The 70,893-nt window shown below is 47.6% G+C and overlaps 2 protein-coding genes across 2 annotated transcripts; both read right to left on the bottom strand.

The window, feature by feature from the left end:
* Positions 1–215: 215 nt before the first annotated feature.
* Positions 216–10,761, bottom strand: LOC118254513 (ovoinhibitor-like). The gene is made up of 16 exons (XM_035559790.1): positions 10,581–10,761; positions 9,774–9,793; positions 8,794–8,930; positions 8,548–8,608; positions 8,301–8,434; positions 7,808–7,868; positions 6,716–6,852; positions 6,188–6,248; positions 5,189–5,325; positions 4,683–4,743; positions 3,417–3,550; positions 3,274–3,334; positions 1,867–2,003; positions 1,408–1,468; positions 943–1,058; positions 216–412 (listed from the first exon to the last, which is right to left on the bottom strand). Exons 1-16 carry the CDS (start codon positions 10,726–10,728, stop codon positions 367–369), a joined length of 1,512 nt encoding a protein of 503 aa, XP_035415683.1. The 5' UTR covers positions 10,729–10,761; the 3' UTR covers positions 216–366.
* Positions 10,762–16,107: 5,346 nt separating this feature from the next.
* On the bottom strand, positions 16,108–53,392 carry LOC126913476 (serine protease inhibitor Kazal-type 5-like). Its single transcript, XM_050713592.1, has 14 exons — positions 53,351–53,392; positions 30,724–30,749; positions 29,533–29,717; positions 28,974–29,037; positions 27,391–27,518; positions 27,255–27,306; positions 25,095–25,225; positions 24,438–24,519; positions 23,875–23,942; positions 22,781–22,871; positions 20,392–20,519; positions 19,962–20,025; positions 16,823–16,875; positions 16,108–16,354 (listed from the first exon to the last, which is right to left on the bottom strand). The coding sequence occupies exons 3-13, from the start codon at positions 29,649–29,651 to the stop codon at positions 16,870–16,872; spliced, it is 933 nt and encodes a 310-aa protein (XP_050569549.1). The 5' UTR covers positions 29,652–29,717; positions 30,724–30,749; positions 53,351–53,392; the 3' UTR covers positions 16,108–16,354; positions 16,823–16,869.
* Between the last annotated feature and the right edge of the window lie 17,501 nt (positions 53,393–70,893).

Genomic DNA, 70,893 nt, shown 5'->3' on the forward strand with positions numbered 1-70,893 from the left:
AAAAGAGACTGTGAGCCATAAGGAAATGCCAGAGAGATTCAAAGGGAGCCCAGGTCCCTCTTTGGAGGGGGAATGGCATGGACACCTGGCAGGAAAACCTTTACTCACATTGTTTGGTAGAGCAGAACATCAACAGATGAATCAATGAGCACCAGTGCAAGTACCGTGCTGGGGAGGAAAAGGGTGAAAAGGTATGAAACAAAGCACGAAGACATATAAATGTTGCCAAGTGAGTTTATTGACCAAAACGTGTTTCAGGAGCTTAAGGAGACAAAACAAGCTGAAGGAAAGCTGTTGGGGAAGATCAGCCCATGAAAAGTCATGTGCAAGGCAGTTTGTCTTCCTGTGCTGGACTCCACTGCAGAGTTAGCATGAGGACCTGCTCATGAGGTTGAGAGTCCTGTTGCTCTTCCTGGTGAAAAGAGGAGAGAAGGATTAGACACAGACTATATTCAGTGCTGAAGCCCTGTTTCTCTCTTCACTAGCCCAAATGTTGGCTTAATGTTGACAGAAGGTAAAGAACAGTCTCAAAAGCCCAAATATTTACTTTCATTATTATCATTAAAGGAAAGATGACAGGTTTTAAACATTTGATAATATCCAGCTAGTTTGGTGAAGTACTTCTCTCATGCTCTGATGAGCTTGTGGGACAAACTGCATGCTGGTGAAACTAAGCAAACTGTCTTTGAAGTTAAAAAAAAAAAAAAAAAAAAAAAAGACACCACACAACAGGAAGCCACACACAGATTGCCAGAAGTGAGTGCTTTGCATTTTCCTTTAAAAAGCAAACACCCCACCTCCTTGCAGAAGTCATGGTGCACCAGAAATGTCCTCCACACACCCGTAAGCACTTAGTCAAAAATGCCTTACAAAAACAGCCCTACATTTGTAGCAGGTACAGGAATTAAATGCGGAGAGGAAGGGTTTTACTTCTATACGTACAGGTATGCATTGCAGAAAGTGCATTTGTTGCTGTATGTTATGCCATCAGAGCCGCAGTGGGGCATATATTCCATGGTGCAGATGGGAGAGATTTCTGTGAAGCCACGGCAAAAATCCTGCACACACAAAGAGGACATGAGACTCTGCCTGAGAGCAAACCATGTCCCCCCAGCACGAGCAATGACACCCCACTGAGAAATGAAACTGCCTGGAAAATTATGAGAATAACCAACTCAGCTCCCTCCTGGTGGCAGATGTGACCTCATACTATTCCTACCCACTGCCACATCCTTTCCCCGCACTGTTACAGAGAGATGGGATGGAGAGCAGCTGTTCTATGACCAGTGTGAAATTCCCAAGGGCTGCATGCTGCTCCTCTGGTTTGTGACCCAAAGCAGGGGACAGCTCCCCATGACTGTAACAGATACTGGACCTTGCTCTTTGTCCCCATCTTTTCCCACTCACTTTTGTAACATCCTCTTCACAGCGTCCATTCTTTCTTTTGCCAAGATTGGTCCGATGCTCCCTGGAAGAATGAGGGAAAACATTAGAGGCAACCTTTACTGTTAGAACCATGGTGCAAGAGCACAGCCTCGTTTCTGCATAGCACACAGATTTTCAGAAATATTAGCTTAGCATTAGCTGCATAGCATTAGCAAGAGTGTGCCTTTATGGAGCGGGGATGTATCTTTTGGAATAATGGTCTCCCAGTCAATGAACACTCTTTGTGGAGTTCTGCGGGCAATGGGCCTTGCTAAATGCCCATCTCAAATGCCAACCATGGCAAACAGGGCAACAGGGTAGACAGAGGGGACCCATCCAGCACGGTGTTTCAGGTAGAGTCCTTGTGCATTACTCAGCCTTCAAGGACGTGGTCCAGCCACAGCCACTGTGGGTCCCCCCAGGAGAAGGGCAAGTACTTACAGGTTGTGGGAACACAGTGTGCACTCGCTGGCATAAGTGACACCGTTGGTAGCACAGACGGGATCGTAGATCATGGTGCAGGCCATCAGCTGTCTGCCATCCTTCAGCGTGGAAGTTGGGTACTTGCTGCAGTCAAGCTGTGAAACAAAGACAGCAAATGTGCCATGGTGCCCAGACACAAACCCCTGTTTATGCCTCTGCCTTTTAGGATCTGCCACAGGACAGATTATGGTTATTTATTAACTCATTCTTCATTGAAAACTAGCAATTTCATTTCATAGCCTTATGCTGGAGAAGACTGAATCAAGGCTTGAAGGTGCACATCACTCATTCGGCTCTGTATTTATCATGATGCCCTTATACCTTGCTGAACCTACTGGGATATTGCAAAATGAAGCTCATAAATAATCAACAAATCAAAATGGTATGATTTATGCACTTCCTGCAAGAGAAGCTGAATGTGACCAAGGAGTGTTTCACGTCCCACAAGAATTGAGAGGAGATGTGCTGACAGGCCTTTTGTTGCAAGGGGCTGGCTCTGAGTGTTGAAATCTGCCAGAAGGACTGACAGCAGTTGAAAATGATTTACACCAGTTGAAGAACTGGCCTTGTGTTTTAGTAGTCCCAGTTTCTCCAGTGTGAGGTCTTCCTCACTGATTTATGTATCTCACCCAGCCTGAGCACAGAGCCTACCCAGGAAACAAAGGAATGACATTTCATAGTCTGTTTGTATAGAAATGAAATATATGACTCAGGATATTGACTCTTTCAAACACATGATAATGAGATGGCTTTGTTTTTCTATTCCCCAGTGAGTGTAAATAGTTTATAGCTGGCCAAATATATTTAATCCGGTATTTTTACAAGATTCGTTGTTGGTATACACTGGATTATATTGTATTTACACACATGCACACACACAAAAAAAGAAAAAACACCTCAGAGGAGTTTGAATCCTCTGGTACATTAGGTATGGGAACTCAAAAAGTGGGTAATTTTCTAATTTTTGCAGCACATCCTTTTGCAAAGCAAGAGTATCTAGAAGACACCAGGTAGCTGGGGTCACCTGCGTCCCCTTCCCATACTGCCAAAACAGGCTGCTAAGTTCCTGCAGTGGCTATGATAGACTGCTGTGGGAAAGCAAATTTTTCCTTGTAATGCTTTAAGTCATTTATGCTACCTGTTTCATAAATCATTCCTCACCTGTCCTCTTCTCTTTCGTTCCATGACAGACTGCAGGAAGTGCACAACGTTCCTGCTGCCGGGGGGTGGTGTTCACCCACAGGAAAAAGGGCAGCAGAAGCTGCATAACCCAGTGGAGGCCACGCCATGAAAACCAACCAGCACTCCTACAATTAGGCAATAAGCACCCCCTCAAGCTCTTATTTTTCTTTGGGTCCCACTTACCTGGGGAACTTCCTCTACACACCTTCCATCATGCCTCTTGGCAACGCTGGTTCCAAATTCACTGGAAAAAGAGAGAAAGCAGAGTTTTAAAAGCTCAACAAGCAACTTTGGTGATCTCTGAGAGGGTGACCTGCAGGGCTTACATGTTGTGGCCACACAGTGCGCAGTCGTTGCTGTAGGTGACACCATCGGTCCCACAGACCTCCTGCAGGACGAAGGGGCAGGCTGCAATGGCTTCGCCGCTTGGGGTATCTCTCAGGTATGCAGAGCAATCAAGCTGGGGAGATAAAGTGACAATGCTGGGCCAGCTGCTGGGAGCTGGGAACGTGCCTCAACTACAGCCTGCCGGCTCTGGTCCTCCAGATTTTGAAAGCTTCTGCCAGAGGAAAATCAGGGTTGGTTTTAAGTTTGGTCTTCCATTAGAAATGAATTATGTAATTGTAGCTGGGTTTGGTATTGCCTGCTAACAGAGGGAAGAAAGGAGTAGTGGACCAAAAAGATAGTTATCCTAGACTAGGATGTTTATAAGTTTCAAAACAAGCATTTGACCAAAGGAATCTGATTCAAGAAGGTTGCCATTAGGTCCAGTTTGACATTAGGTCCAGCCTTGCTGAACGAAACCTGAGGTTTTGTTTCAACATTTTGAAAACAGCAACAAGAAACTGTTTTACCAGCTCCTGTTGCAAAAATCTTTACAACCAGTTCAAATATTTGAGGATAAATAGGCAAATATCTATTGATGACTGTGGAAGTCAGTCTACACTAGCTAAACATCTGACACTTCACAGTCATTTTGCATATTTTCCCCAGTGTAGTCTCTCTTATTACCCATATTTCCCACACAGTCCAAGAGCAAATTATAGCAAAGACAGCATTATAACATCATGTCTTTACTATAGAAAATATATCTCATTCCCTGGGGATGCATGAAGTTATTTTCAGTGTTTTATAGCTGCTCTGCATAAGCAGAATAAATGTGCTGAGATGTTATCAGCACATATTGTTACTGTGCATGTTTATACAGCTATTTCTGTATGCATACCTGGAAGCAGATTTTTCTTGGCTGACCACAGCACGAGGATTTTTTAGCCTGTCTACTGCAGTGGAAATCCTAGCACTGAATGAAAACACAGACATCTAACACAGCTTTCTGTCCTCTCCTACTGTGCTAAAATGGTCTGCATGGTTCTTGGGCTGCCTTTGGTAGTTTCTGTTCAGAGACCTTTTGTTTCCCAAGCCCTGGCCTATTCCCCTTCTCTGTTGCCCAAACGTACAGCCCCTTGGCCGCAGCTGCTGCAAATGGGTAGGGAGCACTGCAGCACCAGCACAAGGCACAAGCACCCCCCAGCTCCTCCTGGAGACTGGGCAGTGCAGGAGAAAGCACTCGTTCTACTTCTATTTACACTTACTGGAACGCTCTTCTCCTTGCATCGTCCGTCGTGGTTTTTCCTAACGTCAGTCCCATGTTGTCTGAAAGGGAGAGGCCAGTGTTAGCTTGCTTACCGGCTGAGCCCTGTGGCACCCAGCAGTCACAGAGCGGATCAAAATCTTAACCAGCGCATATGTTAGAGGAGGCATCTGACAGCTTAATTAACCAGCTTCCACCCGTCATTACCAAACATAATCCTAAGCAGTAACAGACCATTAAGATCTACTTATAGCAGTCCCATCCACTTTTTCCTCTGCCCAAATCCCACAGCCCTCACAGGGTGCTCAGGCTGGTGGCTGGCTCTCCCACAGCTCCCTGAGGAGCACAGACAGCACATCAGGAAAGGAAACAGAGGTGACAGAGCTTCAGGAGTTTGAAAAAGGAACAGAAAGAGACACGCAGACATGCTAGTATCAAAAGGGAAGCCACCTGGAGTACTAACCATGGCTAGTCACTCCAAAGGTAAGTCCTATCTGCAGTACTTACACGTTATGGGCACAGATGCCACACTCGTTGTCATAAGTAAATCCGTCTGTGCCACAGACTGGGAGCAGGATCCGTGGGCAGCGTACCATACGTTTACCACCATTAAATGTTCTTGCTGGGTATTGACTGCAGTCGATCTGCAAAAAGCAGGAGTGTTGGCCCTAGGGAAACCTTTGTTCTCCAAGACAAACCCTAGCATCATCTCCTGCTTGTCTCTGTATCTTTTACGCTGGGATGCTGAAACAACATTTGTGCTGTACTTCAGTTCTCTCAGAACCAGCATGAGTCAGTTCTGCATGAATCCTCTCATTCCCAGGGGGAACTACACAGCACTGTATAGTCTGCAAGATGCCAAATCACTAGGGCAAGTAGCTCAGTCAATCCCAAATGCCATTCAACTTCACTTCTGACCCAAGGAGGTTACATTTTGACCAAAACTGTTTGCAAGATATGCCAGAAAAGCAAATAAATAAGTAAATATATAAATAGTCTCTTTTTCATTCTGCACTATCGAAACAAACAAAAAAAGGCAAACAAAATAGTAAAGCAAGATGGACTTTGCTGGTGATGCATTTGGAGGTCATCTTCAAAGGAGGCTCTAAACCTCCACTGACCACGTTCCATGTTGTTTGTGTGTTGTACACGCATTAGCTTGTCCTAGATGCCAGCTCTGGGACTCCCTGTCTCAGTACAGAACTTCAGGTGTGCTCCATATACTAGAACACATCCTCAATGCAAAAGTTGGTGTAGGTACCAATTCATAATGTAAACTCTGTGTATAGCTCTCATATGCCAGGGCTGTGCAGGCAAGGAGGACCCAAAGGACACCTGCATCAGGATGGATTGGAATATGTAGGCATCCTTAACAAGAGGGGCTGACAAGACTTAAAGGAGAGAGCCAGGCTTCAAGCCTGCTCACTTTCAGAGTAGATGTAGCCTCAGAAAATTCATCAGTAGGTAGAGACAAGGGGAGAAATATGCCTTATATTGTATACTCACATCAGGAACCTCCTGCTTGCATTTTCCGTTGTGCTTCTTGCTGACATGGGTCCTCTGCTCTCTGGAAGAGGGAGACAATCAAGTTGAGTAAGTAAAAGCTTAAACTCTCAGTCACACTCACATGCAAAATGAACCAGACATAGCTTAAAGCAGATACCTAAAAAAACAGGGCTTCAGCCTCTCTACAAGGTTGTATCAAGATAGCTGCATTACTCTGCTCATTAACAAGCTCCTCACGTCTTCTCATAACATCTAATTTAAAGCAATATTCTGAACTATTCCTTCCTCTGCTCAGTCACTGCCCAGCCTACTAGTCTGATCCAAGGAGCCATGTTCTGACTCTTGCAGGTTTCCTCTAATGAGAACGAAGAGGGTGTCACAGAAGGAAACTCACTATAAACCCCCAAATAATCTGTTTTTTAAACACACTTTAAGACATAGGCATAGGCAGCAACGTAGAAGGGAGGTTCCCAGGACTGTGAAGCACTGCTGGCCACTTTGAAGGAGTGGGGTACGTATGGCACTTACACGTTGTGGGCACAGATCCCGCACTCGTTATCATACGTGAAGCCATCTGTGCCACAAACTGGATTCAGGATCCTTGGACAGGCTATTAATTTTCTGCCATCTTCAGCGACTGTTGATGGGTATTTACTGCAGTCAATCTGCCAAAAGAAGGAGAGTTAGCCCCGGTGGAGCCTTAGCTATGTGGGAAAAGTCAGTGCAAAACCTTTTCGTTCGGTATCCCACCTGAATGGAGAAAAAAAAAAAAAAAAAAAAAGAAACACAGCCATCGTAGTTTCTGTGACAGAACAAAGCCCTGACACACTTAAATTAAACTGTATCAGAAATAGGCTGAATATTATCCTAATTCTTTAGGAGCTGAGAAAAAGGACCTATCTTGGAGAATGAATTTTTCAGGCAGAGGAACATGTATGAAATTGTAGGATCCCTTCTCATAAACAAAATGGTCGTGAAAACATTTTTCACTCGCTAGAAATCTGACTAATATTGTTTTGGTTTGTGTTAGTTTTCTCTCCAGTTCTCCAGCACCGTGATTACTTATTAATTCTAATTCCCTGTAGTTAAGCATGGGATTTGAAGGGCTAAAGAACGGCTATCTGTCAGTTGGAGAATGAACTTTCTGCATCTCCAAGTTTTTGTGCTGAAATATATAAGCATTTCTTCCTGAGGCACTTGGCTCTTGGCCCTGTATAAATACACAATGAGCTATACCCTATAAATATGTACGCTCATTGCTCTTATGAATCTCACTATGTCTGTGAAAGCAACCAGTATGGGAATTTTGAATGCTTGTTGCAAAGGGTGGAAATGCAAAGGGAGGAATCTCCAGAGAGAAAACTGCCAACCTGTACAGCACAATGCCAGGAAAATCTTGGGCCTCCTCTTCTGTCCCTTTGATGTGGAATATATGGAATGACCCTCTCTTTGGGACAGGGAGGGTGCAAAAAACATCCGCACTGGGCAGAAAGCCAGAGGATGGACTGGGACCCTTAAAAGTCCTGTCATACCATCCTCTTGCAGTTTCCTAGAGAAATCACTGGGATTCTCTCTGTAAAACAGCCCTAAGAGACAGATTTTGATTTCTATTGCACTTACTGAGACAATATCCAGCTTGCATTCTCCATCATGCATTTTGGTAATGTTGGTGTGATGTTCTCTGGAAGAAAGAGGTTCTTTGGTTAGGGAGCCTTGAGAATAACTTTTCCTGTCTCCCTCTAGCCACTGGGACAAGAAAGGCCCCACCCACCACAAAGAACACAGCAACTGGCTGAGTTGTCTGGATGCACCCCACGGATGGTAGCAACCACTTGCTGAGCAGAAAATGCATGGTATTTCCATATCACATGGTATTAGGAGCAACAATTTGATCTGTTCGTGGTTCTGCTCTGGCTCTTTTGTGATCCCCCTCATGAGCACAGAGAGAGAATGGGGAAGAAAACTGAAGTTGGCTGGAGAATTACAAGCAGCCAGCTTCAAAGAGACTCACCAAGACACCTGCCTTAAGAAAGCCTGGTGTTTTACAGAAGTGCTTCCAAAAGCCTTAGCTATTGCTAATTATCCAGAAGGATGTTCTGCAGAAAAGACTTACACGTTATAGGCGCAAATCCCACATTCGTTGTCATAAGTGAAGCTATCTGAGCCACAGACTGGTTGCAGAATCCTTGGGCAGGCTACCAGGACACTACCACCTTTTGCAGTTTGTCTGTATTTGGTGCAATCAATCTGTAAAAATAGCAGGAATAGAGAAAAAAATAATAATAAAAAAAAAGAATTAAATAAAATTAAGTCTTTATGGACAACAGCAGAGCAAGACATTGTCTTACTGTTGCGCATACCGTAACATGATCTGGCCTGCACTCTCCATCATAGTCCTTCTCAACGTTTGTCCTGTGCTCCCTAGAAGAAAGTAGGCCTGTGCCAGGAATTGTGCAGAGCAGTCGTCACCACCCGGCTGGCAGTGTCAACACCTTGGTGCTAACTCACATGCTCCTCTGCACAGCCCACCTTTGGGGGACGGAGCTGCCACCCTTACCCCAAGTCCCCTACCTTGCCGCTTCCGCGAAGTTTCCAGCAAAGCTCACCTGTTGTGGAGGCAGATCCCACACTCGTTGCTGTACGTGGAGCCATCGGTGCCGCAGACTGGCTGCAGGTTCCTTGGGCAGGCCACCCAGAGGGTCCCATCCTTGCTGATGCTGCTGGAATACTGGCTGCAGTCAACCTGTGAAAGCAGCACAACATCGTCCCCAAGGTCAGCTCCTGCCCAGAAAGGACAAGCCACGCAGCCTCACACCTCCTGCAGCAGTGCCCACAGCTCCAGCCGGGAGGAAACCCAGAGGTATCATTTTGAACCTGCTCAAGCTGTCAAGAGCAGGGAAACTTCTCTACAGAAGTTTTTGATTACACCTTCCTGCTGGGGGCTGGTGGAGGCACGACATGGAGGAAGGACAGCTGTGGGAGAGACGGTGCCTAATGAAGGCATCTCGTAATTGGGAGCCTGGCCGTACTCCAGAGCCCCTCAGCTCAAAACCTGATCGTTTCCAATCATGCTACAGTCTCTGATGAGTTACAGGAGTCTCGTAACTGCGTGGGAAGAACCTGCAGACAAATCCATCATGCAGACCCTGCCGTTTTCCTCAACCCAATATAAGGATAGAAAAGAACACAATAGTGTGGGTCTTACCATATAGAAAAAAAATATCAGAATCACGGTCTTTGATGCTTTCAAGCATATCGTCTTAAGACAGCTTCCCTCTTGACAAGGTAATATACTACCCTTTGACTCAGAGTAACTCGATTATATTCAAGAGTTATTATAATAGGATTGTATAATTACTTCTTGCTTTCTTCATTTTACTTAATGAACTGAAAATAGTATAAATGGGGGGGTGTTTTACTTTCTCATGATTTGGCAATATCATTCAATCATGCACTGGCAAATATTATTTGAACAGCCAGGATTTCGTTAGATTTAATCCACTTGCTCATCAGGTAATTATATACTGTTTCTATTTTACCAGAAGCTCAGAATAGAACAGAATAAATGGAAAAATCTGTAACTCACCTCAATTCCAAAGGTAATATCTAAAAGAAAAGTAGAGAGAGAAAAGAAAAAAAATACATTTATATTGATGTGCAGAGATGACATGCAAATCTTCCTATGAAACAATTAAATTCAGTGACTTGTTGATTGGTTTATTGCGTTTAAGAAAACGTAGTCTTACATTATGTTAGTAAGTGGTCATAAGATGAATTAAAAGTTACTAAATAAAGTTTCATTCCACTTTTGATGGCAGATAGAAGGGGGGAGACCACATGTATTAATCGGTTCCTAAGACATTACAGGGAAGCAATATAGGCATTTTCAATTCTGCACTCTGAGTTTAACCTCTTCTAAAAGATTTTGTATTTGATTTGCAGAAGCTCAGATGTGCATTTAAGATGGCTGTTGATCACCGACACTATCCATCCCAAGACACAAACTTCTCAGTTACCGGGAACGGCACAGTAAAGTTTACAGAGCGATTCTAGCCATTAAAGTTTGCGCTTATATTGCTCACACGGACATGGATGCCATTGCAAACAGCTTTGCTTTGCCCTTATACCCAGTAGTTCCACATGCAAGCTCCTGCCCTGCACTAAGACTGCTGCCTCAGCAATTTCCTCCTATAAACCAAGATGAAAGCAGTCATCTGCATGAGGTTTGCTGAAACCTGGATCTTTCAGTCTAATTATTTGCTACACTCTCAGGAAGAATATTCTTTCATGTAATAAGGCTCTCCTGCACATTACAAGACCACAGTACTTTTGCTGATCACCCAGCCACTGGTTCAGCTAAAGCAACCTATGCAATAGGACAGGAAACACTCACCTAAGAAGCAGCAGAGGGCTACAGCCACTCTCACAAAGAGCCCGGTGGTCTTCATGGCAGACAGCAGCAGTGCCACTACAGCCCACTCACTCTCGGTGTGGGAGAGGAAGGGCACAGGTAGGAGTGGGAATATATAGCGAACTGTCATATCAAATGGTCCCACCTTATGATGTAACACCCAATCTGTCATCAGCATGGGAAACCAAAATGTATTTACCCAGCTCTGGATTTCTAGCTAATGATTGACGTGGGCACGTATGCCAGGAAGGGGCCTTTTGTGTGGCTTGAGGGGAGCCAACAAGTGGAGAGCATGCCAGGGCCCCTCCACTCCCGGATCTGCCCCAGCACATTGCAGGCTCTCATTTACCCTACGACTGAATAAATGCAATTAGGTTTTTCTCCTCCGCTGTAGTTTTCAACCAAGCTCCTAGCTGGTAGCCAAAACCCTCATTATTTCACCTTGGAGCATGATTTTGCACTCTTCATCGCTACATTCCATGTCAGTTTGAGCCCGGGCACTTGCAGCCCAGAAGGTTACCCCATTCTCTCTGGGAGAAATCCTGTTCTTCTGGCTTTAAAAAAAAACTCAGCAGAGATCTACTCCATGTACCAACTTTCTCTGTATTAAGGCAAGGAACAAAACCATGAAGTTTGGTCCCAAATCCATCTTTTTGGCTGTTCACTGATAACTCCTGTGGTACCCTCTCTTCACACACTACCACGTCCCCCGTTGCCCGTTCCTGACCCACCTCGCCAAGCCTAAATGACACCATCCCACAGGGTAACAGGTCAAACGCTTTTGCTGTCTGGATAGACTAGATCTACTGTACTTCCTTTATCTAGGAAGTCAGCCAACTTTGTAAAGATTGATATTAGCCCATACACGATTACCTTCCGGCACATTCATAGTGTACATTAATCATTCCTTTACACTTCATGTCTTGTTTTCTTCAAGCTTCAACTGAAGGTTTGCCCAGCACTAAAGTAACACAGCTTAGATCAGTCCTGAACATGTTTTTCTCCTTTATTTAAGCAGATTTTTGTCAATTCTATAGATTGGTCTCAAAACAAGTCTCCTCAGTTGGGATCCTAGATTTTCCAAGTTTTTAAGTTTTAATCTTTCATATTCTGTACTCAGTAGTAAAAATCCTTATTTACAGATCTATTTTTGGCATGATTTAAACAGAGTGAGCTCAGGTTGAATCATCCCAGTATTATTTTTCTAAGAGGAGGACATCAACACCCTTCTCACTTGAAAAGCAAATCCACAATAACATGATTTGGGGGATTACTTAATCAAAAATTCTGTTTGGTCCTCATATCCAGGAGCTCTGCTAACATTAGTAGTTTGCAGTGTGCATCTACAAAGTTAAAGTCTCCCCAGATACCAACATTTCCAGCTATGTTGATGCCTAGTGATGTTACAGAGGTCTCTATTCATATATCTTGCTTTCGTTACTTCCCCGAAATTCAGCCTAGATATCTCCTGCCCTGTCCCTTATCTCAACAACACCAAGTGTCAAGGACTCCAGAGCTTTGGACCAACACAGCTCTCAAGTACAAGGATCTCTATTCATCCTGATCACCATATCCATCTTTCTCAGTGCTTATTGAAGCCAAGTCTATCATCAATTAATGCTGCCTGTCAGAGGAAAATGCAACTTGACAACTTAATTGCCAGACTCCGTAAAAGCTGTCACGGTCAAGCAAATCCCTGCCAATGTCCACAAAGACGACACCTGAACCTTATCGGCAAGGAGACATTATTTGCAAACCAAATCTGCAGTTAAAATAGATTGACTCAGCATGTTCTGTCAAGATCACAGCAATTGTCTTCCAGCTAAATTATTAAATTCGGGGAATGTTTGCAATAGGAGATGGATTAAAGGGACAGAATAAAAAACACCTGTCGGTGATCTAGAGGAGGAACTGGGATCTAGAAAACAACACTTCAGCGGTAGCCCATGTCTGCTGCCCCCCACCTCAGCTGCAATGCAGTGCTTGTTCACCCACATGGGCCAAGAAAGGATGTGATCCCTTTGAGGCCAGAAGGCAATGAAGCCAACCCATCTGTTTTTCAGAAATATATGCAGAATTTTTTTTCTGTTTCCCATCCACAAACCAAGTGTGCAGATGTCAATACACCTGTGCTAACACTGAGGTATTTCTTTTAGGACCTTCAGCATCAAGGGAAAGTGTGAATTTTCATGTGTGTGGTTTTTTTTTTTTTTTTTTTTAACTTGCAACAAGTTGCATCTACATCTTACTGTTTTGAGTGACCCACTCAAGTGGAGTTGGTCATACCTTCATTTTGAGGAAAGTTTTGGAGATCTCTTCCAGCTCCCTGTCTTGTGCTGCAGTCCTGGTTGGATGGCTGGCCAGCAGGATGTCCCCTGCAGCAGACTGGAGCAGGGCAGGTCCAAGGGCCTGGACAAGAGCTCCATGTACCAGGGAGACCTTTGCAGGACAGGAGGCATGTGCTAATGGGTGCTAAATAGGAATCCTAAAGAGAGGAGGGCCCATTCACCAGTCCCTGAGGCAAAGCAGGTGGGCCATGGAGCACAGCCTATGATAATCAAGGGAGATAAGGGTGAAACCCATATGCAGGAGTTGTTTGGAGGGGTTCAGCATCAGGGGGACACCCAGGCAGTCAGAAGAAATAGCTCTACAGCAGAAGGCCCTCCTACGTGACTGGCATGAGGCTCGTGCACAGGCCCTGCCGCTGTGGTGGCCACAGGAGGTGGTGGGCAGCGCTGCCAGGCTCCAAAAGGACAGGCTGCGGGGGATTGGGAAACAGCACAGGAGTACAAGGTCTGCGAAAGGTTCTGCCAGAGTCAACAGTCCTCAGCATAAAACCAGAGCAGCATTTGCATGTCCCTTGGGGATATGTAAGTACCTGACACTTTCCAGGCAAAACAAAGCAAGTGGCTCAAGGCCCCTGCAGGGAGCAGTTGAGCTCAAAACACCGACAATGTTTAGGAGAACTCGAGGAAACACTGTGTGAGAAGGCAGGAGGCTCGTGAGCAGCCTAGAGCTGCCAATTTGTAATGCCGGTCCTGCAAAGCTTCAGGAAATGCTGTGAACCACACGGGGGCCGTGCCCATTGGCAGTAAGACACCCTTAATAACATTCAATTTACAGCAAACTGAAGACATCCCAGAGTATTAGTACCTTTCCAGGTTCATCGAGAGCTCTTTTAGTCTCATTACAGCATTAGAGGTCAACACCAAGGGTAACCAAGAGCAAAATAAAGGAGAGGGCAATATATTCATAACACCTCTTGAGCTTTTGTGTCCTCCTCCCCAGGACCCCCATGGAAATAACACGTGGCATCACTCACATGGAGTCCCACCTGGAGCTCTGCTGCGTATGGTGCTGCTGGAGCCCGTAAGACCTCAGACTGATCAGCAAAGGGAGGCTGAATGACAGGAAGGAGGGCTGCTGAAAGCAAGAAAGAGTTGCCATTGCTACCTCTGGTAGGCTCACTAACAACAGCAAAGGCAGATTTAGCAAGTCACCGTCGTGGGCCTTCTTAGCAGTTTTGTAATCTGATTAATAAACCCTTATTGCCAGCTATGATTTCTGTGAATGATCATTTCTGCTGGTAGCAGGAGAAATTCAGAAGGTGCTCAAGCCCTGGCAGAAGAGGCTAGTAGGGCACCCTCCTCATCAGTTCATTGATTTTGGAACACAATTAATGCAAGTTTTATGGGGGATTATTTCAAAATCTAAATGCTTGAAATCACTACAAGTTATAATAGCGCTTTCAAGTGCACTGATTTTCATCTGCAAGAATTTATTTTAAGCCTCAAATTGTGTGCTGCTTTTAAAAAAATATCATGCAGAGGTCCGTCCCTGCACATGATTTTAGCTGGAATCAGTGAGCAGACATCATCAGCGAACATTTTTACTGCCTCATATTCATCCTTCTCGAGCTGCATAAATAACATTCAAGGGTTCACCTGTTTCATCAGCTCAAAGACAGACAAATTTTGGACCTCCAGAAACAGCTAAATAGGACCAAACCGGTGACTTTTCCCTGCATAACTGTACGTGGTGGGATTTTCCATGTAGAAATAATCAGTGATAATTTATTTCTAAACCATAGTGTTTGCACACGTTAAAAATCAGCATACAAAATATTAACCATTGTTTGTCAGAATCTGCTGATAATAAAGTCATAGACTGATAAATGTGATACATGTGGGAGTACTTTATGAGAGTAAAAATCAATTTTCATTAGCTGCATTAAGGAAAAAAAAAGGAATTGTGATAACTTAATTGGAAAAAAAAAATCAATATCTGTGAAGAGAGCCAAATTAATTGGCACTGAGTAAAATCCTGCCAAAATCTGAAAGTCACTCCAGCCTTATCTGCAACAGTGCGTATTTACAGATCAGGTCACAGCTAAAGTGGACTCAAACACTGTGTGTGTTCACTCAAGGTCTTCTGGAAACGTCCTGCAATAAAGTTTATACAAATAAGAACATATTTGCTTTAAGTAACAGCTATAAATGAAAGTACAGGAAAGGCATGCAAACCACCAATAGGTTTCTGTTAATCCACTACCACATTTTCCTCCTTTGCAAATCCCACCCAATTTTCAGGTGCATGGCGCTAATAGACCCCTAGCTAGCCCCGGGAGCATTTAGCTCAAAGACCCAACTTCATCTCAAAATAGTTTCAGAATACAGATGAACTAGATCTATCTGCAAATCAGCTAAATCTCCAAGTGACATTTTTCTTTCCTTAAATAGTTTAAACTGTTCAACAGTCATGGAGCTTCTCTTCCCTCTCTTCCCCCTCCTGCACTGGCTGAGCCCACGTGCCGTCTGGGACATCAGACATCTGCACAGGACCTGCTTTGCACAAACTAGCCAAGGCAGAAAGGTGACCCAGAAGCACGTGGTGGTAGTCCACAGGCCACCAAGGTGGGCTGCTGAGCTTTCTGCTTGGCCAGCACAGCCTCAGAGGTGTCACAGGCCAGATGCATGCTGTGGATCCCAGAGACCTTCCCAGCTGTGCCCTTGATCCAGCAGCCTCACGCCCATCTGACATGACCCATCAGGTGCATCTGCTCCCCAACGCTTCTCAAAGCCAAAAGGGCTGGAAGAAGGCACTTACTGCAGCAGTTAAACTGCCTGCACACCAGGTTTAGTGTTTTAAAACAGATTTCCCTCTGCAGGCTTCCAAATGTAAACCAATTAAAATCTCAAAACAACCCTCTGAGGTAGGTAAGCATCTTTTAATGTCTGTTTTACAGGCAAGAGAAAAGGGCCAAGGGGAGGTGAAGGAATTTACCAAAGGCCCCACATCTCAGAGAACCCAACCCCTGGCCCCTCCTCATGAAACCCAGACCACAATCTTCCTCTCTGGGTCTGACATCTTCACTTGGCATTTACGGCAGCAGATGCACCCCAGGGGCCTCCGTGATCGCTTACTGCCCAGGGTACGCATGGTGACAAGCCGGAGCAGGGACTTGCACATCCCTCCCACGAGGCTCAGTGAAGAAAAGTGACAGGACGCTGTGGAGTTATCTTTATTGTAGAAACACACTAAGACACAGCGAGGTGGCAGAGCCCGAGCCGAGCAGCAACCGCAACAGCACGCATGGGGCCAACTTGGGAAGCCACCACTGGGTCCCCGCAACTCTTCGCCCTCCACCTGAGCAAGGACAGGCCCGTTTGCTGCAGAAGGGGACAAAGGTGACTCCAACAGCGCCAGGAACTCTGCAGCTCCTATGATGCTTGACATCAACTCTTCCGTTACTTGCCCTAGGTAGACAGGGAGAGACAGTTTCTTACTGTAGCCCCAGAAGGCAAAGGATCTGTAAGGACCACCAGGAAAGCTCCAAGCTGGGATACTCTCAAGGACTCTGTGCCACCCCTGCCTCCTTGTGATGGGGGGATAACAGCAGCCTGTTCTGCCAGCATCCTCTCACCCCTGCAGGGACAGCTGGGGAATGGGTAGAGCCCACCACTGCAGGAACTGAGAATTCCTCATGGAATTTGCACGCTCCCATGGGCTGAGCTCCCTTAGCGGGGGCTTCCCTTCACCCCTCCGCTTCTGCAAGGACCCACACCTTGCTCCCAGGCTGTGTTGCGGGAGAAAGAGCACACTGCAGAGCCCTTTGCCCCAGCCGTGCTGCCTGCCCAGGCAAGGTTTGACACCCAAACCCTTGTGACACACCACCCCCACAGGACAGGCTGGCCAAAAGGGAGTAAATTACTGTTTCTCTGTACCTTTGGTCACAGCTGATCCCTGGTATTTGCTGGCAGTCTGAACTCCGTTACTTCTGGAAAAAAAAAAAAGAGCAAACAATAAGCCCATCCCCAAGCACAACACCGTCGTTACACTGGCAGAGCATTAGGACCTGCATGACAGCCCCTCTGGCCAGCTCAGAGGCTGCACAAATCAGCTGGGGCAGAGTGTGGCACTGTGGTAGGCAAGTTGGGTCACTGCCAGACTAGAAAACAAGACAAATTTCAGCCTGAAGCTAGGTGCTTTCCATACCCACTATCTAGCAGAGAAAGGTCCTGTTTGTTTTTGTTTTTTTTTCCTCCTTCTTCTGCCTTCTTGAAGAGAGGCATGACAAAAAGAGCACTGTAAATAAATGGAGTAGCCCGTTGAAAACCTGGGATTTGTCTGTTTGTTCTTTAGGAAACAAATTTAAAATTGACATCCCCTTTTTGCCTGACCTGTTAACTAATACAGGCAGACTGGTGTCTATTGCATGGGAGATTTAGGAGAAAGAGGAGAAAGCCTTTGAACAAGAAATTAAATTGCAAGAGAGAGCATTAAAAGTGAAACATTCTGGGAAGACCTACAATTAATAAACCCACATGACACAGCATAGCAGGACATAGTGGCCAGCTGGTCTGCTAAAAAAATATCTAAGCCCTGGACTCAGCTACACTCCTCTGCAGTAAAGCAGAACCAGATCAAAGGAATTTGGTTATGGCACAGACCTTGCATGGGAGGCAGGAGCCCTGATGCCAGACAGCCCCAGGGCTCTCTCTGCAGGAAGGTTTTCCACCACATCAGTGCACGCTGTCCAGATGTACCCTTTAATGTCGGATCTCTCTCAAACCACACTGCTCTCATCCCTTCCTACAACCACCCCTCCCTGATGGCAATCTGGCCAACATCAAGGGAGCATTGCCAGCAACTCCTGGAAATTCAGCAGGAGCTCTGCTGGCAGGTGTGGCTGCAGGCACTGAGCTGGGAAGAGATCAGGCAGCTTGGACACACATTTTGTCAGGCAACACAGCACCTCCACAGCTAATTTCAAAATAAAACTCAAGGAAAAATTATATGTTTTTTAGTAGCAATTTATCTTTTTTGAAGTTTAAAGAAGTCTTTGGTCCTTTGCATTTTCATTCTGCATATTGCGGCTGTCTAAAAGCATTTCTGATGCCAAAGGCACTGCTGGAGCTGGTCCCCTCCAGGTTTTTGTAGTAAATAATGAGTACCTGGGTCTTCATGCATTAAAAGGCATGTTACCATGAATTTCAGTGCTAAAGAATAACATTGATCAGGGTATTTTTCATAAGCTTCCAACTGAGAAATAAGGGAAGTCTTTGATGGACATGAGGTTTCCCAAGGAAATGGGCTTCCATCAATTTCTAATCTGATTCTTCAAGTGACACAATATACATAAAGAAAGAATAACTCACTGTTCAGAGGGGCGTTTTGTCCTTTTTCAGTGGAAAATCTTATCATTTTCCTTTTAATTGCTTCCAACCCTCCTTGGAATAACGTTAACATAGCTAAAATTGTCTGACTTTCAGTATATGGCGTATTGCTCTAATTGCAAAGACTTGAGAGCTTATCACAGCTTGGTAAAACATGAAATGGTAAGGAATCCCAATCCAGGCACAGTTCTGAGGGAATCCTCTGTTTTTTTCGGTTGCCATGGTATACCCAGTCTTGGCCGTCCCCAGCAGCGTGAGCACAGCCCCTGGCAGGTTTGCTTAGTGCCTCTGCTCCCAGCGTACATGAGCCAACACTGACTTTATCACACTGAAGGGCAAGACACAGAGACCTCCACTACAGTCACAGGCAAATTTTTTCCCTGCACTACAGTTTATTCAGATTTAAACAGTGTTGAGAGCATTATGCTGCTTCACAGAAGAATAGGAGCTGGGTTGCTTCACTTTCAACACCTTGGGGATCTACAGGCATCCTGGCTCTGAGCAAAGGAGGGTAAAACCCCTGTGATGGCTGTTTTGCATTATAAAGCCCTTTATGCCAAGGAGGGTGGTGATACTGTTTTGCCTACAGAAACATCAATAGCAAATTCATATTAAGAAGCCAAAGTTCACATCCAAAAATTTATAGAACTTGCCAGTTTGTCTTGATATTTTGACTCACTCCAGGTTTAGAATGCGACAAATATCAGCATTTCCCTAGGGATTAATATTTATTTTCACAAGAACTCACGCCAACACTAAGGTCAGTCCTGCACACCCAGGACATGCAAATCGAGACACCCTGGCTGCAGATCAAAGCTCCAAAGGCTGTTAAGCTGCCACTGAGAAGTCTTTGAGTCATCTGCTATGGGGGAAATCACATAAGGTTCAAGACCTTTCCCAAAAGTACGTCACCTCATGAACAATTTTCACTTCCCAACCATCCCCGTGGATATTATTTGGGAAATGAGGCCTCTATGGTTTATGCAATTCTGGACTTCTTGGTGTCACCATAGTCTCAGGAGAAAAGCCAGATGTTTTCCCAGATGTTGTGTCACTCTCCTACCATATGGTCTAGGTAAAAATATGGGGATCATGCCTCAGTTAAATCCAAGTCTGAACCTATCTGAATGCATCTTGAACATGAGCACCCCACTCCCAAGGCTCTGGTGCTCCCACCACAGACACAGTGTGCAGGCTGGGACCCCAGCACACATCTGGAATGAGGGTGCCACAGCAGGGAAGCATTTTGGGTGGCCATTTTCTCCAGCTCCCAACCACCCGCACTCCAGCAAGGAGGGAAAGAAAGGAAGAAAAAGGAAGAGATCAGGGGCTCCATTGCCCCTCTGACCCTAACGCCGTAGCTTGTTGTGCCACGTGGCAGAAGTGCACCCTCACAACATGGTTTTAATTAAGCCATTAGTTCAGTTAACCTGTTAGTTAACCTGCCTACAAGGTCAACTTGTGGACTCCTGGCTGTTGCTGGGTGAGCACAGCAGGGCAGGTGGTCACCAATGGCCACAGCTGCTTATTTTTCACTCTGTGTCTGTGGTGGGTGGGGAAGGGACAACCTCTCCATCACAAACCTGGATCAGGGCCCCACAAGCTCACACAGTGCCAACAAAGAACTTTCACAAGGGAAAAGGAAAAGACTGATGCTCCCCCAGCCCGGCAGTGACACGCTGCTTACCATTTCAGGGACAGAGTTTCGGCATTCACCTCGATAGTTTACTGTGATGTAGACTGACGCTCTCCTGTAAAGGGAGGACAAGACACTGCTTATTATTCACTTGCAGTGCCACAGCTCTCTGCCATCGGCATGATGGTCCTCTGTGGACTCCTTAATACTTTGATGCTACTTCCAATTTGATGGCATTTATTACTCCCCAAGCAATCTTATGATCGGGTAGAAGGGGAACAGGGGACTCTGGAAAGTTGTGTATCTTAATTAGCTGTCATCAGATTAATCTCAAGCATTTTGATCTATGTTTGCTTAACAGCAAGGCACCAAGGACACACTTGATAGTGAGTCATGATGTATCAAAACAAACACTGTGCTGCAAAAGACACTCAGGAATGGTGGATGGCCCTGTATTACTGAAATCTCTCCGCCTACTCACATGGCAGCTGAACACAAGTCACATTCATTTTTGTATGTTTTCCCATCAGTGCCACAGACGGGTTGTGAGGATTTGTTGCAGAAAATCCTTCCACCCTTTACCCCGTGCAGAATTCGATCACAGTCCAGCTGAAGAGAGAAAGAAATCACATTTGGTGCTGGTTCTCTTGCAAGACCTTCCTTTACGCTACTTAACAGAGCTCACAACCCAGGCATTGCCCTGAGGCCCCTCTGCCCTGCGGCACATCCATCACACCTTTGGCAAAGCCAGGTTTGCAAAGAGGTAACTCCTTCTGTTGGACCAGGCAGCCCAAATCTGGGGGCCAGAGCACCCCTGCCAGGCACAGACCTAGAGCTGCTTGCCTGACCTGCCTTGACACTTTGGTCCAGGGCACATTTACTTCTCTGAGGAACCATGAGAAAGCAAAAAACTTCTGCTACCTGTCCCTAGCTCTTCTTTATTAGGGCTTTCATGCCTGTTTCTTCTGCAAGACAGCAGACACTCATTGCCAAAAATGAAGGAAAAGCCTTGACAAAGTAGTCCAGCCACCCGAGGGTGGTGCAACACCATGCGACTTGACATCCATGGAATGAGGAGATGCAAGCACGTATGAACAGCTATGACTAAGTGTGCCCTCCTGTTTCCTCTTAGGCATGACAGCAGGAGCATCTAAACACAGCTTTTCGTATAAAGCACATGTGGCACAGCCAGGAAAAACTCAGAGCAGTAGGAGCAAGACGTCTCATGCTTAGGTCATCATCCTACAAGCACACCAGCACAGACGTTTGCAGAGTCATGGCAAGTTTCAAACAGATCAGAGATCCTGCAGCCTGCTCCCTGCCATGCAGACCCTTCCCCAGCCTCACTGCCCACCTCTGCACCAGGGGCCGAAAAAAAGTCCAAGACAAAGGAGCAACTAATGTGTTCCCATACCCTTTCTTTCTCCAGATCCTATACAAATGTGTTGCAATGACTGTGAATGGCGCAATCGGAGGAGATCTGCAGCCAGGACAGGGAGGACATCTCACCTCCTCTCCCTGTGCCATTTGGCACAAAGAGATATTGCCTTGCTGGAGTCAACAGCACTACGGAGTGGGAAGCACCATGCAGAAGGAAGGTTTCTTGCTGGGCAGCACAGTGGGTTCGGTGATATCGGGGTGCTGCAGCAACACCCTCTGGTTAAACGTCACTTGCTAATTTCATTAATGTGCTGCTTCCTCCCTCATCTGGGTGATCAGCGATGACGTGAAGACAGACAGCGCTGACCTTTGCAATTCCCTGCCAGATGCCTTCCTACGCATCAGACACTGCTGCCTGTGGTGCGACCCACGCGTGTGCCACCACCGCCTCGCCGGCAGCACCACATCATGCAGGGACCAGCATCGAGCGCTGCCCCTCCTTCAGCTCTGGGAACTGGAGCTCCCTGTGACAAACCCCACAGATGGCCCTGGAGAGAGGAGAGGGGCAGGTTTGCTCTCTGAATCACCTCTTGTCAGTCAGGCTGATCAGCATCTGCTCCTCCTCTGGAGCTACCCGGAAATACCACTAAGCCCTGAAGCAGACTGGCGTTACTATGCCTGATGCTTCCTCTGGAATGCATTAAAACTGCAGTACCAGAATAGAAAAAAAACAGGAGCCGGTTCAGGTATCTTTTTTCTAATAGCTGTCAGTGACAGAGACTTCAGAGAGTTAGGAGAGTTCATAGTCAGGTCCCTCCAGCCGCACAGAAAAGCATTTCCCATCCTTTCCAAAATGTTATTTAAATTGCTGCATTGACTATAAGTGGCAGGTCATTTTTTTTAATCACCCTAGCTCTTGGCAACACCCTGTGACAGCAAGATCCACAGGTTAGTCATGGTTTTTATAGTAACTTATTTTCTCTTATTAGTTTCATAATTTCCACTTTAGCTTCATTGAAACTAATGCATTTTCTTTTTGCGGAGACAGGGAGAGCACACACCCCCTTCTTCCTCCCACGTTACTCCATGCAGTCATTACCTATTGCTCAGTGTGCCCTCCTCCAGCACTCCCTCCCTGCGTGAGCCTTGTCCTTGTCCCCGGTCAGCCCCAGCCCTGCTCAGGGTCTTTGACTTGATATCTTCTCAGCACTCAGCGGGGGACACTACCATCACTTCCCTGAGCTCCAGGCCACCACCACCACCCCCATACCTGACATACACCTATAACAAACCAACTCCAGCAACAGAACTGGCCTTAGAGGCTCCCATATGGCCACATCCAGCCTCACACCCCTTTTGTGCCAAGGGACAGCGGCGGTGTACGGACTCTGCCACCCAACTCAAACCCTTCCGAGGACACAGGTCCCAGCGCGAGTTTCGGGGTGATGTTGGAAACAGGAGCAGCTGCTGGGAAAGGGAGCTGGGCGTACCGGCTGGTAGGTGTCGGGGCCTCCGCGCTGTCCTGGGCGGCCAGGCGCCGGGCTGCAGTCCCCACCGCTCTGGGCCGAGTTTCCTTGCGGGCTGGCGGGGAGAAAGAGCACAGAGACTGCTGACGGCACAGCCGCTGCAGTGCACGGGGAACCCGGTGCAGACCCACCCGCCCCACCAGTCCCCGCAGAGCTGCTTGTGCCAAGGCAGAGGAGGTCAAGCAGCCCCTGGCCATGTACCAACAGGGACAAACCGTGCCCTGTGCTCAGCCCAGCCACACCACTGCCCCGGGGGCTTAACTAGACTGCTTTAATGTGAAATGCCATTATTCTGCACTTTTTTGACAGGGAGCTTGGCTTGCCATAGAGCACAGGCAGACCCTGCAACAGGCCTCCCCCCACCTGCCTGTGGGGAAGTCAGCAGCAGGTCCCCATTACAGAGATTATCCCAGGAGAGTCAGAGAATCAGCTTTCTATGGCAATTGCTGCTACAGAGAGAGCTCTACACCCTGTCTGCCTGCTGACACTGCTGCACTGGGGGAAACGAAGGGACTGCAACACCCAAAACCAAGAAATCTCAGAGCTCCTCAGCAAAAGCTTTGAAAAAGCAGCAACTGATCCCTGCTCAAGTCTGGCAGCCCTAAAATCCAGGGGGACTGACCAGTGCCCAGAGAGCACATGGGACGGCAGGCACTGCCTCCCAGCCAGCACGTGAGGATGTGCTGGGGCCAGGCAGCAGGACTGGCTGCCAGGAGGCAGGCTTTGATGGACAACGTGTCTTGAAAGATTTTGAGCACAGCAATCACCGCTTTGTGTACAGGAGAAGCAAGAATGCCTTTGAAAAGGAGCAAGGGTTGCACAAGAAACGTGCCCTGCTCTATGCCTAGCTTCCCCATCGCCGACCTGAGCTGCGCTGAGCTGCGCAGCGCTGAGCACCGCAGCTCTCGCTTCTCCATCCCAGGTGATGCCCTTGGGTGCAGCTGAACCGCTCCCGCCCTGATTAACCTCCGAACCACCCCTAGGAGAAAGCACGCCACACTTGTGGAAGGGGGCAGAAACTGGTGCCGGGGTTTGTGGGGCCAGGCTGCCACGCTCACCCTCTGTTCGTGGAGAAGGGCCGTCTGTTGTTCATGCCCTGCTGAGACCCTGAGCCACTGCAGCTCTTCTGCAAAAGGGGCAGGAGCACATTTGTCAACCAGAAACAGAAAAGTCTTTAATATGAGCAGAGAAGCAGGAAGTTACAGCAGCTCCCATCCTGCCCCATCCTCCTCCCAGACCCAGGGAACTGTGAGGCTGGCTCTTCCTGAAAAAGCAGCTCTGAAGCTTGCTCCATACAGGGTTTCATTCCCACCAAATGAGCTGACAGAACTATGGAGATCCCAAACCTGCTCTTTATCTCCCATGTACCATCACACCACCGGGACAGCAAGAGGGGCTGTTCTGCCAGGTCCAAACCTGGCCACTTTTTGTATGTTCACACACATCCATCCCACTGCAGGGCTTGCAATACAACCTGCTTCACCCCCACCATCAGTTGGCTCCAGCATCCCGAGCCCTGGGGTCACCACAGGCTAAGCACGGGCAGTCCCTGGCCACGAGGATCCCTCAGACCCCCCAGCCCGTTCCCTGAGCTCAGGGGAGGCTCTGAGCTCGGTCTCACCTGGTTTGCACATTCTGCAGTGAGCGGTTTGTTGCGCTGGGCAGTTCCACCAGACTGGCCTCCTCTTTGGGCTTCTTTTTTGCTGGAAGAAGAGGATAGGAAAAAAGAGGGAGCGCTATGGCAGCGCAAGTGCCACCAGGACCTGGGGCTGCCCCGCAAACCAACGTCGTGTCATTAGGCACCAGCTCCCCATCCACAGACCCTGTTCCTGGTGGCCCTGCTCCTAATTCCCTCCCTTAAGCCTTCTCCCTTCTCCTCACCATTCCCACTGTACGCTACATCCTGGATCCAGGTGGCTGCTTTCATATCAGGGCTGCTTCTGCATATGCTCTATGGGAGTAGAGAGAGAGCATCTGGAAGGCAAAGTACACGCATGGGAAACTCCTCAGGAGCTACCCGCGGCCGACAGCCCCTGGGGAAGAGGTTGCTCTCTATCAACCCTGCTTCTCCTCTACTCCCCGCTGCTTCTCACCTGCCCCTGGGCCCTTCTCACCAAGAGGGAGGTAGAAAGAGGGGCAATAGCCAAAGCCCTACGGCAAGAGCATCTCTCAGAGGGCCACTGGGATTCGGGACTCCCCCAGGCGTTGCCCAGGTGCAGAAGCCGTGGTTTCACAGCGTGAGGTTTTCCTCTTTGCCGTCGCTGGAAGCTATACTCACAACTTCTCTGCACACATGAGACACTTGTTGGTGTGCTGCTTGCCAGAGGAATCCCGAACAGGGTCGTTCTCCCGTGTGCAGGACAGCCGTCCTCCGGCCTCGAACTGGGAGCGATACTCACTGCAGTCATCCTGCAGGAGGAGGGAAACGGTTAGGGCACCCCGTCCTCCCTGCCTTGTTGACCTGATTCTTAGAAACCTGGGGTTTCCTGCCAGGAAAGCACTGAACCATCACAAATGCATCACAGGGAAGGCTGGGTGCAAACAAGAGAAGAGGGTGTGCAGTATCAGCCACTTAGTATATAAACAGAGTGAGTCAGAAAAATGATAGGTGCCTCTGCCTGCACAGCACGTGTCAGGAGTTTTCTACTACAGCCTGACTAATTATTGTGCTCCATGTTGGGCTATCCAAAGCATGCCAGTGACGTGACCGATAGGTAACAAAGCTGTCCTACTTCTCCCACCATCCTTAGTACACAGCTTCAGCATTTATGCCAGATCTTAGCTCAGATAATTCCATATACAAAGCAGTACTACTCCCCACAACCAACCACGCTTTGGGACAAAAGCACAATGCAAACATCCTTAAAAGTCCCTGAGCGGTGGAAGGCTGTTTGGAGAGATGATTAATTTGTTCCCTGCTGAAAGTCACTGCACAGAAACTATGTTAATTTGCCCCCGTTATGTAACCTGGAGGGAAGCATTCGGTCCCTCCAATTTCAGCTACTGGAGATCCTGCAACAGCTGATCCCAAATAGCAGATATTGGAGATGCATAACTGGATCCCACTTACACCTTACAAATAGATTTTAACATTTGCTATTTTCTGCTCACTTAGTACACGAGAGGTTTTGGCCACCTTGCATTAAGGTCCTTAGCAGGTCAGTGGCCTCCTCCTTTGCCTAGAAGTCACCAGTTCTCTGTGCCCAGGGAGGATTTCCCCAGCAGCACACCCCAGATCCCTCAGCCTCCCACTCCTCAGTTTTGCTACTGGACTAACACTGGCAGCCACCAAGAAAACCACTCAGAGCACACAAACCCACACCTCCCTAGTGCCCAGCTAGCCATGGGGAGCAGAGGCACAACCCGACACCAGGTGAACCAAGCTCCAGGTGACTCCTGGACCTGCTGTTGCCTCAGAGACTGATCTGCTTTTCCCCTAGCAGCCTCTCTCAAACCCTCTCCCTTTGAACCAGTATTTCTGGAGCTTTTTTCACAGCCTGACCTCTGCTGCAAAAACCTTGCTGAGACATACATTTGCCTTTTTCATGGGTCTGTCGCACCCCTGACCCACTAATAAATGCAGGGCTTTCTTATCCTTTGTCACTTCTAATTGATGAGTAGGAATTCTAGTTAATCACTGCCTGTGTGATCTTGCACTCTGTTATTATATTTTATCTTGTTTCTATTACTCCAGGCCTCAGCACTATCCAATTAGTCCTGAGTGATCTGCTGATGCTGCCTCCCAGCTTTGCCATCAGCAAGTTTCACTCACACTTCCATTTTTTTGTGCCAATGTCATTAGGAAAAGCACTAAAACAGGATTATCCCCAAGACTGAGGCTTAAGGGGACCGCACTAGTCCCCAGTATAGCAGAAATCAAAAGGTAAACATTGATAAGTACCTCTTTTTTTCATTACTGAATTGCTTTCACCAGGAAAGCATCACCGCAGAACAGCACAGTGGCTGCATTATGAGAGCAAAGTTTCCAATGGGGAAAGCTAAAAACCGAGTTACCCTAGAGACTGCACAGGGCTGAGCTCTCCTCCCACAACAGAATGATCTTTGGAGTATCTCAGAGCACAGATTTAAAGCTTTTTGCCCAGCTTTTCTTTTTAACTTAATTAGCACCCTCAGCAGCACTGGCTTCCCCATCCTTTGCCAGATGTCAGGACAGTGCAGCACATACTTTTTTTTTTTTATTCTCATGGGGTTTGTCCCTGTGTAATTAGACCTGTGGGTCAGTGGAATAGACCATAACATTCAAACACAAACTATTTACTCGGGATTAAAGAGCATCAACAAGAAACAAGCAGGGAAAGCAAAGTGGATCTCCAAGTGAAATCACTAGAGACAAAACAACTGAGTACAGTAATGCTGCCTCTTTATCTTGAATGAAAATCCAATAGAGTTGTCTATTGACCTAATACTTAAATCTCACCTTATCTTTTCTTCCTCTGGTTGTAGTTGCTTTCTGCTCATTCTCCCTTTTGCTGAAAGAGAAGCAGGATGAGAAAGTGAAGAAACTATTGCTCCAGGGAGCCCCAGTAACAGAAACAGTGGTTTTCTCTACTCACAACTTCTCTGCACACATGATGCACTTATTGCTGTGCTGCTTCCCCGAGGAATCCCGCACAGGGTCATTCTCTCTTGTACAAGAAAGTTTCCCTTTCTTGAACAGATCCCGAAACTCCCGGCACTCATCCTGCAGAAGCGCCAGAAACGTGGTTTCACATGGACCGCGATGCATCTCCCACAAATCCACAAAGCATCACGCATCCAATCAATTACATTTCAAACACAATTTGTTTCCTTGAAGCATAACTCTCTGGCAAACCATAAATTGTTTGCCTGATGTGTCGTTTCTTAAACTGTAACATGCAGCATAAAAATCTCTATTCTTAGATGAGCACATTTATCATCTCCATCCAGGGTAGATTTATTTCTACTTCTAATAGAGAAGACATGCAAGAGCCTGCCTGAAGAACCTAGGTTGAGCTCTATGTATAAAAGCAACAATGTTGTTAATTTTCCCATTGTTGGCGAGTAAACACACTACCAAGAATTTTAAAAAGCAGTGGACAGTAGAGAGATGAAGCTGCAGGCATTAAAAAAATGCCTTGTACAGCTCACACTTCCAGGTATGCAGGAATAATAGGGGGGCATTTTTACCCTCCACATAACATTATATATTAATTTAAGGAAAGCACTCTTTCACAAAAATACTTTTGTAGCAAAACCTGCTTAAGTATTTCAGCCTGTCCTTTACTTTCTTCTGAGCAGCTTTCCTATGGCTTTTGGGACAAACAAATAGGCCTGCAGCACCAGTAGCACATGCTATGTGCAAGCCTTTAGGATCCTTTACGCAGCACTTTTAAGGTTATCTGCCACGTGGTCTGTAACACATTTTCCCCCTCACAGTGCGTTTGGAAGAGATGGCATTGCAGCTTATCCCAGATCTGCAGATAGGAAAACCCAGAAAATTACTTGCCAAAAGCCACACTGAACCTGTGGCTGAACAACAAAATTCAGGGTAGGTCTCTGCCTGATGCCCTGGAGCGGTCCTTCTGCTTTGGGACCACACACTGGCAAGTCTGATGTTTAAAAAAGATTTCCCTTCGATCAGCTATGTTTTACAAATCATTTCAATTACCTGGACAGACCAGAGCAAGAAAGCTATTCTACTTAACCAGGAGGTATAAAAAAATATATCCCTGTAACCAACACTATCTGATGAACACCAACTCTCTCCTACACAGGATGAAAACCCAAGGCTGGAAAAGACAAGTCCCTCTACATAAAGACATGCTGTCTAGAAAAACAGCTGTGGGTAAAAAGAAACCAGCCAGGTGCATCGACAAGATAAACAAGGCACAATTAGAGCCAGCCTGTCCCACACCCTGCCCTAGTCAGAGCTCACATGCACCATCACTGCTATTAATTATTTGCCGAATGCCAGCAGTGTGCTTTATAAGCAGGAGACATCTTCCTTAGCCTACACTCTGGGCCAGGCACAGAACATATGTACTGTGTTGGTAACTGCCTGATAGGGACTGCAGGCAGGGAAGCACACAATGAGTGGGTTGGAGACCAACAAGGCCATGCCACGGCATCGCCCCGCTGCTGGTGTCCCACCAGAAGTAGCGATGCTTCACCTCACCTCTCCGGAGCTCACGTCCCTGTTCACTTCTCCACCACTTCCTTTGTTTTTTGAGTCTCTTTCCCTGCAAGAAAGGGAGGTGTGAGCGACAGAGCAGCATGCAGCCCTCAGACGTAAAACCAAAATAAGTGGTGATTAAAGGCCAGCCCTGCCAACCCCACCTCCCCGTTGTGCAACGCAGCGGGATGGCCCGGGACTCGGGGCTCCAGCCCCGTGAGACATGCCCGGGGTATTTAGCATCTCCTCATAGGTGGCATTTTGCCATCTTTTCTCTCTGCCTAACACCCGGGTGTTCCATCCCATTCTACATCATCTATAGGAACAAGAAATGAAATCCACGTGTTTTTTTTCTTCCCCGTGGATTTGTTCCTCACAGCCTGTGCCTCCCGCTGCCTGTACTATCAGGTGCAGAGCACTACCAGGTGCACAGGTTTGCTGAAGATCTACAGACAGATCTGCCTGGCCCAGGGCTGCAGTGCTCGGATGGAGCCTCCCAGGAGCAAGCACCTCGCTACAGGACGAAAGGAGGCACCCAAGGGGCCAGGCGGCCAATACTCACAGCAGTCTCTGGCACATCAGGCACTTGTTGAGGTCCCTCTTGCCATCCGGGCCGTTGATGGGCTGCTTGTTGGTGGGGCAGGAAAACTTGCCACTGCGAAGGAGGGACCAAATTTTCATGCACTCATCCTGAAATGTGCGGAAGAGGGCAGTCAGCGGAAGGTTCCCTCGGAGGCCATCGAGATCCTGAGAACAGTTCATTCGCATTTCATTTTTGGGGTGGTCTGTGTGCTCTGGACAACAATGAGCTTTTCACACCAGGGTGGCTACCACATTCCTTGCCCCATCCCTCACCACAGGCTGTGCCAGGAGCCCCTCTTGTGGCTCCCGAGGCAGAAGAGACAAGAAGAAAGTTCAAAGCCCGTTGCAAGGGCCATTATTCATGAGAAAAGGAATACGCATTTAATTTGCATACAGCTGCAAATTGCTACCCACTGCAGGGGAGAACTCTATATTATAAAGTAATTCAAGAGCAGCAAATAAAGCCCTAGAAGTGCCAGCGGGATGTGAAAGCAATGAATCGGCCAGAGCGGAGTAAGTGAGGAGAGATTCGGGTGCAAGGGATGAGCCATAGAGAAGCGTGATCTTCTCAGGGAGCAGAGCACCAACACTGTCTAATGTGGCATCAGCCAGTTGCCTCTTCTGCCAGGGAACTGGAGATGCAGGCTAGGGAGAATCAACGAAGCATTTAGGTTTTTTGTTTGTTTTTTTGGGGGGGTCTTTTTTTTTGGTCTACTATATTTTCCAAATGGGTCTTTGCTAGGGAGAGACAAGCTTGTTTGATTAAAACATGAATAGAACTGACTTCTCAGTCATTGAATCAAATCATTTTCTGAATCTCAAAGGACTTTGCTTAATTCTTTTAATTATCAGACTCAGAAAAGGGGGTTTCTGCTGGATCAGAAGCAAATATCATTAGAAATATAGCTCATGCCATTTCTAACTTCATCCCGTAAGACTTCGAGCTCAGAGCAGTTTGGTGCACTATGCTGAACATACACTGTCAGCTAGAGCCATTGCTGATTATAAGCATGTTGTCTCTAAACACGGTGAAATTCAATCCCTGTTTTCAGCCCTAGAACAACAGTGTGATCTCTCAGTAGTTTGTCTGAATGACTTTGCTTAAAGCGGGCATTAAGCCGCGTAGTTGTCAAAACAAAAGGAGAACCAAAATAGAAAAGGTTGGACTCGCCTTAATCGAAGCTTGGCTGGCAACATCTGTGGAGAAAAAAAAAACAACAATGAAACCATACAAGGTCTTTGAAGGAAATTTTTAAAATCAAAAGCCTTTAATTAAAATACTTGATGCAGTTTCATAATCCACTCAAATACCTCTAAATAAAAGCTAATCCAATACATTATTGTACGTTGATAGAAAGGACTGGGCATTAGAGACTTTCTGAAAGATTGCATTTTTTTGCAATTCAAATGCAAAAACAAATCCTTTTTTGTGCCCCCCTTTACTGCGTTACTTTTCACAGTCTTAAAATCCCAATTTCAAGGATTGTTTGATAACTGTTTCTCTATTATTCTACTCCACTGCCTTGGTAGTGACATCAACCTTACCCAAATACTTTTAGCTTTCTTCATCTTCACATAAAACTGGGACACTGGAGCCAGCCCATAATGTCATTGTTTATCCAAACCTTCAAATTCCTTTTCAAGGCCCATTCCATTTGCAGTATTTCTTATAAATTACCAAATTAATGAGTCAGTAGACGAGTCGCTGATATGTTTCTTTCTACTAAGCCATTTAGAGCAAGTATAATATATTTCATCCTTTTCTCTTGCATCATCTGTGGCATCACAGGGAACCATCAAAAAATCCTCCATCAGCTCTTTTTCAGTATAAATAGGCAGCAAAGTGAAAGACCATTACATCAAGATTGAACTCCTGCTGAAGTTTCTCTACTGCAGCCATATGAAAACACATTCACGAGCAAGAACTTTGACAAGAAATTCCCATTTTTCCAAATTCACCAAAAAATACTTTTGTTCAAAATTAAACATTTTATGTGAAAGTCCAGCCAGGTTGGAAATTTGTATTCTTCCACATAAACAACTGGGGTGATTGGTTTTAGGGTTTATTTTGTTTTATTATTTTTAAACTGTTAACCATACTAAATATATTTCCATCTATTGGTGGAACTTCACCATTTTCACGTGCAAAAGAAAAAGCAATTATCAAGAATGTGTTAAATAAAAATCAATCCCATAAGTGGTACAGAAAAAATGGTCTTCTGTTGCTCCTTTTAAAGAGCAAGGGCTCTCTAATCCTCTATTTCACTGTCTTTAAGTGCTGTACCAGGCCCAGATTTCAGCACAAAGAACAGAGTTTACTAACCTGAGAAGAAGCAGAAAAATGCGAGAGCAAGGACCACCGAGGCACCTTCTATTTTCATGGTGAGGGTGGCGGCTCTTTGCCTGTGTTGACTCTATTAGTGCATTGCTCAATGAGACCCAAAGAAAGGGCTCAGGTCAGATCACGTATATATAGATGACCAGATTCTCCGCCTTCGTTATGACATAATCTTCCCAAGAACCATCATTAGCCGCAAAAACCAGTTTGATGACAGTAGCTTTAAATTCTAATCATCCCATTAACACAATTAATTTCCATAAGGATGGGACATATTTGAGTCACTCCCTGCATTTTGCCAAGGTAAGAAAATTACAAATGGATCATTTCATTTTACCCGCACGGCCGGGGGAATTCTTACCACCTTCAGGGTGGTTTATAAGACAGAGGTACTTCAGAGCATACCACTAATTGCCTTTCATATCTCAACAAAATAGCTGAAAGGGGTTTATTTTAATTATTTTGTTTCAGCAGACAATGGGAGTACGGGGTCACTTAAGACCTCTGGAAGTCAGTCGGCTTTTATTAAAGCACCTAAGTTTGAAGCCAAATAGTAAGCATCCAGGCAAGTTTGAAAAACACCAGGCTTGCAGCAGTGTTGAAAGACTTTGAATTTGTTCCTACAATTCACATAGTGCTGTGTTAACAAGAAAACCTTATTGCAAGATCCTCATTCATCCCTTCCCTGTTTCTCCCCATTATCTTTGGAAGAAAGGGCAGTGTTATTAGTGAAAAACCTTTCCTCAGCCCACCTGGGCCTTGGCAGACCATATAGATACTGCTCCTCAGGCAGATCAGTGCTCACAGAGGTGTGACGTTATTGATGATAAAGGGTTCAGCAAAGCGGCCTCGCTTAAGTCTCTCCCAAAGAAAAGGTGAAATAATGAAGGTGGTTGTTCCAGGGAATAGAGTTTATCGGAAGATACAAGAGAAGAAAATAAGGTTAATGTCAAAGTTTTGGAATGTGATTTACACAGGGAGAAGCTGTGCAACTTGTTCACTGGGAAAAATAGGAGAATTTGAAGAGAAAAGTCATTTGCAAGGTTTGAAGGTGGATAAATGGCAATCCAGCAGACCAGAGCCACAAGATGCTTGAGCACAGGCAAGCAGGCAGAGGCCGCACCAGAGAGACAAGTAAGCGCCATTTGAAGAAGGAAGAAAACATACTTTTGCATGACTTATGCATTTGGCCAGAGAGGCCAACGCAGCTCAGCTCAAGTATAAACTCTCATAATAAATTGCTGCCACATGTTTCCCAAATCAGAATAGTTGCTGCTGTTTACAACTGGAGCCAAAGCCAAACGAGCAGAAAGTCCTAATTTGGTATGTGGTCATCCCTAATGTTTCTTTTCCACTCAAAAAATTAAGTCATATGCAGGTTCACAGGGGTGAATTTGGAAAATGAAAATGCGCAAGGTCATACAGATGCTTAGTGGCAGATTGGAAGAGCTGTGTGTTGCCCTGAACCATGACATCATTTCCGTACGCATATTTGGGCATGGACTTAGAGGGGAGACCAACAGGAAAAGAAAATAACTAACCTGATATAGCACGTCTCAGTAAATTCTTGGGAGAAACTGGAAAAGAACTAGGATGGAAAAAGCCAAAATATACAGTAGTTTAGAACTGCATAGAGCTGGAAGCTTTTTTGGAGCACGAAAACAAAAGACATTCTTGGCTACTGAGGTGTCTTCCCATGAGTCAGTCACAGGGTAGTAAGGGAGATGCATTTTTAGACAGGTTTTATTTTAAAGATCATTTTTTCCACTAAAAGTTCCATTCCCATAAAGTGAAAGAACGCCCTGATTTCAGACAGCTGGCTGACCACCTCATTCCTGAAGGAGGTACTGTGGGTCCTCCACCCGGTCAGACTGGCCAAGTGAGAGCAAATTGCAGCCCTGACAGCACACCTCAGGTCAAGGAAGAGGGAAGAGACCCAGACCCCGACTCTGGACCAACCCTGTGACTGCTGCATCTCACTCCCATCCTCGCACCCCTGCACCCCATCCACCAGCCGAAATCACACCAATTTGTGGGAGAAGGCCAGAATGCCCCAAATGCCCCTCAAGACCAAAGCCAGAACTACTTTCAGTACTAAATCTCAAAAAAAAAAAAAAAGATTTCCTTCTAATTACTACCACATAATTACAATCTCCTGAAAAAAAAAATAAAAACAATCAATGGTATGAAAAGTGATGTGAGGGGACGGGGAGAACCCTACAAAGCCATAGGATTTGAAGGATTTGCTCCTGTGTACTTGACTTACAAGAGGAAACCCAGTCACAATAACGAAGGATGACAGCAAGAGTATTAAACAAACCTCGCCTGACTCACTTGATTGCCTTTATTGATGGATTTACACAATAAAGTCTCCATCCTGCACTGGAATCCAGTCAACCCACTAATTTCTGTGGGATTTTGTATTGCAGGATCTAATCTGCTGTAGGAGAGATGTTCCTGATCTTTTAGCAATTAATTTGGTACAGTGCCTTGCTAATCTTGATTTAAAGATAATGCCAAACATCTGAAGAGTGATGTGCCATTGAGGAAAGCAGCTGGAAGCAAGAGATGCTACAAAGACCCTTTTGTTCTTTTCTCAATTTCAAATTTAGATGAGAAGTAAAGAGCGTATAAAATGGTGCTAGGTAGGACAGCTCTCACAGAGTCCAATTTCCTACGCACTCTGCTAGGAAAATTGGAGAATGGGATAAAAATAATCATGGAGGAGCAACTGGGAAAATGCAGGGGGGGGATGGAGAATAATGTGAAATTTAGACAAACTTGTGAGGCAGAAATCCAACAGGCTGTAAGGAATCCTAGGGACAAAACAGAACAGCAATCAAACTGGGACAGCCCCAGCGTGGGCAGGACACAGGCAGAGACATTTACCTCTTCCCTCTTCAGAGCCCCCAAAGAGTTCAGAAAATAGTCCAATAAGCAACCAAATGGTTCACAAACTAATAAAATAAACGCCTTGTCTTTTCATCAAATAGTTTCCTTCCTTTCGTGACATGGCACTATCCCATTTTGTATATGGGATCACCTCCTTTCTAATGGGTTCAGCATCACCTGGGGATATTTTAGTCCCTGACAGTATAACTGTCCAACTTCTCTGCCTTGCTAGTTCCTCACTGGTCAGATGCCAGCCTCCACCTCAAGCAGCTCCAAGGGTGTGCTCCATGCTTGAGAGCAGGAGCAGTGCAGCCCCATTCCAGAGTAATTCAGTGTTTTGGCTCAAATATCTAAAGGCACCACATGAAAACAAAGCGACCTCAATAAGGACAAGCCCATGTTTCATTTACTTTGGTACTTCTGCCAGGGACTGTCCCCCTTGCAGTGCTAAGTTTGCCCCTTGTTTTCCACGGGAAGCCCTGCATCCCTGCAATCAGTGCTGTGGCTTCAGCACCATAACCGTGACTCCCAATGACAAAAGCGGACTTTGCCTAATGTCACTGCTGGGTCCTCAGACCAAACTGAAAAAGTAACACATGCTTGCATGAGCTGCTAGCCCTGCTCACCTGCAGAGCCTAGGTCTCCTCACTTTTCCTCCTGAGCACCAGCCGAGCTCACCTTCGCACAGCCTTGCTGGTCCCAGGGTGCTCGCTTGGGCAGTTCGTGCTCTGTCACCTCTCCAGGAGCCCCCTTCCCACCAGCACAGGCAGCCTGTGGCACCAGCTGCCCTCTGCTGCTCTCATCATGTTCCAGGGAAATAAACCCCTTCATACCCAGCAAGAAATAACATGAGGAGGGAAACAATTTAATGTTTAATAAAACTACCTGTTATTCCCACCAGAGCTATTCTTTTCTGTCCTGATTGGCATGCTTTTTACCTCCCTACCGCCTTTTTTCCCTTCTCAGAGCAACTCTGTCCACACCAACACCTGATGCTTATTTCTCTGAAACTTCTTTTCCAGCCCACCACTACATCTCTCTCAGATCAGAAACCCTCAGGGCTAAAAGAGAATAGACATGGTTGTTTGGCATATTTAGCAAAGGAAATGTAGAGTAGATGGTATTTTGCTTCCCAGCGAAGCAGAGTCCAGAGCTCTCAACGTCAGTAGTGCTGTATGAGTTGCACCTTCAGAGTGAGATATTTCAAAACCCAAGGACTTCAAAGGCACTTTCCTATTTTTAATCAGCCTCTCAGCACAAGAGGCCCCTTGCAGCTCCTTTGGGCTCATCTGCAGCTCTCAAATAGAAAATAAAGTGTAGAGCACTGTGCTGCCACACTAATGCTGCAAGCTAACAGTCTTTTGGACTGCAGCTATGTGGGTGTTGCGCAGAGTCCCCATTCTTTGTATCTTGCTGCCTTGCTTAGTGCCTCAGAAAAGGACTCATCTTTGCTGTCAACAACATCAGTACCGTTTCCTCCCCTCCAGGGACACCCAGTTATTCACCCATCCCGTGCTGCAAGAGCCACGAGTCTTACCCATCTCCTCAGTGCAATTTGGTAGGCACCTCACCTGCACACATCCCGTGCAAGACAAGGTTTATGACACCAGACAAAGTTCTTTAGCTTGCACCCACTTCTATGGCTGAAATCCAGTAGCTGATCAGCCAACAAGTCAGTCAGCCCCAAACTAATGGAGTTTGAGTTTCCAGACTGCAATAGCCAAGTGCCTCAGAGCTCCCTTGTTCATACCTGCTGCTGCCACAGCTCTCAGGCAAGCTCTGCCCAAATCTCCACGGAAGCAATCTTGGTCATCCTGAAATCCAAATGACACCACAGTCACCCAAGGTCTATATCACAGTCCTCTTCCTTCAAGCAGGATGAGCTTTCTGAGCCCAAAATTGAGCCCCACCAGCCCAACCCAGTGAAAGGTCCTTCAAGTGGCTCCTCGTTTCCAACCCTTGTGTTGTGTGTGCAATTCAGCCCAGCAGCACACCACCTGGCTGCATTGCTGCAATGGCTGATTGTGTTAACTCTCAGCATCCTGGAGCACTATTCCCTCTGGAGCAGGTCGCAAAGGAGAGTGAATTGCAAGAGGCCAGGAGGAGAATGACAGGAATTTCCTGACTCCATCCACCTCTGAGAATTTTGGTTGCAGAGCAAGTCTTGCACATCCTAGAGTGCGCAGAGCCTCAGCAAAAAGTTTCAGAAGCATGTCTGGAGCACGGCGGTAAGCTTCACCAACAAAAAACTCTGGGTCAAGCGGACTCACTGCTTCAAAGGGAAAGAATAGGGATGAGCCTAATTTGTATCTGCAGTTTTATAAACCTCTATGCACAGAGAGCATCTAACAGCTTTGCCTAAACCCAGCACCTACTGCATCCTCCTCCAGACCCAGTATCTCATTGGTCATGCCCTTCCCTGTCACCATGTCCTTTCCTGCCCAAATCCATCTTTTAGCTCTGATCAACACTAAAATCGCAAAAAGCATCTTTGGTTATGGACTCTTACGTGTCATTTGCACAAACTCCAGCGCGGAAAGGTCGTGACACACACCAGGTCCCCACGTCACATCTGCAGTACAATCACGGCAACTTCCAGCACTCTGTGCTCGAGCCAGCCTTGCCTTTGCAATCCTTCTTAGGCCATGAGCCACCATGACATGTGGCTGACTCTTCTGGACAGGCCTCTGCCACTGCTGACTTGGCTTGATGATGCTGGGGAGGAGGGGGAAATGAATCAGGAAGTGAGCAACCGTGAGAGGTGTATGTCTGAAAGGCAGGGATGAGGCTAACTTTGGAAGTTCACAATAACAGCGTGTAACACATGCCATCTTCAAAGCACTAATGAATCCCTACAAGGTTCCCCTGTTATTATTTGCATTTCACAGATGGGTATATTAAGATGCAGAAGGCCACATTATCCTCTGGGTCACACCTATTTCAGACTATTCATCTCTGGTCTTATACTAGTATTCATCCCTGTGGTGTGAGAGATCCTCCCACCAGTCAAAACAACAATGCTATCTCTCAGACAGGCTTGGTGTGGGAATCACTAGTATGATCTATGGTCTGATTTGCACAGCATGCTGGGCTGACTGGTCCTATTGATCTCTCCTGGCCTTGAAAACCTACCAGTTAATCAATTCTCCCCTCCTACCAGGCTGAAGGTGCAAGGAGTTCTGCCTTATTGCTGGCTTGGATGCCTTTAATATTTATCTTTCTTGATGCAAAATATGACAGAAAACCAAGAGAGAGATGCATCTGGGAGCATCTAACATGCTACCCAGCCTTGATTCAGGCAGCAGTCTCAGCCCAGCCCACGGAAAGGTGCCACCTTCCAGCCAGGAGCCTCCCCACAGCTCAACAGCTTTTGTTCACAAAAGAATGAAGCTGCCCTGGGAAGTGGGCTCCCTGAGAGAGCAAAGCTGCTCCCCGAGCTATAAGCAATACCATGTGGGGCTGGGGCAACAGGATGCTGGAACCAGCCCCTGTATTCAGGGGAGATCCAGCATAGAAGCAACAAGCTCCTCCTGCCAGCTTGGGGGAAGCAGCCTGCCAATCCTGATGTCAACGCTTTCCAGGACAGCATTCGCTCATTAAAAGTTGCTGTGCTGGAAGTGGTGGGAGCTGGGTTTTGATCTACAAGGCCTCAGCAAATAACATCTGCACAGTGAAAGGACTTCCCACCCTGACATCCCATGGAGCTGCAAAGGACTTGCAGGCTCGGAAGGCCACCAAGATCCGCACTTTGATGGGCCCTACCAGAGCTAGCTGATTTTCTGGCCGTTAACAGTATTTGTAGCTTAGATAAGGGTAATCAAAATCTCATCATTCAGGGCGTAAACTGATCGCCTGCAGGGGTTAGAAAGGAATTTTACTTCATGTGCAGTGTTGCATAACTGCCTGGATTCATTGTGGGTATTTTCCAGCTTCTGCTGAGCACCAGCCACGGGCCATAGCTAGAAGCGAAGCACAGCACACCGGCTGAAAAGACGAAGTCATCATGCGAAAAAATCACAGCCCCATTGTTTGGAGACAAAGTAGAATGTTTCTGATTCTGGCTTCAGCTCACACATGGAAATAAAAGACAATGACTGTCAGTGGGCTGCTGAAACAGCAGAATTTCAACAGAGGAAGAAAAATCCATCCCGAGATTAGTTTCCTGTGGACAGTAAGAAGAGCAGCAGCAAGCCCACAAGAACAGCACACAAAGGATTACGCAACATGAAATAACCCATTTGAGTAACATTGCCCCCTCCCATGCTGCCAGCTGGACCCTATAAGTGCTGCTCCACTGAGGGGTATCAATAACCTGCCCTCCAGAGAGGACCAGGCTCTTCCATGTCCTCCAGCAATCCTCGTCACCAGCCATCCCCACCTGAACAAGGAGGGACAAGAACATGGTGTTTTTCTCTCAAGAAAATTATTATTTATGTTTTATTAGTGGCAAAGGCTCTATAATGTTGGAATTGGCCACAGGGCGTGGTGGCCTAAGTGCCAGTACCAATCAGCACAGCAACAGCAGGAGGCCAAAACATGCCCTGTGTGGGTGTTGGTTGCTCTCAGATTATAGTATCACCACACCCCACTCTGCTAATTGCAGCATGAAACTCTGATCTCCACCATATGCCAGTGCCACTACTTCTAGCCGTGCACGTGATCCATCACAACACTAGTCGTTCCTCTGGGGAAACCTGCAGGAAGGCCCCCAGTTTCTTTCCCTTGTAGAAGGTAATTGAGAATATGGCATTTCCATGCACATGAAAGACTAACAATGGGGAAGACAATAGTGGCACTACTAGATGTACCTGATGCTGTGGTTTGTGACTATAACTGCTTGAAAGTTCTCCATAGAAAAAGTGATAGCTTTCTATAAAAAAAACATAGCCACATCTGAAGAAGTGAAGTGTACCCATGAGAACTATGGATCTTCCATAATCTTGTTTTATTTCATATTCTCCCAATTTAGGTGAAAGCACACAAATTGCACAAAGATTTGCATTTTGTGGAAAACTGTTTTGAAATTTAGAGGTGTAAGACATCTTCAAGACACCCATGGGTTGCATTTCAGACACCGTGCAACATTTCCCCAACCTGTGATGGTGTACCTGGGTAAGATGAAACTTGTTCCTTTGTGAGATGCATAAAGGTTTAATAAAGGTTTGAACAGCTGGAAAGGGAGGCATGTTGTCAAATAGCACCATTACTTTCAATCACATCTGGTTGCTAAAGAAATAGTTCATCCTGATGAAAGCTGATGGCACAATCCTTGATACTTCAGGGAAGAGGGGAAGCACCAGAAATGCATCAGGATTTTCAGGAATCACATTAGGTCTAACACAAAGAAATCTTTATTCCATCCTCACTGTTCAGTTGTGTATTCAAGTGCCAAAACCTGGGTTTCATGTGGGTGTTCATACCCTACAGTCTCCTCTGCACTCTGGTCAAATACTCCAGAGCAGAGAGTTTGCAGCCAAATTCCTTGCAAGTTGGTACCTGATTCCCAGCTAATATGCTTGCTACTGAACAAATAAACCCTGTTTTCTGTTGGGAGTGTTTGCCAGGCCCTTTCTAGCAACCGTACTAAGACACTGAGCATTTCCAGCTAGCATAACTTCCCAAACATGCAGACATGAAACTTCTGGCATTGACATTCCACAGCAAAGCCCTCCTTCCTGTCTGATAGCCAGAACTTTTCTACACAACCCGTCTGGCCAGACGGCAGCAGTTCTGTTTGTGCTGAGTACAGAGCTTGTCCTGAGCCACATAAATGTTGATGAGACATCCCAGCAAGCTGTCCGTGTGGCCAGTAAGCTGGGGCACACCATACACAGGACACTCCAGGTACTGCCCACCCTGCAGGTCTGGTGAAGGTTGCCTCTGGGCTCCCCAGGCATAGACATGGATCACACCTCCCAGCAGGAGTGCGAGATGCTCACCAACTGGTCATCTGCTGTGCTACAGGCACCTTCCAACATCTCAAGCAGACACAGCTGATTGCCATGGCAGTCTTGTTATTTTTCCCCTCCAGCTTCTCTTCTGGAAGACAGAGAAGGGAATAAGCCATCTTCCTTCTCCACATCACAAGGGACCATACCTGTGCTGTTGGCTCTTTTTTTGCTCCATGTTTCGCTGAGCTCCCATTTACTCCATCAAAGATGGGGAAAGAACTTTTCCTAAAGAATTTCTGGGTCTTTCATGCTTTTTCATCTTATTTGGTGGTCTGAAGCACTCTCCTAACCACTGGAAAATCATAGTCCTTTTGTCAACTTTTCAAGCACGTGCACTTCATGCATTTAACCCAACCACTTTCCCCAAGGGAAAGTTATAAACCACTCTTTTCAATGGGCACTCATCCACACGCAGTTCTGTTATACCTGCAGCAGGAGTGTACTCACCACAGAAGCCCTGAGGTTTACCTGATTACCTTTAACTACCTGTGGGTTTTCCCTTGTGTTTAATAACACCATTCCACACAACACACTAGCCTGTGTACCCATATCCAACTTAATAAGCATCCCATTGCAACCAGGTCACCAGTCTGGTGGAGGAGCAGAGAGGTTAATGAACGCCTAATGACAGCGGTGGAAGCAGCATGTTCACCAGTGGGGATCGATTGGCAAACTGGCTACTGGGAGCAGCACATGGCAAACACCAATAGCACCCCACAGCTGAAACAAAACCAGGGAAAGACCCAAATCGATGCTATTTCAAGGTTGTTCTAGGAACATCTGGAACATGACCTAGCCCTGTTCTTCACCAGTCAGTGCTTGGCAGAAGGGCTACACCCATAAAACATCATACAGGCACTATCCAACCATGGAGCCAAGCTCCTGTGGGCACTCACCTTTGTTCTAAAACATCTGGTGTCTTGGTTGAGTGTGCTCCAAGTGTTTGTCCATGTTGGTGAGAGACCAACAGCAACATTGTCTTTGATGGCAGACTGCTGGGATCTGAGCCTGTGGTCCCTTCCAGGACTGGGCTTCCATTTGCCATTTGTTTCCCAGCTGAAAATAAAGCCATGATCCAACATTTAGGCTGCAGAAATGGAGTCTTCCAAATAGGATTTAGTAAGTTTGTGTATTTCTTGCATTTGCACCTTCTGTAGGAACAATGCATGGGATAAAGGATGCCACAGATGAGCTATTTCACTTGAGTACATCTGTACACACATGGCTGCACTTCTCACACAGCATGAACGAAAAGGAGACATCACTGCTGGACAAAAACAGGGAGCAGCAAATGAGCTGCTACCTCAGGAATCCCCCCTTCATTTTTCGAAATCTCTGCTTGTAACAAGGTAAGTCTCCTGCATTTGTAGACCCCTTTTCCTTTCTCTCCCTTCTGCATTTTGTACATGTTTATATGGTTTCTGCTGCTGCTTGTCCTTCTGCAGCCCATTCACACCACCCAGCTGATGCTGGTGGTCCATCCCTGAGCAAGTCCTTGTCTCTCCAGAAGCTGTCCACCCATCACTTGCTGCAGACTGACTCAGTACCAGATGCTGCAGACAACTGCATCTGAAAGCTATTTTCTTGTATTCATTGCCCTACATGTTCGGCTGTTTTGCCTGGTGTACTGGCTTTAGGGAACATGCTTTGCCTTGTTAATCGCCATTGTCAGCAATGCCATGGAGCCTGCTTCCAAAGATGTAGGACAGATACACCCGTGATTCACCCTTGGCATCAAACACTGCACTACCTCCATGGAGCGCAGAAGTGGAAAAAACCTCCTGGGTCATCAAGTTCATCTGCCTGTCGTCACTAGTAACCACATCACTAGATCAATTAGGAAATGGTTGATTGGCCTGTCACAGCTAATGGGCTCCTCGGTCTGGCAGAGGAATAAAGGATCCAAGTCTGGAAGCTGCACCTAGGTGAAGTCAGACTGGCAACGAGGGGTTACCATTTAACGGTGTTGGGTTTGTGCAGAAAAGCAGCAGTACAGGGCATCCTGCATCACCTGCAAATTTTCAGTCTAGTCCAAATGTTTTACTAACACAATATTATCCAGTGGCTTTCTGCCTCGAAATCACAAGTCTCCGGACTACTGCTACAAGGTTTGTGAAAGGCAAAGAAAAGCATTTCCCATCAGCTGCTTAACAGTATGCTCAGTAAGAATTTTTATGGAATTTCACCTTCCCTGGAGAGATCCATAAGAAACCACAAGCTGAAAGAAAAGGTTTAAAAAAAATCACTGCTCCCACTGAAACAAGAATTAACTCAAAGCAATTCTCTGGCTACAGTTAACTGGTTTAAATCCCACTCTAAGAGCTGCACCCATCACCAGGCTTCCAAAAGAAAGCAGTTAACTGGAATTTATTATTTGTTTTCAAGGTAAGACAAAATAAAATTGAAAAGTACCATATCCACATGCCCTGGGCTTTTTTCCACATACTTTTGAAGATGCTCTCCTAGAGATTAGGCTGACATCTAAGATAATTAGCATATCTTCAGGCTAGAAATTTAATTAATAAACAAATAAGTCTCTCACTTACTAAGAGACCTCGGGAATTTTTGTTGTAATATTTTCTCCTAACTAAACAGGTATACATTGCATCATAGTTATAACGGTGTTAGTACACACACTGTTCACTGTCAATTCCAGGGGAAAAAATAAACTTAAAGGGATAAAATAATTTTAGGTCAAATAAAGTGTTTTTCTTCATTCTCGATCTTTCTATGCTTCACATTTCACAAAACCATAATGTTCCAGACTCATATGTAGTTTAGATAGCAAATCACTAACATTCAAAGCACTGTCAGAATTAAGGCCTTCATTGCATTTGGGGTACTTTTCAGCCTTCTGTAGATTATGAATAGTGGAGTTGCCCAGAACTCACAGCAAATTCTGCTCAAGGAATCCTGCACATGCGGTGGGAATGGAGGGGGGGGTGTTTGAATCACTAAGTGACAGAACATGAATTCACCTTGCTTCAGAGCAACAGGACAAACAACCACATTTTGCCCAGCAGCAAAGACATCTCTGTAGCTTCATGCTGGATGTTTGTAGGACCTCCCAAAAAGCAACAGCCTTGAGAAAAGTGCCAAAAGCTTATCAAAATAAAAATATCCAAGTATTTACATCTGATCACAATACTACTCATGTGAATAATTTATTCAGTCTGTTTAAAGGGTGTTCAAAGACCCTTTTCAGATCATTCCATTCAGTCCCTCCTAATGGCATCTCAAGGGCTGAGCAGAGGACCCGTACTGCGAATTTGAGCTGTTAGACTCACACAGCTGAACAGCAAGGTGCACGTGTTATGGCTGGCCATGGGCAGGTCACATAGGTCTGTACATTGTGAAGAAAGCCCACAGACCTCAATGGCAAAGTGCCATGCCTTGTAACAAGAGTGATTAGGCTAGAGGCTTGCTGGGAATACGACACAGCAGTGACACCTTTAAGGATGCTGGGAAGAACTTATTTAGACCAGCAGTTCCAAAACTGCCTGAGGAAGGAGATCCATTCTGTTGTGCTAAGGACATCCCTCTGAAGATGAGGAATTCAATGAAAAGGATGAGAAAGGCTATTGCAATAGAAACAGCTGAGGAACAGAACATCACTTGCCTGCTAAATGCTAAGAGGGTGGTCTCACATCTGGACTGCCCCCTAACTCAGTGAGCTGGGGAAGAACTCGTGGTGTGGTCCACATGGTCTCCACCAACATAGGATGGAGGAGGAGAACAATCTTGAAGGCAAAATTTAGCTGGTAGCTAGCAGGCTAAAGGCCAGGACCAACTCAGTTACATGCTCAGAAATGCTCCTTCCAGTGCCCTGTGGAAAAATCCAGAGACATCACAAGGTTCAGGAAATAGTACCTTGAGGACAGGCTTGAATAGGCACAGATCATGCAGCAAGGATCTAAATATTAAATCCAAATGAAAATAGATCAAGGCTGCTGGCACATAAAGAAGGTCTTTTAAATTAAATATTGTAGGAGAGCCAAGAGTTTGACAAGACATGTGGTTTGGGAAAACGCAGTCTCCAGTGGAGAAGTCATGAAAATTTTGCATCCCTGAATAAAAGGATAGGAGAGTTGCCAAAAACAGTCAGGGAGGAAACAGCAGACTGCAGCCCCAGCAGACAACAGCCCTCTCAGGCATGCAGAGCCAGAGAACAGAATAAGACAACACCATGTACGCATTTCTATCCCAGTGCCAAGGGTCTAAAAGCAAGATGAGTGAACAGCAGTGCCCTGATTTCAGATGGGACTATTAACATAACCAGCACCTTAGAAATCTGGTGGAAGGAAGATAAGCAGCGGGACATGGTAATGAGTGGCAACAAATTATACAGGAATGGGAGTAGGCTGGGCAGGTGGAGGAGCTGGGCTGTACATTAAGGAGAGCTGATCAAAGAGCTCAACAAAGTTAACTGTATCAACAAGTGTCAGAGTCTCTAGGATTGCAGTCCCATGTCCGCACATTATAATATTAAGGTTACTCCATCCACTCATCCAGAGCAGGGCAACGACCATGAAACTTAAGATGAATGAGGCTGTGATGGAAATATCAGGATGCAAGCACAAGCAATGGAAGATATCCATCTTGCCATACAGATGGTGTAAGTAACAGGACAGAAAGACGTCCAAGTTTAAGAGAGGAAGTTACTGCTTCTCCAGCAGCAATTAGTGACCTCTGAAGCATTAAATCACTTCTACAGCACGTTCTGAGCAGCACCCAGGAGCACCAGTACTTTGGATTTCAAGAAGCAAAGAGCCACTGGTGACGTGCTTAAAACCAACAGTCCTGAAGAAGCCTTGCAACCCTGTCACTGTAAGCTTCACTTGAAAACAGGAAGCTGCCTAAAAATACAGACACTTGCTTAAAGTAAGTTAGGAAGAGTCAATAGGGAAAAAACATGCCCCAGAGGCAAGACAACCATTTGAAGAAATGTTTAGTGTAAACGCTTATCTCCTAATGGATTTTTTTTCTAAAAAAGTTAGTGTGCTTAGCTGAAAATAGTACAAACAGCAGTAAGACAAGGTTAAGGAGAAGTACTGTCCAAATAATGGAAATAAAAACAATCTAAAATATAAAACCTTCTGCTGTGCCAAAATATACCACAAGTATTCTGAGCAGAATTTTTTGAGTCACTGGCACTTATAACAAATTTGAGTGTCCATGATCAGAGGGCTAAGGGAGCCTCCAAGGAAGATAACACCATAGCAGAAAAGCTAAATTAACTTTTTTATTTACAATAAATGGATAAATCTCATTAACACAGGGTCACAGGCAGGGACTAAGTCCTCCAGCAGCACTGAAGGAACTCAAAAAATGATCATCCAGCCCAAGCTCTGCACTGCACTTTTGCAGTAAAGGGAGGAATGCTCATACAAATAGAATAATGCAGTAAGGACAGAGAAAGGACAGACCAGGGAAGACTCATGACAGGTTTTGGGGAGGAAAGTCCTGTCTTGTCATACATGAGAATTCCACCAAGCACGGACAATGGCATTGCTTGATACAATTAACTTTTATTTCTAATCCAGACTTGAGATCCGTCCTCTAAAGGCTTCTTAGGAAACTAAGGTACCATAGAGTAAAGGAGAAGCTTCTTTGAGTTAAGTGGTTAAAAAAGAAAACAGTAATGACAGGACAGCTGTCCCAGTGGAGGTGGGACCCAACAGGAATCTCTGCAGCTCAAGTTATTATAAATGACTCATAAAAGGGGATTAGCAAGGGGACAAATGGAATGATTCAGAAAATTTCAAAGCTCCAAATCACCCAAGAGAAAAGCATAAGTCACTCATGACACAGTAGCTGGACAAGAAAATGGCAGATGAATTTCAGTATTGAAAGATGTAGATGGGGAAATTAGCTAGCTATACTCTAGCTGCCTATTATAGCTCTCTCAGGGGTGTATCGTGGAGACATTGTAGGTAAGGCCACAAGTAGACATCAGGTCAGAGTTCAGCAACCAGAAAGATTTAGCACCTGATTGGAACCAGTAAGAGGGAGAAAAGAAAACAAATTATTACTATCATAATAATGACTGCTGGGTCTGTCCAGATTCTACACATCTGTGGCCACAGGGCCACCCTCCTCCTTCTCCCAATGGCACAGCAGGGCTGTAGGAAGCTGCAGAAAGCCCCTGCCCTGGCCACCCAGAGGAACAGAGGTAGGAAGGGCTTTTGTCCAGAAAAGGACTAAACTCACCAGAACACCTATAGTGGAAGGCAGACTACAAAGAGAATAGGAGTATGACAGTCTAAAATAAGGAATGCCCAGAGAAAATGAACAGGAGATGTTCGAGATTACTCATAGCACTCAAATCAAATGATACCAAATGAAATTATCATATAGTAGATTTAAACAAACAAAAGGAAGTTTTTTCCCCCTTCCCATACAATCTAATTGCATTGTGGAACTCATTGCCTCAGGATGTTGTGGATGCCAAACACATCAAGGGAGTCAAAAGTCAATTAAACTCATGGACTGGTCCATCAGCAGCTATTAAACATGATGATGATGATGGAGATGCAGCCTCTGGCTGGTGAGTCCCCAAGCCACAGGAAGCTTTATCACAGGAAGAATTGCTTTGTGCTTGCCCTGTTTATTCCCCTCAACATCCACAACCAGCCATGGCCAGACCAGCACCCAGGTTTGGGGTTTGCTGTCCCCAGCTGCTGCAGCATCTGAGTTGATGTGGACATTCCCAGATCTCAGCACATGCCAGCTCCAGCCTGGAGGTCGGGACAGCTCCTTAGTCCCCATCCTGAAGTGACATCAAACCTTCTGAAAATAGGATGGACTGCCAACATCTTGGGCTAAAATTTTGGGCTTAAACCTCAGGAGATCCCGCACACATGAAGTCCAAAATCACACCCAGATGTCAGCCCTTTGTTTGAATGTCACGATTTATATTCTGAGTGACACTTCCTCTTCTGTCTCCCTAACAATGAGGAAACAAAGAGGTATAAACAAATCCTGGCTCCAGATGTTCTGCCCTCATTAGCAACCAGCTTGGCTAATGCTATTTCATCAGCCCTTTGTTTCAGGGTGGCAAGCCAACATCAGCAAGTCGAGGACACTTTGATGGGCTCCCCCCCTCCTCCTTGGGATGTGACAAATTCCCAGGACACTCCTGCCCAACACTCACTGCAATAACAAGCACAGGGCTGAATGACTGCCCTCGACAATGTTTGGTACGTGGAAAAACTTGTGCTTGCTAATTGCCATGATTGCTCCATAAAAATCCCCCTCAGGCAGCCGCGTGCGATGCAGGTGAGTGCAGTGCCGCAGCCCTGCCCCTCGGCAGCCCGCAGCCCAGGAGGAGACAGACATCCCCGCTCTTTGAAGAGCCTCCCCCAGCCAGCACTGGAGGTGTCCCACCCACCGGATCTATTCCTAGACATAGCAGTTTCTATTTCTTTTCTCCACTGTTACACCAGTGCAAAGAGACAAGGGTTGAGGATCAGCGAGACCAAACACGTACGCAGGCTACAAAGCAAAGGTTTTCCTCCTCCTTTGAAGCCTGCTCTCCATTATCTGAGAAGAGATGCAGCAGATTTACTTCCCTGGGTTGAGCAGTCCTAAGCCTCTTTACTAAACCTGCCAGCGAAAGCCTCAAAGCAGATGCCAAACCCTGCAATCTTTTTATGCATGGTAGAAATAATCTCTTAGCCTGGTGTCTGGGAGAACTGAACCCAGCAGCCAGGCAAGATACGGCTGGACTGGGAGCCAGAGCAGAGCCCGCAGCTGGGGCCCAGCACCTTCTCTCAGCCACCTGCCAATACCACATGCTCTGCTTTCACCTGAGCTCCAACCACGATCTTGTGCCAAGGTTGGAAAGAGATATGAGGATCCAACCCCAGAACCCATCAGGTATGCCCTAGGTGGTCTCTGCTAGTAGACTTGGGCCTTGTCTTCCCCAGAAGGGAGCTCTGTGTCCCCTCCTGCTGTGATTCCACTCACACCTGTTTTACAGGTTGAAGGGGGGAGCCCAAAGACACCCTTCAAGAGTACAACAGCTCCAGAAGCAACCCCTGCTTCCTGACTCCGAGCTAACGAGGGCCTTCTTGCTGGCTGGCTGCCCTGAGCTGACAAGGTTGAACCTCACAAGTCACACCACCATTGCCAAATCCCCAGAACTATAGCAACTGCAGATGTTTTCAACCAGAACAAGCCGCAAGGGCAGAGGGAAGCTAGTTGTAAAAGGAATAAATCAAAGGGAAATATTTGGCACTTCACTTTCAACAGGGAGGGACTCATCAACTTTTACTGTGGAGGAATAAAGAGTGAGACGAAAGATCCACTTTCACTTCACTCCCAGGATGCCCAAGGACTTTCACATCCCTGTACTGAGAACAGCTGCTCTAAGTCTTTGCATCTCATAATGATAGATTCCTTGCTTAAAAATAAATCATTGCAGCCTGGGATGCATGCCAACACTTTCCCCCCAGTTTTCCCACGTCCTACATTTTAAAAGCAGCTGATGAGATCCATCCTTGTTTATTCCTCATCCTTCCTTTAATAACTCCGTGTTCTCATTAAAACCAGTGTGCTGCCCTCCTCACCTTTAAAGTTTCCCAGAGCTGCAGCCTCTTGCCTTGGCTACTCTTGCTTCATTCTGCATCATATTACTCTACTTCGGCAACACTGGCAGCCTTGGAAGCTCCTTTTGGTAATTTCTCCCACAAGCACCACTCTTGAACTCAGTACCCTAGATCTAAAAAAAATTTCTTCTGCTGCACTTCTCCATCTCCAAAAATAGAGGCAAATTAATAGTTCAGGTCCAGTTGAAACCAAAACACTCTTACTCTTTTCGTATTGCTCTTGACCTTCAGGTTGATATTATTCCCTAAAATTTAGAAAAGGCACCCAAAGTTTGCAAACAAGGCGCTCAAACACACCATGTTGTGCAACATGCAGGCTATCAGACCTGGGATCTCATTACACCCTCTGCCTCCCACTCTGGGTTGTGTTCCCTTGTTACATCTTGTTTCAAATTAGACTGAAAGCTCTTCATGCCAGCGGCAGTGGCTCCCTGTGGCATCACTGCAGCAAACAGGATTAATAAGCAAGACTAAACACAGCTCTCAAAAGCATCAAAAAAAACAAAGAAGAAACTGAAGAGATATGGGAAAGTGAGTCCCCCTGATCTGAATAAAGAACAGCTCTCCAGATGCTAGAATAACTCCAGGACATCTGTGAACTTGACTTCTCTATGAGTTTCATTTTTCACTTCTAGCCTCAGCATTTACCAGATTAAGTGAACCTAAGTGAAAAGATGCTTTGCATGGTCAGATTCTTGTGCTGTCTTTCATCAGCATAGCTCCAAGATTTAACTAGACTATTCAAATCAGGTCATTTGCATCATAAATGACAGGGCATACTCAGCAAGCAGAGGATATAAGCAATGGAGTGACAAGAAAATAAGCAACCTGTCCCTTGTCAGCAGACAACTGTCCTAGCTCAAGATCTCCCCCCATGAGCATGGCTTTGCAGTGCCTTACTGCACTGACTTCTGCTTTAGGACCTAACTGGAATTAAGCTATCCCTCCCGCAATAATGGCTGTCTGGGGAGGTGCTCTCTCATCAGCTTTCCACCTCTGGCTTAAATCTCACCTAGAGCCCCAGGTGCCGCCCTTCCATTAGAGCACACCTGCCATTTAGGGAACAGTTTGGCCAACACATCCTAGGGGCTTTACACCAACTGAGTAGTTTTTCCTATAGCCCGGAGAGGCTGAGACAAGTAGTGTCCTCTATCAGCTGAACTATGAAGAAAGGCAAGATTTGCCATTGGCCACAGAATGAGTCAATAGTTAGGGTAAGACACAACCTTCCCTTGAGCTGAGCCTGGGGTTCATTCCACTGTCCCCCACCAGCTCCCCAGCCCCACACACTTCTGCTGCTGAGGTCTACGACACCAGCATTGAGGTCTGGGAGAGTTTGCTTTGCACAGCTATTTCACCCTGATGCAGTAGAGATGGGTTTGTCCCTTTTCACTGGACACGATTTCTGTAACAGTGAGCTTTCAGTGACGGGAATTACCAGCCCAGAAATTATAATGCTAATATTTCGGGTGCACAAGAGCATATCAGCTGTCACTGCTTCCCAGGAGCAGACCTACCTCTCCCAGGCCTAGCACCACTGCTGGATTTTGCTTCTGCAGAACTTACTGGCACCAGAAATCAAGCCCCAGAAGCAATTCTGGTGACTTTCTCTAAGCAGGTATAAAGGAATTGCCCAACAGCACTGCTAGTTTCAGAGCAACACTGACAGCATTGCTCTTGCTGGCACCACAGACCTCCAGCAAAGATGGGTCTCTGGGTGGCAGAAGGAGCACAACATGCCCACACAGGTGAGCACATATTCATAGAAGACAACAGCACTAAAACAGAATTGTCATTCCATAGGCAATTTCAAACAAGATGAGCTTTACTCTTTTAATCACCCTCCATCCAACTGGTGCTCAGGTCAACACTTGCAGGCAAAACTTTGCCTTTCCCTGCTGTTACCTCTGCTTGCAGCAGTAGCTACAAAGACCCACAAATGGGAGCACCGTATCTGCATGCCATTTAGCTTGGTACTGCAGCTTTGCTGCTGGGCAGGAGGTTTACACTGGCTGTGTGGAATAGATTTGTCCAGGAACAAAACCATTTTCTGCAGAAAGGGAGGAAGAAGTTAGTTATCTCCTGCCTCCAAGAGCTTTAGAGTAAAGGCACTCATGGCAACTGCAAACAAGTGCTCAGCAGCACTGCAGTAATGTGGTTTAAGCAAAAAAAAAAAGTTTTTGAGCATGGAGCTAAGCAGGCCCCAGGCAGTAATGGGTACATGATGAATAACAAATCCATCCAAAGCATCAAGCATGAGTCAACCCAGATGAAGAGTTCCTCGGTTCCCCTCCCTCCCCACCCCACCCTCCTCAGCACTTTGGCTGTTCCTTGGGAAACCCATATGCATTATGAGGGTGTCCATAAAACAAACAACATTTGGCTGGTTTTTTGAAGAAACCTTGGAGAGCCCAAAACTGGCTGTGTGGGCTGAGTCCTCAGCAGGGTACAGTAACCAAAGCAAAAAAGAAGCCTCCTCCGGGGCTGCTACAGCCTTTGGGATGAGGGAAGTGGAGCAGAAATCTTTGTAGAAAAGCTATTTACATCTGTTTGACCCTTGTAAAACAAGTCCCCAGGCTTTCCCCCATTTAGAGGCATTTGGATGACAGTCTGCAACAGCAGCTGGATCCTTCCAGGGGGAAGGAGTGGTGCAGAGCGGGCATGGGGAACCATGGAGCAGCGGGTGCAGGCGGAGGAGCAGTCCCACCTGCTCTGCAAGGCCAGAGGGGGCTGCCAGCAGGCTCCCTGCAAGGCCCACGGCACCAGCTGCAGTGCCACCTCTTGGCTCTGGTTTGCAGGAGAGGTCAATGAAAGTGAAAGACACTGGCACCCTCCTCCTGGCTCCACGTGGCCAGCCCAACCTCCCCCTTCCCAGACCAGCTGCTTATCTTCTCCCACGCAAGGCCCTTTGATCTGCGTGCCAAGCCCCAGCCTGCTCCAGGAAGGCCGGGCAGCCCAGGTACTGCCGGTGACTGCAGGGCTGCTGCTCAGCTCCGGGCTGCCACAGCTGGGTGGCTCCATGACTGGTCTCCCCTTGGTTTGTCCTAAACACCCAGAGTCCCACAGTTTCACCTGTCCCAGCACTTGCCCTGTCCCACATGCTGGCTGCAGACCCAGGAAAGCCAGTCCCATGAGGTGCAGAGAACAAGAATCCCACACGCTAAGCCCAAGAGAGACCAGGACAAACCCCTCTGCCCTTGCTGAACCCACACAGACACGGGCACAGACACACAGACAAGGGCACAACCCACCCAGCAGCCAGGCACAGCTCTGAGCAGCTCCTGCTGCTGCCTTGAAGCCAGGCTCAGGCAGTCCCCTGCCCCATTGCTACCCAAATCCTCCCCCAGAGACTAACACCATCTCCAATTCTCCCTACATCACCAGAGGGACAAAAGCACAAGCACCGGGCACTACAAACCATGGAGAAATGGGGTGATGGAGGCCAGACTTATGCTGTCCTACATTGCGCAGTCACCCAGCAGCTTTGTGCCATGGAAACTAGACAGCATGGCCCACAAGCAATAGCAGATAAATGCTGGCCCACCACCACATGCACCATCCTTCCAGGAGGAAAGCCTCAAGTCTTCAGTCTCATTCAACACAGGTGTCAGCAGCCAGGTCTGCTGCTGGCTTCTGTCGCTGCTCCCCCATTCTGCAGGATGAAGTCTCACCCTGTCCTCCCCAGAAGAAAAATGCAGTTTGACCCCCTTCTTCCAGTGTGGATGCCCTGGGTACGTGACAATGCCACACCACACAGGGAGGGCTCATACCGAGGGCTGACACACAACCCCCCGGAGCGCTCTGCCCCCAACCCAGAGTCCCAGTTCCCCCTCACTGGGAACGGGACATCGCACCATGGCTGGGGCTCCTGGCCAGGCTCAGCCCCAGCAAGCACCAAGCAAACATCGCCACTGCCTCCTTCAGCTTGTTGAGCAACCACCAGTGGGTGGACACACACCCAGGCTAAGCACAGCTCCAGCACCACCGCCCCCACCCGCCAGGGCTTACCCAGGTCTCCAAACACATTCTTGCTTTGGGTACACCGGTTCTCACACTCCTCCCCGGGAGGGAGCCCACATTGCTCAACCCCTGCCCCACTCCAGTTCCAGTTTCCCCTGCCTTGAACCCGGAACTCGATTTCACTCGTCACAATACATGCTGGCCCTTCTTGCCCACGCAGCCCTGGCCCAAGGACAGGGAGGACAGGGCAGTGCCAGCACTGCAGCAAGGCCCAGCTGCCCCTCACCACGGGGCTGCAGCACCACAGCCTATCCCTGCGAGCCAGGGGCAGATTAGCCTGGAATTTAATGAGAAGGGAAAGGTCTTGGTGTTGCAATTGCCATTCAGATCCCTCTAATCCTTGTGTTTGACTGCTTCTGAACACGGGAAGCACCTGACATCTGAACAACAGAAGTTTTAAGGCTCACAATGCCTTCTCAGCACAGCCTTTACCTCCACATGACACATCTAGCTGTTGCAATCTTGGTTAGCACTCACCTAACCTATTTCAGCTTCAAAGCACTTCACAAACATTAACCAATTAATCCTCTCACCACCCTCAGAGGGAGGTGAGCATCTTTATTTTTATCCATTTCCCCATCAGTGAGAAGGAGAGAGTTCAGAGCCTCTCCCAAGGCCATCCCAGCTGACTCCCAGTGACTGCGGCTCAGCTCCCAGCCCCAGGCTCTGGCCCTCAGATGAGCGCGTGCACCTGGCCTGGTAGAAACGCTACAGCAACAGTCATAAGAGGCTAAGCAGGGCTGTCACTGAGCACCTTTGTTTTCATCCATGCCCCATATGAGTTGGCTTCTTGAGCACCTTCTGTTCATCAATGACTTGGAAGAAAAACAATCCAAGACAAGTGGCACAGAGCTGGCTACCACTTCAGAGCACCTGGGACCAGCTGGCAAACCAGGGGCACACAGGCAAAGAGTGTTTTTAACAGGCTGGTGAAAAGTTCTGCATTTTGCAACAAAAAGCACAGGCCAGTGGGGATGGATCCAGAGCGTGGGGACAAGCTTTGCCATGACTGACACTGGACAGAGCGTGACATGAGCTGCTGGCAGTGCTCAGCATTTGCTGAGAATTGGGGCAGAACATCCCAGCTCTTTCTACGCTCAAAAATTGCATTTATTCCCTCCCAAGTGATTTTCTCCAGCTCAGACAGTTTGGTTTAGGGGACCTCACAATCCTTGCAGTTATTGCTGAGGGCAGAGCGCTGGAAGGGCAGCCAGCCTCCAACTGGAAGACTGCAGGAAATCAGGACATGTCACACCGGTGCGGTGTCAGCTCTCCCGGGGTGGGACACATGTCACCAGGAGTGATGCTCCCCCTCAGAGCCATCCTCTGCATCAGTCAGGATGCAATCAAACACTGCCAGCAAGCAGCACCCACATCCACCAGGTCCATCACACACCTCCAAGGTGTTAACAACCAAAAAAACATTGTCACCTGAAGTATTTCGGTGTTGAAGCCTACATGAAAGCCCTGACATAGGCAGCACCTGCCCCCCCGCAGGTGGTGGGCAGAGATCCCATACAGGTGGATGCTCATGAGGGGAGTAAACATCCAGGTCCCTAATGGCTCTGTGTGACAGGGGCTGGGGAGAGGGAAATCAGCATGCATGCTTGCACAAGGAGGGGATGCCCACCAGAGCCCACCGTCAGAGAACACAATTATATCAGGGGTGTAACAACCCTCTCTGAAGGACCTGCCTGAGCCATGGCAGCGCCCCCGCTCACCCGTGTCAGAGCCAGCAGGGCTGGGAGGTTGCTTTTCCCAGCTCCCTTTCACTCAAGCAGCAACCTCCATCTCCAGGGCTCCCCGCAGCATGCAGTGAAAGTCGCTCTGCTTTTGCAACACCGCTGACCCGGAGCAGAACTCCAGCTCCTCCGCCACTCTGCCAGTGGCAAGAGCCCACAATTGCAGGGCTTACAAGGAAGCGTCAGTTCATTTTTCTCATCGTTTCCAGTGGCTGTGGCCTAGCACTGACTGCCGGCAACTATTCCTTACCATTCATCCTAAGGTCCCAAATTACTCGCTAAATGCTGTAAAGATGTAGGGATCCTAAAGTCTTTAGGATGGAAAGGGGCAGCCTTTAAACAATGCACAGCAACACCAGATCAATAGCTGAAATTATTCCAGCATCTCACTGAAGCAGCAGGAGAATTTCAGGCAGAAGAAACAATTCTCTAAATGCAGTTCTTAGAGGCAGCGGCAGTAGAAACCTTCCTTGTATCACAGATACAATACCGTCCCAAGGGAATGCTTTACTTAGTGTCAAGAATCACTCTGAATACCTGTTAAAACCAGCATATATAATGTGCTTTAAAGGCATTGCTAAGCACAGACCTACAGCCACAGCAACAGCTTTGCAGCCACCTCTGCAGGGTGTCACATCTGCACCAGCCAGAGCTGTGGCTGCCCCCAGTCCTGCAGGAGCACCCCTGGGTGCAGGCACAGCCCAGGGCTTGCTCGCAGCAGACAGTGCCACCTGCTGACACCCTGGCCTGGCCCAGCCCTCCCAGCAGGATGGGTGCAGTGTTTGCTGCCAAGCAGCCCAGGGTTTGGAGTCACTGCCATACCCCTGCACTGCGTGCACCATCCAGGCCACTGCCGTCACGCATGTCTTGCAAGCCCTGTTGCAACAGGCCCTAGGTAGAAACATGTTAAATCTAACCCACATCATCCCTTATTTCCTAGGAACCCACTGTAGCTGACATCAGAGACAGAGGCACAGCCCAAATTCAGCTGTTCCTACAAGGTGGGTAACCCACACACTTCCCCAACCTCCCCTCGGGCCAATATAATGATGCACAATCCCCTTTTCATACAGCAATAAAAGCCAGATCCCTGCACCTCACTGCTGCTTGGCAGGCTGACCTAGACCAGATAATCCCAACCCCGACACAGCCACAGGCCATTCTGTGTGCATCAAGCCTCCTTCCTCACTCAGATCTCAGCAGGACTCCTCTGATCTCCTTGGCACATGTTAGTCCATATAATGAGTTCATCCAACAGTCAAAGCATCTGCATGGCCTCCACTTGCCAACACATCAGCAAAGCTTTTTGCTAGAAGCTTTCCCAGCAAGGCCCATCCACACAATTAAACCTCACGTGCTATTCAAAATCCCAAAGCAGCAGTACCTCTGTATAATATTCTTGGCAGCTCCTTGGGCCATTACCTCTTTCCATGCAAGTGTACAGGACAGGCACTGAGCTGTGGACCACATGCCATCTGGCAAGGCCATCAGCATAGCATGGGATTTGATGCCATATACCAAGACCATTCTTCAGGAAGGGGAAAACAACAGGGAGGGGAGAAGACAACAGATACCTGCCCTGGAAAGCAGCAAGCAACAATTTGAGTGTGATTTCATCTTCCTCCCTGGATGTTTCCCAGCTGTTAACCTTTGTTGCATATCTTTCTTGAACATTTCCATCATCTATTCCCCTTTTGAACCTCTCCCAACATTCTGGGGCACAGAGAGGAACCCAAGCTGCTCAAGAACACTGGGCAACAAGATAACCCCACTCTGTTCTTGCACCACGATTGGATTGTACATTTGACATTGCAAATGCATAGCGTGCAAGAACCCAAGATGCCCTAGGTAATGGCTGCAGTACTTAGCTTAACCCTGTAGTGATGCAACATCCCCACAAAGTCCCTATGAACTCCTCCAGGCAGGATGTGCAGCATGGCCCAGACAAGAATCAAATCCCCAGACAAAGCCACCAGCAGCAGTCCAGAGCCCTCAGGGACCAGGAAGGTTCCTGACATTCACCACAAGAAGTTTCTTCATGTGGGTGGATTCTTAATCATGTTCCCAAACTTATTAACCTTCAACCTGCTCTTCTCAGTTAAATATGATCCTCCCAAAAAATACATTTCCTAAGCCATTTTCAAGCCCAAGCTTGCTTTTTCCACTAACTGGCCAACAAGATCCTTAGGTCACGTCCTACCAACATCCTTGACCAACATCCATTAACATTTGCTTTAAGAAGTGAAAGAGGCCAAATAATTCATGAGGACAGATATTTAAGCTGGTTTACAAAAAAGTTAAAAAGGGAAAATCTTCAGAAATAATAGTGTTGGCACATTCTTTGTGTATGAACTACCATTATTACTGATTATTTACACTGCAGCAGTCACTACAAGCCCTAGTGCCATTGTGCCAGGTACTGGATAATATGCACATGTTGAAAGGCAATACTCTTTTCCACAGAAACTATAAAGAGAGAAAAGACAAAAGACAAGAGAGCATCGTTCACATGCGGAAGCAAAACTATAAATTAATTGACTAGCCAGAGTTATACAGCAAATGGCAGTACTCAGCTGTGCACACTAATTTGTGCTCAAAACGTGCTTATTAAATATATTAAAGCCCACGGGACACTGCCATCAGTCTGTATAAACAGCACAAGCCTATACTCCCCAATCCTCACTTACAAGCATACCCCCAAATCTTACTTCCTCCGCCCTGCCTTCCCCTTACAGAGGCTCTGCTCTAATTTTAGACTTAATTAAATTAAACCTCTGACTCACCTCAGATCTCTGATTTAGGCTTACGAGATCTTTGCTACAAGACCTCGCCGTGCTGTTATTTGGCAGCACTCCCCTAAACACACCCTGCTGCTGCTTCTGCAGCCTGGGGACGATCACAGCAGCTCCCGGGAACATGCAGAGGGCCAGAGCTAACAGGCAGGGAGGGCTCCCGCAGGAGCAGCACCTCCCGATGCGCCCGTGGTCTGCCTGCATGCAGCACAGCAGCACCACGCTGCCCTAGCTGCGTGGGAGGGATGCCCACGGATTTCGCTAACATGCGGATCTTGCTCCAGAAATCAAGACAACAGCAGCCAGACCTTGCCACTGTTACCCAGCTGTCTCATAGACAGAGACTGCAGCCACTCTCTGCACTTCTCTGAGGGGGAACAGAAGCCCCCGACACCACAGAGATTTTACACAGCCCCTTTGTGAAAAGGAAACAGAGTGCACGGCCCAGGAAGCTCCCTCTCAAACTCCCATTCTCACAGCAAATGTTGCCAGCACAACCAGGAATAGCCAACTGACTTCTAGAGAGGTCACTCCCTCATGCTGCGGGAGACATGAGTAAGCACAGATGCCAGTGCAGGTGTTAGCACAGCAGGGCTCCTCCAAAACCTGGCACACACCAGAAACCTGCCTGTCCACAAGCAAGGCAGATGCAGACACACTGCTGGTGGAGGAGCTTGTTCCTCCAAGCCATCTGCAAGAGGCCCACCCTGGAGAGAGCCACCTCTTCTAAAGTTACCTTACCAGCTCCCCAAAACACTGGGGTTTGAAACCAAGGATACCACCAGAGATCAGAGTCGTACACAAGCAGGACCACCCCTGAGAGCACAGGCAGTCCCCTACCACCCCAAATCTCATAATTACCTGGAATTTACCTTAATTTCAGACCTAGTATTTAGCCCATAGACTCCTCAAAGCCCAGAAGTCACAGGAGCCACTTCTTCCTACCATGGCACCCAAGACACTTCCCAAGACTACCCACCCAGCTTAAGCAGCCCCCTGCTCAGGGGCACATGCATTTATAATGTCTGCAGGAGCCGTGTCCCTTGGGCCAGCTGAGCTTGTTTCCCAGACTTCTTTTTTTTTTTTTTTTTTTTTTTCTTTTTCCTGTTTCCCTCCTTCAGTCAGTGCTAAGTGGCACAGGAGAGCCAAATTCAATTAACAGGACTGAAAGCAATTAAGCCCCTATTGGAGTCAGGGTTGTGCTCTTTAGGCTTGGAAAGAAACTACATGTCACTGCAGCAAGATAAGCAGCAGGTGATGTCAGAGGCTTTTTATTTCCAAGGAGAAAAATTGGTTGTCTTTATGTGTTTAAAAAAAAAAAAAAGTCTCATAGCATCTATGGGAAAAAGCAGAGCATTTGGATGCGAAGCCAAATTCCCCGTAGTTTGCCATGCCCGCAGGACCCACTGATGACAGCCTGGCCTGGGTGTGTGGGGATGTTTTGCAAGGAGGGAGCAGATCAAATCCTTCCTTGCACCTTGGGGTGCAGGCAGGAAGGAGTCTCACCCCTCATGGCAGTGCCTTGCAGTAGTTATTTTAGTTATTTCTGGCTTCCTGTGCTGTCCCTCAACGGTCCTCCTAATTGAGGGCTTTTAACATTAACAGTATTTAGCAGCTGTTGTCCTTCCGGCCTGGGGGAAGGCACCACATCTTTTATTTAAACTTCCTCCCTATGGAGCGGAATCGTGACCCGCACCCTGATAAAGACAACCCTCTGGTGACAAGCCTGCCTTGCTCTGCCAGGGCTCCTGTTAGGCTCCCATCCCACCACCTGCTGAGCTGAGGGGTCCCTGCATCGCGCCCAAGCAGGAGCCAGGGACCCCCAGCTGGATTTGTCATCCCAGGCCAGGCTCCATGTGGTTTGGGAGGAGCTGGAGGCTCCCAGGTCCCATGCAGGACAGCAGGGAGAGGGCACTGATGCCCCGGGGGGTGATGTGACACAACATCCAGAGGGATGCTCGCATCAATGCAAAAAGAAGCCCATGTGTGGGAATGAAGGGGACAACATGCCTGGGCACAAGGACAAGTCCTGGGCAGGAGCTCTGCTTCTGGTTATTTTGTGTTCACCACAAATTCTGCTTCACTGTTATTGTGGGACTGGAGGTGGTGGGAGAGAAACCACAGATATCTGCATATCTCCCAGAGGCTCTAGAGAGCAGGACAGCGTGTCCATCATGTGATGGGTTGTAGAGCATCTGCCCATGTCCATCTGGAGCTGCTGGGAGCAGAAGCTGCAGCTCCTCACATCTCTTGCAAACAATACATCTTCCATGTCTCATCTTGATCTTTCCTGTGACTTTGCAGTGACACAGGCCAGCTCTTGCCTGCTGACACAAAGGGAGGGGACACAGCTGTGACATGGGGTGACACCGCCCCGTGGCGGTGGCTCACCACAGCTGACCTCGAGGTGCACACACCGCACTGCATGCGCCGAGGTGCCTCTGCAAGCCTGGGGCAGCAGGACACACGGACGTGTGCTGTGCTGCCTTACAGCCCATCCAACACTGCTCGTCAGGGCTGGGTTGGGAGCAATCCTGTGTGTAGGCTGGAGAAAGAGTGAGGGGTCGGGTGCAGCAGCTCAGGCAGACAGTGCACACACCAAGCAAACTGAGAAATGGGGTGGGCAACACTGAGCTTGGTGCCTACACTTCCCAGACAGGGTGGGATCTGCGCAGAAGAAAGCTGCCTGCGTCCTCACAAGAGGGCTAGGATTTAATTTTGTCAAGGACTTGAATGTTTTGAAGTCCGGAGAGAGGCAAGAAGCAGCATGCTCCAGCAGCGCCCCGGGAAAACTGCAACAGTCACCAGTCAAAAGCGTTCAGAGATCACAAACCAGGCCCAGATGATCATGAATCACAGCTTAGAAGCCACAAATGGTTCTTAAGCCCCTTCAGAATAATGGCATTCACCAACAGGCTCCTTTGAGGTGGTTCACATCTTCCAGCCTTCCTCTGAAGCCGAGAGGCACTGGGCTGAAGGAGGAGCAGAGCTGCTCTGCAGTGCCGGGCCTGGGCGCTAAAGGGGCGATACGGCACGCTGTTTTCTGAAGGACCCAGAGGCTTCCTCCAGGATTTTACCTCTCCAGACCAATTCTGACTCTCCAAGTCTCACAATATTGCTTCTAAATTATAACAATATAGCATTGTAAATGCAAAGCCGGGCATCATGATAATTACTTGTGACTTACACTCCTGGCCAGCGCTGAGCATTTGTGTAGAGGCTTCAATTATCGTTTGTGCATCTTTGTTCTGTGTCCATAAACGTCCCAGGGCTCCGTAAGGCTGGAAGCTGAAGTTACAGGATCAAAGAAACTGCAGAGCCTGGGTCTGGTGAGAAAGGCTGCCCCTGCCCAATGAAGCGCCTGGTCTGGTGAAAGGACACAAATGTCAGGCAGGCACAAAATGAAGAAATGGCACCAGCATCAGCGGCTGCCTCTGGTGTGCCCATCACCAGCTGCTCCCAGCGAGCAGATCAGTGCTGGAGGAGAGCTGCCCCAAGCAGCTGTGGGGCTGCCTTCAGCTTGGGTTTCTTCTTCTGTAGCATGATCTCTGAGTGTTTCCTATGGAAAATACAGCATAGCATGGGAACCTCAGCTGGCTTTTCACAGGAAAGCCAAGTTTCTTGCTAAGGGAGGTGTGAAGTTATGAGCCAGGGGCCTCCAGAAGCTCAGACGAGAGGAAGAAATGAAGAAAAGAGGATCCTGGCAGGGACGAATGAGGATAAGAAGGAAAAGCGTACTGCAGGCAGCAGCCATGGGCTTTGGCAGCCACTTCCTCGTGTAGAGGGGAAAAAAAAAAAAAGTTAAAAAAAAAGTTAAAAGCTGCTTGGGAAAGGAGGTTCAGCAGTGGCTTATTTAATCTCCATTACCAGAGCAAAAGGACTGCTCCTTACATCCCTGATGGGCTGAAGACAGTGCTTTCACTGCAACGCGCCGTGCTCTCACAACCAGGCTAACAATGTACCAGGAATCAAAAATAATGTCACATTTATTAGGGAAACAATTCAAGTGCAAAGCTCACCGAGGGACACGGGGAGCTGACTACATGCAGAAATCAAAGGGAAACCCTTGATTGAAAGGAAATGTTTAGCCACTATGTTCAAAGGCTGCCTAAATCAAAGACAAAATCCTTCTTTAATCAAGGCCATTGACCAAAGCTGAAAGCACACCGAGCCACAGCACTCTTTTCATGGCAGGGCTGCCGGCACTGATGCTCTCAGACCCTGGTATCTTTTCCCCAAAGCCTCATAGCCACTTCCTCCTGCTGCTGGCCAGGACAGCGGCTCGTGGTATTCAAACCAAAGCACACTTCTGGAGGGACAATAAGCAGAAGCCATCAGCTAAGGCCCAGAGCACCTTAATTCAGCTGCCTTCAACTTTCAGCTTCTGTCTGAGCTTAAGTGGTCATTAAGAAGTGGAGCAAGTGTTAATCAGGCCTTGTCTAACCTCAGCCCAACCCAAGGGTCAACAGCAGGTAGCTGAATTTTGTCAGTGGTGTTCAACCAACATTTGTTAGCTCTGGGGAGCTTTCACTCAGGAGGTGTGTGGCACACTGACACACAGGAGGGTCCAGGAGCATTGCTTACCCACACCAGAGAGCAGATAGGAACAGTCAACAGGATGATAAATGCAACTTTATTGCAGCTACAGCAACCAGAGTTAACAGTAGATGCTGGCAGGGGAAGAGCTCATCATGAATGCAATCCAAATTTATAAATGAACTTTTGAAAGAACATGCCATGAGCCTCACAGTGCTTCATGGCAGCAAGGTTTCAAGGAAAAGCCATCTCTGGAAACAGAAGCAGCATTTCCAACCTCGACCAAGATTTTCTCTCTCTTTTTTGACATGTTCAGGATCAGAGTCCAGCAATAGAAACACTGTCACCAGCTCTAACCCACATCCGCTACTTTTTCTTTTTCCTCCCAAAATCTCATTTCTATCAGCCAGTGGAAAAAAAAAACAACATTCTTCTCATTTTAAATTTTCTCCGTGGCTAATGGGAAGAAGAAATGTTGTCAGAAATGAAAGTCTCATTTCATAGTTTTCATTACTTTTCCCTTCCTTTCTGCATCTTTCTATTTTTATCTTTTTTTCATAGCCAGTTTTTCCCACATTGCTAAGAGGCGGAGAGGTTTCTGCTGGAAAAGCCTCATCTCCTCTAATTGTCTGAAACAGTGCAGTGAGATAGCCTGAGAGCTTTGGCCACTTCTAGCCACATATTTCACTGAAATCAGAAACATAACAGTGTTTTCCGGGGCCATGGGCCGGGGAGCAAGCCACATATCAATAGTGGTTAGCTCTGCCAGCGTAACCCATGGGATTAGCTACAAATGCCAAATGTTTCTGGGGCTGCAGTAGAAGTCATTCGCAATTTTTGTTTGATTGTTTGTTTATCTACTGCATTCCAAAGCAATGGAAAGTAGTACAAAAACCTGACAGAAACTTTGACGTATGTTTTCAACAAATTAAGAAGGAATGTAAGAAATGTGAAAATATTCTGCATTTCAGGCCTCCATGGAGAGCAGCCTAAAAAAAGCTCCTGGTCTTGGGGACATTGGGTTAGTTAAGGACCACAGAGGGGACAGGCTATTGCTCGTCTGCTGGCTTTTGAGAGCTTTCGTGGAAAGCATTGGCTTGCTCAGCCAGGTCAGGAACCTCTCCAAGGATGGGGAGTGCACTCTTTGGCTCCCCAGCAGTACTTGGCCACCCAAGTGGTGGATTTTTTTCATTGCACACAGTTGGCATGAGCCTTCCTGCAACTTGTCTCCATCACCTCCCATCCTTTTTCTGTGCAGCTCCATCTTCTCCCAGTGCCCTGATCAATTCTTCACTCGCTTATAGGCAAGGTCCAGCCCCGGATGAGGCACACGTGGACCTTGGGAGCAGGGGCAGAGCTGGGCTGTGCTATGAAGGTCAGATTAGACCAGATCATCCTCCAGGAGTCCGTGACCCTGAGAGGAGGGGGTATGCCAAATCCTTGCGTATCCTTCAGCTGCGAGGAAGAAGGAGTGGGCAGGGGGGCTGCTTTATTTTGGAGAAAAATGGAGTCCCTTGCTGGAGGAGATTGAAAACCATGTTCATCTAATTATTGACCGCAGCACTTAATCGCTCTGCCCTGGATCGCCCTGGCAGCCACAGGGGCACTGGAGGTGGGAGGCAGAAAGGGTTTAATAAAGAAGCAATTTTATAAAGGAATTCTTTGATTTAGGCATTTGCTGCAGGAGTGAGAAAATGATGTTTTTTTCTCCAATAATGCCAGTGAAAGCAAGAAGAGCAGAGCTCGGTGTTGTAGCTTCTGGGCAACCGACCCCACGTGCTCCCATGTCCCATGGAGACCCCATACAGGAGCTGAGGAGAGGGGCTGAGGAGAAGTAAGGGGGAGAGAAAACTCTGCTGGGAGCCCCAGCCCCTGCACTGCCCCTCACGTGGGATTGCTGCAGGGCAGACAGTCCCTGCAGGGACAAGTTCTGCAAGGGCCAGTGCCCTGAGACCGCTGCCGTGACCAGAGGTATTCCCACCAGCCACATGCCCTCACCCAGAAAGCCGCAGCAGATTTCTTGGCATGGTGTCCCTGCAGCGGTGGGACAGGACAGGCAAATGGGCCAGGAGCTGGGCTGGGAGCTTGCCACCATGCGAGGGAGTCGTGCAGCTGTAGCCCAGCCAATTTCAGCCAGTAATCTGTGCAAACACGTCGCCTGTCCCCAGCACATTCATCCTCCTCAGGAAGCGTTTGATTGGCATTCAGGCACAGCCTCTTCTGAACAACCCAAGCTATGATTTATGCAATGCTTTTGTTTTCAGACACTGTTGTCAGCAATACCCATCCTCAGGCGAAGCCGCCAATGCCTGCAGATTTCCAAAAGTTGTTATCATGGCCGTGCTGCCCTTGTCGAAGGGTAACAAACAGAAGCTTTGGTAAAAGTAGGAATGATCATTTGTTAATTCTCGCCTGTGGCTATGCTCAGCCTCCTCCCCTGAAACCAAAGGCCCCAGGGACAACATTTCATTCCAGGAAAAAGGAGAAAACAAATTGATATACTGTCCTGGGCTCCAAAGAGTCTCCTACAGCTGGAGAAAATAAGTGATATTTTCACGCCAGCTAGTCAGACGTTTCCTTTTCCTAAACTGTCAGAGTGCTCAGTATCTGCCATGCACCCAGAGCAACAAAATAGTTTTGCCAGCATTAATGGCAAAGAATCCAAGACAGAATAACTATGGATTAAATAGTGGCCAAATTATGTGTTTGTTTGTGTTTATTTCTGCGGGAAATCTGTGTTTCAGCTGCAGCTCCTGGATACAAGAACAGCTGATCACTGCACAGCGGCCAGCCCTCACCTTCCTGATGCAAAATGATTTGCTTTGCCTCCAGCGCCCAAGTGGATCCAGCTGCACCATTGCCCTTCCTCCAGGTGACCTCCAGGCCTCCCCACGGGCACAAAGGACACACACAGATTTCCTCCTCCCCTACGTGGGCTTGCCACTCCACGAGGCCTGTCTGCACAGACTGCTTTCAAAGCCATCTCAGATACCATAGGCAAGGTCCTGGGTACACCTGCAAGCTCTGGGCCTGGCAAAGCAAGCAGATAGCACAGCTTTGGGAATTTGGACCCAAGAGAGCTTTGATAATCTCGGGAAGCATCTCTTGTAACACTCCTGGGCTTCCCATTTGCCTTTCTCCAACCTCCACTTCTCCGTTTTGCCTCCATGACTCTGAAGGAAGGCCACCACGACCTCCCCTGAGCAACCAAAGCCCTGGGATGCCACCAGCCCAGGGCTATGGTGCGGGGTCTGGGCTGTGCAGCCACTGCTTGGTGGCAGGGGTTGGGATGGGACTGTGGGGTCGCTCCTTGACCACTGTCCCCAGCAGATGAGCCCCCAGGCAGCCCCAGCACCACCAATACAAGTGTGCCGTATCACCCGTTTAGCACCCAGCACCCAGGCCCGGCACTGCAGAGCAGCTCTGCTCCTCCTTCAGCCCAGTGCCTCTCGGCTTCAGAGGAAGGCTGGAAGATGTGAACCACCTCAAAGGAGCCTGTTGGTGAATGCCATTATTCTGAAGGGGCTTAAGAACCATTTGTGGCTTCTAAGCTGTGATTCATGATCATCTGGGCCTGGTTTGTGGTCTCTGAATGCTTTTGACTGGTGACTCTGTTGCAATTTCTCCGGGGCACTGGTGGTTTTTCTCAGTATATCAAACCTTAAAAAAAAAAATAAAAATAAAAGCACATTCCAGCCCTGGTGCAACGAGTGCTCCTCCAGCCTGTCACGGCCGGGCATTTCACTCCGCACCATGAATGGGGTTCTGCATTAGCTTCAGAGCCTGCAGGTCCTCACCATCTCCCTGTGACGGGCACTGAGCTCGGCGAGTCGCACAGCAGGCGGGGGGAGCCGCCTGACTCATGTTTCTCTGCTCCTCCGGCAGCTGTGTTGGGAGGAACAGGCTGCTCTGACAAGGTGGCACATCACGAGAAAGCCCACACTGCTGAAGACATCTCCCTGCTCCCTCTCCCAGGAGCACCCAGCGCAGTAGCGGTTCACAGCTCTTTTTCATTCCTCCCCGCTCAAAAAAAAAAAAAAAAAAAAAAGGCTCCGAGCGTTTCTGTTTCCTGAGGGATGTAGAATATGTCAATCAGGAGAGAGGTGAAATCCCACAAAATGTGAAATCCCACATCTTGAAGGCATCTCACCAACACACAGGTGCCAGGAGAGGCGTTTGAGAAGGGAGGGCAACTGCTAACAGAGAACCCGCATTAAAGCCCTCACGTGCTGCTGTTTGGCTGCAGCAGTGCTAGCAGCCCATGTTGTTCTTTTGGCAGAGGCAACTGCCCCTAATTGGTTGGTTTGGCTCAATTTGTTGGGGAATAATAAAGTTCAGTTAGTTGTGTTGTGTAATCTGGAGTTCCTTCAACCTGTTTTGGTATTAAAGTGCTTGATCTCGTACAGCTCTTGGAGGGGGCACAGATATGAAATTAAGTCACTGCAAACCAAACAGGAGACTAAAAGAGGCGGATGAGGAGAGAAGTGTGCAGGAGGCAGGGGGAGGTCAGCAGATGGTCTCTGCTTCAGTGCCCCTGACTTGCAGAGGAAGGAAAGACGAAAACCACAGCATTATACGCACTTGAAAAGTCCCAGGAGCCAACAGTTCCCATCTGTGGAGCAGCTTTCGTAAACACTGAGGATTTACCCACCAAACTCAAGTTTGGAGATGTGCCTGGATGTTTCCAAGGAATCTGAGGTAAGACGTTTCTGTTTCTGGACAATCAAAACTATCACATTTCCTGGCTAGAGTGAGGCTCTCTAAACTGGAAAATATGCAAATATGTTTTACCATGAGTGGGCGCATCCCAAACAAGGGTAATCAGAGAAACTCTTTTCAGCACTGCTCTATTTACATGTGTTACAGATTGAAAAGAAAAATCTTATCCCCAGTTGGCCTGGCATATAACCATAAACGCCTTGGCTAAGTCCTCTTCCAGCTTTGGGAAGCGAGACCAAAACACCTCTTGGCACCATCTGCTTTATTCACCTGCCAGGTGTGTTGGAGGAGCGATGGGGGCAGTGCTGGACCAAGATGAACCTCCTTCTGTTGTTAAAAATGACCGATTCCTCCCTCCCTTGCTCCTCAGAGGGTGATGCTGCCATGGGGATCTTTGTCCTGGGCACACTAAAGGGCTCCTGCTTGCTCACAGAGACCATAAGCACCCAGCCCAGCTGCTCACAGCTGGCTCAGGAGGTCATACCTAAAGCCAGCTTTACGCTCTGAGTTAATGAAATGAGAGAGGCTGTTAAGAGCCTCTTGCTGGTTGCCCCAGGGAGAGCAGTGGGAAGCCCAGGCGAAAGCAGGGAAAGTCTCCAACCCCACATAAACAGCCTCCCAAGGGACATTTCTGGCAGGGGAAAGCATCCTCCAGAGCCACGTTTGGACAGGGTCTCCCCTGGACAGTGGAGCAGCTGCCAACATGAGCTGAGATTTCTGTCTCACAAACAGCTCCTTGAATTGCTCTTGGCATTGACTTTTTCTGTTCAGCTAATTAAAAATCTGTCTTTGAGTCATAAGCCCCCATTAGTAATAATTTGCTTTGCACTTCTCCAGTGATTTATGGCTGAGATATCAAAGTGCTTTAGAAACATTAATTAATCCTTCTAATACCCAGGGGACTGATCCACTCTCCACAGTGCACTATTGGTGGAGTAAATGTAGGAAATCCCCAGAGCTTACTCCAACATGCAGGCAGGGAGATGGGCAGCATCTGACCCAACGAGCTTATTTCAGCTGCCTGCCTGCCATCGGGGAGACGTGCAGGCAAAATAACAGCACTCAGCGTGCAGCCACAGTGAGCCCAAGGCACATCCAGGCTCTCTGCCCTCCGGCAGCGGTTCCTGCTGCTGCCTCCATCTGTCCGGGTGGGAAGGGGAGCTGTGGCACCCCAGAGCCCCACAAGTGGCAGTGGCGGGGTCATTAATCAAAGCTGCTCTACTCCTGCTAATGGGATCGAGCTCACTGATGCATTCCCCTTGCCAACCTGCCCGTTTCTCCATCCTGCCTCTTGTCCAAAATCACTTTTTCCCTGTTTTGCAGTGCAGACCCGAGGCTGTCTGCCACCAGCCCCACCAGTGATAAGGATGGGGACCTCCATGGCGAGTGCTGAGGCTTTCAGCCCTGTGCACACCGGTGCGCCATTTGCCACCTGGCCTTGTCCCTGTGTGTCAAACGCTGTCGCCGCAAGACTCCGGGGTGGAGCTGGCCACGGAGGGTGGTGCCAGAGGTGGGGAAAGGTATAAAGGTCCAGGCCTGGGCTGCTGGAGGTGGGATCTCAGGGAGCTGGAGACGTGTCCTGTTTCCCCTTTGCTGTCTCCAGTCAAGTATCACCTTGACCATGAAGGCAATTGGTGTTTTCCTGCTCCTCTTCCTGGCACTCTGCTTCTACCAAGGTGAGTACAATGTTTTGCTTCGGAGACGTTTCCTCTCCTTGCTAAAACCCCCACATCTGCCACATGGGGAGGCAGGGCTGGGAACAGGCCAGCTGCTGCTGGGACCTTGCTCCAGCTCTGGGCAGGGAACGGGAGCGCTCCCTGGGGCATGCTGCAATGGCCAACAGGCACCAAACCGGTGGTCTGTGAGCAAGACTGATGGAAAGGCTCTAAAAGGGTGCCTGGCTCCCCAGACGAACAGACCTGCTAGGCTGACACTTTTCCTTCAGGACCGGAATGTGTCTGGGAGCTGGTGGTTTCTAGGAAAGTGCCGTTCTTTTAGAGGGAATAGGTGCTGTTCTGGTTTTAAAAAAAGCAAAGCCAAGACGACAGGAAACAGATCTATAGAAGGGAAAATGCAGATCCCGTTCCCAAAGTCAACATTTAAGCCAACTGTGTTTTCAAAATCCCATATGGTGCAGAGGGATGAGAACACGAGCTGTTGCTGCTCTTCAGGTCCCGCTCACCAGGGATTTCTGCATTAAAGGGTTCATTCCCAATGCTTCTGAAGCAAGTCCCCCGTCATCCTATTTACTGTGCTGCAGTTGCCATTGCAGAGCAGTCTGAGCATAAAATATGGCTTCCTTTTAGATGAGCTAAGCACATAGTGAGACTCAGCTCATGGGACTAGGTGCTAGTCCAAAGTAAAACCCCTGAAACACCAAACAGTGCAGATATCAGGTCCTCAGCAGCAAACGGTCTCACTGCAGCCCCAATGCTATTGGGCCGCACTGGCTGGTAATGTAGATGTCGCCTAAATCCTTTAAGTAAGTGACTGCTGGATCTACAGGCAACCCAAGGTCTTCTCAGTATTGCTTTTTGCCAGAAAAGATCAGGCTGAAAACACCCCCACCACATGTTCCACCTATGTCATCCCAGCCCAGGGCCAGTATTTCCATGGAGAAGCCCACCAGAGTCACAGCTCGCTCACACCTTTGGTGTGAGACCTCAGGGTCTACTTACTTCTCCTTCTGGCAGAGTACTTCAGCAACTTTTGTTCTGCTGCCTTGTGGTACCACTGACACCAGAAAAATCCCCCTGGATTTACTCCAGGAGCAGGCCAGCACCAGCAGGGGTTTCTCAGCTACCTACGAACAAGTTATAAGAGATAACAACAGCCACCTTTGCTCCCTGGCAGCTGGAACAAACACCATGGAAAGTTGTTAGACATGCATCTGGCCCTGACAGGGAGTTGCACCATCGTGCTCTTTCTGCCAGGGGAAAGAGGCAGATGCAGCAGGGGCCCAGCAGCAAAACAGGAGATGATGGGAGGTATTTATTTGGTGGGCCTTTGAAAGCACAAAGTGAAGATGAACGATCCTCAGGCTGAAACATCTTTTGTGAAAGACGCCAGCCTGTGTGAAGAAGGGTGCTGAGGTGTCTTCTCTCTCTCTCTCCACATTTTCTCTAGGAGATGCTGAGCCAGACGGCGCTGCTGACCAAGGAACAGAGGTGAAGGCTCCCATTTCTGTGTAGCACGAGGGTATGCCCAGCTGAGGGGAAAGAGCACTGCCCCATGCACCGGGGAGCCACACTTGCTAAATGCAATGAAGTAATGTGAGCTGCTGGGTTGGCAGCACGTGCTGGTGCCTGGGAAACTCCTTCTACCTGCTGTGCCACAGCAAAATCCCAGTGATGGTGTTGGTTTCCCACTGCACTTCCCCCACACTCCGTGGAGGAAAACTTAATGAAGAGCTGAACGTTGCTGTTACCTGCCAAGAAGATCACAGCTCCCGTTTCCCTACAGCTTGGAATGTGACAGCAGGTATCCCTGTGGCCAAGGGCAATAAAAACTGGGGGAAACCTGGTCAAACACTGCCCATGGATCATTACTTGCTCAGTATTGTCATTCCAATGGGAGTGCCAGGTGAAGTTCAGCTGGCCAAGGGATGGTGACATGGTCCCAGTGTTTCTGAGAGTTCACAGGAGAGTGCTGAGCAAGCTGGAATGGGTAACCAAGATACACAAATCATGCACAACCCTGTGAATGCAAAGCTCTTTTGGTAAGCTGAAAGCATGTTTAATAA

The sequence above is a fragment of the Cygnus atratus genome, chromosome 14 (assembly GCF_013377495.2).
Source record: "Cygnus atratus isolate AKBS03 ecotype Queensland, Australia chromosome 14, CAtr_DNAZoo_HiC_assembly, whole genome shotgun sequence".
Lineage (NCBI taxonomy): Eukaryota > Metazoa > Chordata > Aves > Anseriformes > Anatidae > Cygnus > Cygnus atratus.

What these genes read in the sequence shown, in the direction of transcription:
- LOC126913476 (XM_050713592.1), bottom strand. Translation starts at nt 29,651, where the DNA reads ATGAAAATTTGGTCCCTCCTTCGCAGTGGCAAGTTTTCCTGCCCCACC. An exon ending in GGGACGTGAGCTCCGGAGAG is followed by an intron (nt 27,519 to 28,973) that starts GTGAGGTGAAGC and finishes GCGCTTCTGCAG; the next exon opens with GATGAGTGCCGGGAGTTTCG. An exon ending in GCCCCGACACCTACCAGCCG is followed by an intron (nt 20,520 to 22,780) that starts GTACGCCCAGCT and finishes TTCTCTCTTCAG; the next exon opens with CTGGACTGTGATCGAATTCT.
- LOC118254513 (XM_035559790.1), bottom strand. Translation starts at nt 10,728, where the DNA reads ATGACAGTTCGCTATATATTCCCACTCCTACCTGTGCCCTTCCTCTCC. An exon ending in GCAAGGAGAAGAGCGTTCCA is followed by an intron (nt 3,551 to 4,682) that starts GTAAGTGTAAAT and finishes TTATCTCCCCAG; the next exon opens with CTTGATTGCTCTGCATACCT. An exon ending in GTGTAGAGGAAGTTCCCCAG is followed by an intron (nt 2,004 to 3,273) that starts GTAAGTGGGACC and finishes TTTGTTTCACAG; the next exon opens with CTTGACTGCAGCAAGTACCC.